Raw genomic sequence first — 72,089 nt, 5'->3', positions numbered from 1 at the left:
ATCAACACTTATTAGCATTAGGGCACTTTCTGAAGACTAACAATGAACGCGCAGCAATCACAAGAAAAGAACAACGGCTGTTCAAAAAGATTCCGACGTTGTCAAGTACACCACCTCATTACTGCGCTTTCTGCATGAGGAGGGTATCTCCGCTTTTATTTTAATAAACCGCTATACAGAGTGCCCCTATATGCCTCAAAGTAGGCTTCCCAAAGAAGGGAGTGAGGGAGGGACACAGAGGGAGAGAGATACATCAAAACTACAGCAGCTGCTTTTCCACCTTAGTTTTATTTCTTTTCTGCCAAATAAGATCACCCACAAATAAGAAAAAAGTGGGAGGCACATTCATGAGGAAGTGAGCTAATCTAGCGTCGTGCAGTTCTGAAACTATGTTCCTAATTTTTTTTCGCCCTAAAATGACTAGAACGAAAATCTGTCGCAGCCAATTACGACCAAGGCTGGAGTCGCTTGCGTAGTGTTCCTTGTTGGACGCAGTGATTTTGGTCAACCGTTGCCACTCTTTCTAAGCAATCTAAGTTAATCAATCGGTGCTGTGTTCTATTTATGCTGAAAGATGCCAAAAAGGAAGAGGTACAAGCAGTACCTGTACGATGCCACCTGCGATGTTCCGCTTCGGACACTGCATCGACAAAAGATCGCGGCAGCAAAAAGTAATTCTTTGGCTGTTCCTAGTTCATGCGACAGTGGCAGCAACGTACTTCATTCGGATTCCGAAAGCGATACCGACACAACGATGGCTGAGCTTCCCAAAGGAGACGACAATGAGATATGTAGCCTGCACTCCGACTCGGATAACTCAACAAATCAAAGTTCAGACCACCATGGTTCAGACGGCAGCTACACCTCGAGCGACGACGACGACGACTGCGAGCCAAGGGCAGGCGAGGTTTCAGCTAGTGAACTGGTAAGTTTATTACAGCAGGCCGTTTTACTTTGGCGACTATCTCGGGATATTGAGGTGGACATTTGGAATGTTCGTTTTGTATCAGCGATGGTCTGTGTGTCGCCGTTTCTTAAAGCAGACTGATGGGCTAATTAGTGTTGCATTATGTGAAGTGCACGGAAAACAAGGAGTGCATCGCCGTGTGTTCGTCTTCCCTGTCGTCTGTGTGCCCCGTTTGCGCTACTAATATAAAGGGAGGAAAATGCGCGGGCTAAAATCGCAATATGACGAGGCACGCCGCATTGAGGGTATCCGGAATAATTTTAGCAGCCCCAGGTTCTAGTTTAACGGTCACATAAATACAAATACACGAGCGTTTTTTGCATTTCGCCTCCACTGAAGTTCGGCCGCCGCGGCCGGTATTGGAGCCGCGATCTCGAGCATAGCAGTGCAATGCCATAACCAATAGGGTACCACGGTGGTTACGCTGCACATCACAGAACCTCTTCAGGTTCCTCTGTGCCGTCACTACGCCGCTGCTGATAAATTTTTGTATGTATGTGTCAACATACATGAACCATCCGTCTACAGTGCACTTGTGTTCCTTGTCTCCCATGTACTGTGCGTTGGGTGCACGTTGACGAACTCCAGGTGGTCAAAATTATTCTGGAATGCCCCACTACGGCATCCTTCATAATTAGATTGTGGTTTTGGCTTGTAAAACACAGGCACTTATTTTTTTTTATTTCTTTGCATGGGAGTCTTTAAGCGCTGAAGAAATCTATACCCATCACTAGGCAGTGTTTCAGCTAACAACACTTAGATGTACACAGGCAATTCCTCTGTCATGCTGCCACTTCCATTTTGTATTCCATATTCACACACATTGCAAGGTTAAAATTACTAAGATCAGCATTACTTATGCATGAACTGATCTTCGTTGTTACTGCCTTCCAGAAATCGACTTTTAAAATTCTGTATTACATAAGTAAAGCTTTCTGAATTCTCAATGCTGCACGAGCAAGAGCCCTGAAACATTCCAGTGCAAGCATCGTCCGGTGCTTTCAAGTTGGTCCTTCTTCGTTTAGAAGGACACATGCTCTGTGGCAGTATTTACGCTGTCCTGTTTACGAAAACACCACTGTAAGTTGAAGGTACATGAATAAGATGTGGCTTTCATTTTTGTGTATTCCATGAGCCTGCGCTTACAGCAGCTGAGGATTAGCGCCTTCACTGCCATGAGAAATAAAAAAAAGTGCAGATTTTTTTTAGACATGCATACTTTGCACCAATTTTAGTAAGGTATACAATGCAAGGAACACCTATTTCATTTTTACTGGTCGCATAGAAAAAAAAATAGAAAAAGTGATTGGGTATTATTTCTGTCAGAATTGCAGGGCACTGCAGATATACGCACACACAAAAACTGGAAAGTGCATGATGAGTTAACTGGTCATCAGCACCACATGACGAGGTGCAGTGCCATCGGAAGTTTAGGGGTCAAGATAAAATTGTAGCAACTTGCATTACAATCGTCCCAGAGGGAACAAATTCATTTCCGTATGCTGCTTTAATCATGCAGAATGTAGTTCCAAGGTTGGCTCCATTGTTGCCGTAATGTAGTGATGAGATAAGGGTACACTCTCAAGGATCCACTCGCTTCACCTGTTCTAAGTCAACTAAGCTCATGGCATTGTGAAGCTAAATGTTCACCTTCCCTCACCACCAGATTTCTAATTAAGTGCATGTATGTGAAACACCACCACTTGTCTTCTTACTTTCAGTACAGACCCTGAATACACTTCCTTGTAAACGAAATGAAAACTGATTCATAGAAAAGCTGCCATAGTAAATTATTTAGCATGCCATAAGGCTTGCCAGCGTTTATGAGGTTCAGAATATTCGTTGAATGAAAAAAGAAGGCATGCCAGCGCTGCTTTAAACTTTGGGTATTGTTAATATTGCAACAGTTATGAGGGCGTCAAGTTTGAAGGCTGTGATTAGCTTAACCTTTCTTTAAGTCGGACAGTTTCATTGAAATTAGTTCGTTGGTTGCCTATTATGGAATAAACACGTCTGTTTCATGCATACTTGAGAAGTTCATCACAGTGAGATTCCTCTCGTAATAATTTGTCATTAGAGCACAGTGCGTTTTTTCAATAATCTTTACTGTTTTGTATACCATGCTAGTAAAGATAGAAACTTCAGAATAAGAAAGCCACTTCACCTTAGTACTTCTGCCTTCATACACTGATTAGCATGTTTCTACGGTACTGTTAAGGTTCTTGCGGCCTGCAGCTGGGCAAACGCCATATAGTCAGTCTCACATGTAACCACGGATTCTTATCATTGCACTAGTTTTTTCAAGAAGAGCCCTTGTACCAGGATGCAAAGCTCTCAAGAAGCCAAAGTCTTGTCATGGTGACGGCACACAGCCTGCGGCATTATTCTTCCAAGGAAGCTACGGAAAGCCTTCTTCAGTTGATTGATGCGCATATGCCTGAAGGCACCCTTTTTCCAAAGACTAAGTTCTTGTTTTGTAAGAGCTTCTCCTCCTTGTATGAGTGTGAGCGTGTGACTCATGCATATTGCTCTGAGTGCTTAGAGTATCTCACTGATCTCCCATGTGCAACAGCTGAAGTACAGTGCTCCAAGTGCTTGCTCATGCACAAGGTTGAAGACATTTTAGGGTCACGCTCCTTTTTTCTAACTGTAGACATTGACAGTCAGGTTAAAGAGTTGCTGTTAAGTGGAAAGATATCTCGTCACCCGAGTGGTGTTCAGTATGATGTCAATGACATTACTCAGAGTGCCTCATACAACAAATTACCTATGACGGAAGATGACATATCAGTAACCTGGACCACTGACGGTGTTTCACTGTTTGAGTCTTCAGGACACAGTGTGTGGCCTCTTCTTCTACAAGTAAGTGAACTTCCGTACAAAGAGAGAGTGAACAAGCTGTTGTTGTATCGGTTGTGGTTTGGGGCAAAGAAACCAAGAATGAACACCTTTCTGAGGCCTTTTACGCAAACAATGAATCGGCTTTCTTCAGAAGGAATTTCTTGGTTTGAAGAAGGATGTTCATTGAATAAGACATGCCGCGTCTACCCCGGACCATGCAGTGTGGACACAGTTGCGCGCTGCATGCTTATGAACATGACCTAGTTTAATGGTGCTTATGGCTGTGCTTGGTGCGAGCACACTGGAGAAGTCGTGGGAAAGGGTAGAGGGCACACAAGGGTTTTTGCAATGCAAGAACCTGCAGCAAAATTAAGAACCGATGGAAGCTTCTTGCGTTATGCTCAAAGGGCACAGAGGATGGGGGAACCTTGCCGAGGCATTAAAGGTCCAAGTATTCTTTCTTTTATGGCATTTTTTAGCTTTTCTACATCATTTGTTGTTGACTACATGCATGCAGTGTGCAATGGCTTTGTGAGGACTACAGCATTTATGTGATTCAACAACAAAAGGGGCACTGGCTGTAGCCTCCGGCGTTACCTGCCCCAAATTGATGAAAGGCTGAAGCAACTAACTCCAGTTTAGGAGATGAATCGCTTGCCACGGTCACTCACAGAAATGAAATTCTGGAAGGCATCTGAGTGGAGAGACTGGTTACTTTATTATTCTCCATTTCTATTGAAAGACTTCCTCCCAAGTAATTGTTACAGAAACTGGACCAAGTTCGTTGTCATTATGCATTTTTGTTTGCAGTCTACTGTTCCAATGGGCAAAATTGCAAAGGTCGAAGAACTCCTAATAGAGTTCCTGAGAGAGTATGAACAAATTTATAGGAAGGAGTGTATGACCTATAATTCCCATATCCCTGTTCACATGGTGGACAACGTCAGGCAGTGGGGACCACTTTGAAGCTTCTCGGCCTACCCCTTTGAGTTTATGAATGGCAAGCTTGTGCGTTTTGTGAATGGGCCAAGATATGCCCATTTACAAATCATTGAGAAATTCTGTATTTTGCAGAGTCTGCCGCAGGTTTTGTCTGCAACTATGTATTGGCAGAACAAAGACTTGAAGTCTTTTGTCAAGTCCTTGTTGAAAGGTTACAAACTAAGAAAGACGTGTATTCAAGTTGGAAACATGTTACTTTACGGAAAAGGAATTCCGGAAGGCACCAGAAGGAAATACAGAAAGGCTACAGTGGGTGCTTTCACCTATTGTGTAGCTGCTATGGATAAGTCAAGAAGAAGAAACTTTTACATTGTGGCAAATGACAGTGTCTCTGGGCACATAATTGAAATCTTCACTAGCTTTGCAAGCCCATCTTGCAGCAATAGTGACCATGTACTCTTTAAAGTAAATAAATTGCTTGTGAGGAATGTTCTTTTAGCCTGCATTGGTGACAGCAACACTGTTCCTTTTGTCAGTGTGGAGGAAACAAGTGAACATGCCTCTGTACGAGCTTCTGATGTCAAAAAGTGTATTGTTATGCGTTGTGCTGGCATGACAGTCTTGTCTGTAATACATGAGGAGTGTATGTTAGAATCAAATTAAGGATAGGTGATTACTGTGAAGATTAACTTGCCCAGATTCTCAAGCAATTTGTTTTCATAAGCCATTGCTACTTCAAAGTTGGCGAGTAGTTGTAGTGTTTAGCAGGCCAAATGGCATCTGTAGTTAGAAGCACTTTGTTTATTTTGCCTCGCACTAAAAAAAACTGGACTTAAAGGGAGCGACAACTAACTTGGTGGTAACAGATTTTTTTCGCTGCGAGGTCTACCATCTAGGGCATTGGTTGGCAAAATAAACGAAACTCGCTAAAGTTCACAAGCATGTAGCCAGAAAGAAAGACACGAGAATGTCAGACACAAGGAGGACGGTTCACCAGCTGGCGCAAGATCCTTGACTTCGTCGTCTTCAATCACCGTTTTTGCTGGGCACGCAGCGCTGGCTCAAAACACCAGGTGGCAATATATATATATATATGTGTGTGTGTGTGTGTGTGTGTGTGTTTGTGCTAACACACCGCTGATAAAACAAGAACCAGTTGATTGAAACTAAAATTCATTCACGTGCATCTAAACCACAAGTAATTAAGAATATGTTGAGGGTGGCATAATGTTCTGTACATCTCACAGTGGACCACTAAGTTAAATATAGTCAATAACAAATGCTTTCCACTTCCCTGCTTTATGCTGACAGCATTGTAAACGTGGTCTCTTGACATTCCTAACAAACCTGCTTATATCACTGTCAAGGTCACACATCAATTTTCATCACTTTTTGTTCATATAAAAATTCCCATATTTGTTGAGACGTCCTGACATACTGCTCTAAGTAGCTTCAGTGCAGCACATCATTAGAATGGTGGGCGTTACTAGCAGTGGATGTTCTTGTGTGACTAGCTAAGATTCCAGATAACAGTAATGTGCAGAACAAAGAAACTGGATTGTGTAAATGAAAACGTCAAACAGTCCAGTGTTAAAAATGTTGTGCACAGGTTCTTGTATAGTTGATGAACCTATTTGAATATTATTACAGTTCAGCCTATAGTTGAGCAGTCATCATTGAAGTGAGATATAATGAAAAAAAATTGAACTGTAATTTAATTCTCTAAGTACTGTAGTGACTAGTTTGATACAATAGTAGCTTCGGAGGCTTCACCCCTGAATACAAGGAGATGGTTAATTTTTTCCCCGTCATGCTGTGCTATCTTTAACACTAGTTAAGGAGGGAAGGTGTCTAAGGTCCGAAGTCGGCATCCCTTGATGACTCGAGTACATGGTGGCAGCGCAAAGGAAGAACCATTGTCCAGTAAAGACACACTTTATTCAAACGCCAAGGTACCTTCTGGGTCCATGCCCAAAGCATGGTCTTCCTCATGCAACCCAAATATGACTCTTTAAACTCTCAGTTGCAGAGTGACAAACTAGACTATCACACATGGAGAGTTCACACCATTGCAACCACTAGCACCAAAGCTTTTGAGACGGACATGGCATTGGTCAAAATGACGACACAATCTACAACATGCAAGGGGATAGGTTCCCAAAATACACGTCTTTTCACTCTTCCCTTCGTTAGACCCTTCGTATTGCCCTTGATGTCCTTTGTCACCGGAGGCCAGGCTCGTTCTTGTACTTGTAGCCATTAATTGCCTGTATTGTTCCCCTTTGTCTATGCACCAACCTGAGGGCCAGATCTATTAGGAGTTGCCATGCTGGCCGTGAGAATGTTCCCACGAGGCCACGGCTATTGATATGTGTGCCTCACTTCGCCTTGATGTCCTCCAACACCAGAGGCCAGGCTCGTGCTTGCACTTGTAACCATAAATTGCTAGTATCGTTCCCCATTGTCTATGCACCAGCCCATGGGCTGAACATCTGTAAGAAGCCAGCATGGTGGCTGCAAGAATGTTCCCACGAAGCCATGGCTATTGATGACATGTGTGCCTCACAGTGGGCTGCCCTGCCAGTACAGAAAACTCGGTCATTCCTTGCAGCTGTGGGCCAGGTTGCTAGAATGTTCCGAACACTGTAATTGTGACTCGATGCCGATCACACACAAATGCACCCATCACTTGCAGCCTTCTCGGTAGTCGTAAAAACATCTCCATTTTCTGAAGGCATTCTTAAAAGGCGAGCACAGATTTCAAACACTGACACCGAAACTGGGTGGCTGTGTGTCGCGTCACCTTATTTCCGTCACTATGTTTCCCCGTCTTGCGGCGAGGCCCACAAACAAACCACAGTAGCGGCCGAGAGTGTCAATGTGACATCTGAAAAGCCAGGGGGCATCTATAGCGACGACTTCACACACACCCCTCCTCTTCACGCCAGTCTCCCCGAACGCTTCCCATTCAGCTCGAAGCATCTTCCCTTTTGTTCCAAGCAAGGGTGCGCATTTGGCAGCTCCTCTACAACGAAACCACTAAGCCGCATTTCTTTTCATGTGGTGTCTCCTGTGTCCCCTCTTTGCGGAGCCGACCCGCATCCTTCGTTTGCAGTAATTGGCCGATACAGCAGCGTGTGAAATCCTGCGCTGTGCAGTACTCGCACAAACTGGGCCACACAACAACCACAGCAGCAACTCCGTATACCTCACAATCAAACACCATGCCATGCAACTAAATTTCAGGCTGCAAGCCTACACTGCAAGGAAGCCTTTTCTCCAGGCTTTTGTTCATGATTGTGGATATTTTGGTATATTTAAGAGCTCCTTGGGATACAGGTTAGCATATGAAATGTATTGCTAGGCAAATGTGTGAAAAGTCCAAATTACTAGTGCTATGCCTTGTCAAAATGAGATGTTTTAACCTTTTATTGTTTGTGAAGTGAGATAATTGCAACAAAATGTTCAAATTCACGTTGCACCTTTCCCTGTCAGGTTTTCAGTGTTTTTGGCACTGTTCTGTGACCGATGATACAGAAATAAAAGTAAATCTCTGCAGTGTTCAAAAGCAAAAGACCTTATTGACCTCTGGTATCTTTGGTGAAAAGCTGAGTGTTATGTGGTTAGGAAGAAAATCAGTAGGTTACTTTGTGCCATCTGTACATAGCAATTTAAGCAAGCCACTGTTTCATAATTCGGTTCTGAGTATTGCTTTTTCTTACAATGTTGGTTTCACTTGAGTTAAAGCGGCTAGTCAGATGGTGTGTGAGGAAAACAGTTGTGTGTTATGTTTTGTTTTTTTGCCCAGTCTATAGATACCAATTCATTTTATAGAGTGCAAGAGCAATGTGTCACATTGATTTGGTCCCATTAACTGAACATGTCTGTGTTGTGACAATTTTCTTCTGAGTGAGCAGTGTCTGAATGGCAAACCACTACTTGGCAAACTATCGTCTGTCCAATGAAAAATACTGCTGCAGAAATATGCCAAATGAGTCAACAAGATGACTACTGTAGTGTGCCTAATGTAGAGCAGCAGAGCCATCAGTAGAAGGCTGCCATGAAAGCCAACCACAGAGTTAAAAGTGCCAGTTGCAGCCCCCATCTATTACAAGAACTGTTAGTTTACAATTCTTTATATAGATGCCAAATTCTATATGTTCTTAAAGTTGGTGATGCTGAGAAAGAGAGAGAGAAACATAAGTAATTTTGGTTGTTCAGTAGCAGCCTTTAGTCTAGGGCCCCTGTGATGTCCATAAGGGCCCTCGTCTGGCTAGCTTTGGTTGATCTTGGCAGACAAGTGTATTTCTGACAGGAATTCTGTGTTTTGTACATACTTTGATGATACTTTCTGTCCTGTGACTGTTGTGTGGTGCCTCGTGTTTGTAAAATGTTTGGTCAATGTGTATTGATGGTTTATATTCCATAGATCTTGAGTACATCTTTAATAAGCAGCCATGCTATGGTCAAGACCATTGCGTCCAATTTATTTCTGTAATGTTCGTAAACTTTCATGCTTTACTGTATGCAATGTTTGTAATTTATATGTAATTTACGTGTATTTTCTCCATTTCGTTTTTTTAACTTCTATTCTCCTACATTGACATTACACCTATGACATTCTGTACCATGCTCCGGTCCTCCATGGCATTAGGCAGGTCCCTACTGGTACATTCTGCATATTTCAAGTCAATTATTCTTAGATGAGGCATCCTGGGTGTTGAGTGCTTCTGCCTGTGTGTTCATATTTTTGTAAGTCAGTGAAAGGTGCAAAACACTGCCCACATTGTAACAAAGAAAGTTATGCGGCCGAAAACTGCATTATGATTTGCATTATGGAAATTAAAAAAAACTTTCTGTTGTAAACTTTTAAATGTTTTATTATATTTAAGTTCTGTTGTATATTGCAAAATCATTGTGAATTTTTTTCTGTGGATTTGCATTCACTGCAATCATTCCTTTGCATTTATACCTATTGGCAGTGGCCTGATATGTTATTGAATGTCTCAATATATTATTGGCTCCTTACGTCATCTATACTTTTATGCCTTAATACTTTCCCTAGCTTGAGGAGGCAATATTGCTTGAAAAAAATAAACATTTGTCTGATTCATGCCTCTTGGAATTTGTCTACACAAGGTTTTTGAACTACAGTGGACTATGGTGGGCAAATCTGACTGCATACAGAATTTATTTAGAGGTATACAGACCATATTCATAAGTGCGAAAGCTGCTTCAAACTGGTTCTTTATGGAAGGGTATTGAAAGTTTATACTCAGCAAAAAGTGCATCAATAAACGGAAGCATCTGTGAACACATATTTGCTTTTCTTTCTCCTATGCATAGCCCTAGTATTTTTAATGTATCTGATATGTCAGCCTACTGGAATGACTTCGGACCTGAGGGATAATATGTGTCTGAGAACCTTGCTAAAAAGAAGAAACAAAAACTGCACATATGCATTATTCTTCAACATTTTCATTGGCGGAAAAGGTCCGTGTAAAATGAATCTTACTTGGAACTAATTAGAAAAGTGGTAACTAGTGTAGAGCATTTGCACCAGACATGAGATCATTCTGTCATTGTATATCAAATGACATACAGCAGCTTGGAATTCTGTCTTATGAAAGGTATTAAATTAGTTCCATCTTTACCTGATTAAAGAAAAAGGGTTAGGAATATCTACATAAACGTAATGAATTTTTACAGGGTGTTTTAAACCTTTGCAAAAATTTTGGTGAACATCTGTGGCATATTTCACCAAGTACCTATTAAGTTTACTGACATCAGCGATTCTCTATATCCATTTAGTAACCCGTGTTCATATGTATTTTAAAGGTAAAGGCTACTTGCTTTATTGAAATGCTTTTATATTGGGTCCATTTAGAAACTGAAGTTGCCTTTTCTACAAAGTTTTCTTACATTTCCTTTAGGAATTTGTGCTTCTAAAGTGGTGCAATTTTAAAATTGGGTGAGAAGCAATTAAGCATTTCTCATACTTTTTTATGTAGTTTCAATTTTCGATGCAATGTAGACATTCTAGTATTTTATTCTCCTAAGCGATATTTTCAATGCTCTGAAATTGAATATTATACATACAGCAATATTATTTAAAGCATTATCGAAAAGCATGGAGGTGCTTTTTATCCGCTAATTTTAAGGAATATGATGAATGCACAGCAGGTCTTTCACGGCTTGTACAGTCGTTTTCAAGCTTGCCGTTGTTCCGCGATTGTTTCCTGTGTATATGGTACACAGCGCACCATATTATGTGATTTATACTTCACTGCTATGTAACACTGTTGCCGAAGACATTTGCAGCCAATAAACCAGGTTTAATTAGCATGGCATACAACTGATACTGCACCAGTCATTTAGAAACTTTTAAGTAACATGAACAGGTGTGTGCATTTCGCAGCTAGCCAACTATAACTAAAGCTGTAAAATGGGTGTAAATAGGAATGGACGAAGAGGAGGAATAAACGTTTATTTTTGAAACAGTATCCCGGGGTAAGCCCCGGTTTTACTCTAGGTGGGAGGTCTCATTCCAGGAACCCTCTGGCCTTCGCTGCTTCCTTGGCCCTGGCGACAAGGCATTGTCGTTCCAGGCCCTCGGAGACGAGCTTGGCCTCCCACGTTTCTATGAGGTGTTCGCTTTCTTGTCTGGTGTTACAACAGTCTTTCGGTGAAGGCAATGCGTCTTTATCTAGATGCCATGGACATTCGAGGATCAGGTGCGCTAAGGTGTCCAGTATGCTGCACATTGGGCAGTGGTATCCTTGTAGCGTTCGGTATAGTCTATGCATGAGAATTCCGTGGCTGTAAGTATTACTCTGTAGTCTTCTGAGTGTAGTGCTTTCTTCTCTGTTGAGCTTTGGGTGACGTGGTAAGTAAACCCTGCGTTCCAGCCTGTGATGTTGAAGCATCCCTGAGTAGGTGATGGGTACGGTCTCTGCCCCCACTGACGCAGACCGAGCGTCTCGAGAGTAGGAAGGGTTAGCCCGGCAGGTGTGGCCTCGGGCGCCTCGTGCCCAGGAACCCATGTCACGCAGGTGTAGGGAATCGGAGTGCTGCGGCGCTGCAATATCTTCAGTGCTTCTGTCAACACGCGACTTTTGGCTGTTCCTGACAGCTGCTTCAGAATCGGAGACGACGACAGCTGCGTCCACGCACGTGGTAGTTCTTGGTACGGCGATCACCGTCTCTTCTGCAGTCTCGGGGTTTTGTGCACGGACTGTGGCAGACGCTAGCTCTCTGCCCTGAGAATCTGACACTCGGGGCGTAAGCGTTTCTTTGTGGGTATTTGGCTGCGTCGGTGTATCTGGCGTCTGGATCTTGCCCTTGTCTTCGCCATAAAGCCGCCCCTCTGGCTTTGTCTTCTTTCCTTGTGGTATGTCGGGTGCATGTTGTGTGGGGTGCATGTAGTGTGTGTTGTGTGATGCATAGGGATTCGCAGAGGTTTGAAGGAATTGTTTCTTTTCGGTCCGTGGCGGCTATGAAGGTTTCACTGTAGCTCAGCCGTTGCAGCACTGATCTTTCGGTGGACGTGAGCTTCAATCATTCTAATTGACTGGCTTTATGAGCTTCAGCTAGTTCTTTCCAGGTGTTGTGTACTCCCATCTTGAGGAGCCTCGTAGTCGAAGCTGTAGATAGTAGGCCCAGGGCTATTTTGATGGCTTAATTTGCGTGTTTGAATGTTAATTTTTTCTACCTCTGCATTTTTCAGCGCGAGGTAGGGCGTGCTGTATGTTATTCGACTGGTGAGGGGTGCTTGCATCACGCGTAGCGTGTCTTGTTCATCCAGTCCGCTTCTATGGCTTGCAACTTTCCTGATGAGATGCGTGAGCTGTGATAGCGTTCGCTGTAGTCGCGGGAGGGTGGCCGCCCCAGACTCGTCTATGTGTATGTGTAGCCAGAGAACTCGTATGGTTTCCACGTTTGGAATGGGCGTTCCATTGAGGGTGACGTTGCGATCTGGTTCATCGTAGCTGGGTGGTCTGCCTCTCGTTCTTGACTTAAGGACGAGCTGTGCCGACTTCTCGGGAGCACAGCGGAGGCCGCATTTGTGCAAGTAGCTCTCGATGGTATCTACTGCTTCTGTAGGGGTGTTTCTTGTGTTCCAGCGTTTGAGGCCCTTGTGTATAACGTGATATCTGCATAGAAAGCGTGTCTTATATCTGGTATCAAGTCGAGGAGGCTGGGTAGTTTGATCACTGCGACGTTGAAGAGCAACGGCGATATGACCGAACCCTGCGGGGTGCCTTTGCTCGGTAGTCGGAAGCTGTCGCTGCACAGGTTGTATATTCCAACTGTGGCCGTGCGGCCCGTGAGTAGATGGTAGATGCTTAAATGAAGGGGGAGAAATAGAAAGCCAATTAAGTTTCAGCATAACATGGGGCTGCGTTTATGTTGCTGTACAAATGTCAAAAATGCAGCAGAATTCGGCTGCTGCTGCGGCTGCTGGTGATCATGAGCCGATTATTCTAGAATGGTCGATTGGAAGGTACGTATATGCATATAACCAGGACAATCTTACAGAATGATTGTTATGCACATCAAAGCGTTGGACACCCTTACATTTAGTGTAATGCTCTTAAGAAATGCAAAAATATATTCATTTAAAATGATCAACATGAAATCTGAATAAAGTTGATGTCGCCAAATTTTATGGACAAATTCAGCCCTTGAAAAGTTTGTTGCAGAGATTAATTGCGACTATACATGGGGTTCTTTAAGGTGCACCAAAGCAACTATTTTATTGCATTTCGATTGCCCCCATCACAAAATGCGGTCTGCATCGAACCTGCGACCTCGAGCTCGATTGCACACAACGTTACGAGCCATTTTGATAGCCACTGTGTGACAGCAGGCGAGTATAGTTGAGTTTATGCTGAGTAGACATGTGACGCAGCTTTAATTTTATTAGTTGGCTCAATCTTCGATCGTACATGCACGTTCATACGGTCAGATGATCCTCTAAACATTGTTTATAAACAGGGTGTGCACGATGTGGGATTGACATGTGAATATTTTATGTGAAACTTTTAATTCTAAACCTTTCATTACTGTGAAGTGTGATTTAAGATAAAGAGCTTGATTCCTTAGGTTGTATATCGCCATTAAGTGTGCTAGCAAAATTTATAAAATATCCTATAAATCATCAAATAAACTGTAATTTCCATTCTAAACTTTTTTGGGGAAACAGTATGAGCTGTTGACAATACTGAATATGTCCTTCAAAAAAAAAAACTCTTTTGAAGGTGTATACTAAAGCATTCTTCACACAAAAGTAACGAGTCATTTGATGGAGTATTACAAATGTTATTTAGAGAAAAGTTAGAAGAAGGTATCTTGATGGTGTATTTAAAAAATCCTTTATAAATAGTAAGAAGGAAGTCTTTCAATGGTGTATGGACAAATGTTTTCTATACAAAAGTAAGAAGGGAGTCTGTTAACGGTGTATTTAAAACATTCTTTAAAAAAAGTAAAAACAAAGTGTGCTAACAGTGTGTTTAAAATTTTCTTTATACAAAAGTAAGAAACAAGTCTTTTAACGGGGTATTGAAAATATTCTTTATACAAAAGTAAGAAGGAAGTCTTTTACCGGTGTATTTAAAGCATTTTTTATACAAAAGTAAGAAGAAAGTCTGTTAACGGTGTATTGAAAATATTCTTTATACAAAAGTAAGAAGGAAGTCTATTAACGGTGTATTTAAAACATTCTTTATACAAAAGTAAAAAGAAAGTCTGTTAACAGTGTATTGAAAATATTCTTTATAGAAAAGTAAGAAGGAAGTCTTTTGACTGTGTATGAACAAATGTTACTAGCACGTAAATGTTAATAGACTGTCAATAAAGTAAATAGAAAGTTGGTAGGAGTTCTAAAGAATGTTAACGTTCATTTTTATAAGGGCGCATACAAAAATGCTTCCTTACTTTCTTTAGAACTTTTATCAACCTCCTATCAACTTTAGTAACATACTATTGACTTTTACTTTTTAGTAAGGTTTGTCAAAAGAAAGTTGGTTACTTCTTTTCTAACTTCAGTATGTAAAAAGAAAGTTACTAGAAAGTTAAGACACACTATCTTAACTTTTTAGAAACACCATTCAATAGGAAGTCAATAAAAATAATTATGTTCTTAAAGTACATAACCCAAGTTACAAAATATGCATGAATATTATTAAATAAGGTTATAATTATTCATCGAACATGGCTGGTGAAAGACAGTCTTGTTTCATACACAGGTGTAAATTTCCTCAATTTTCGATCAACTTTCTAGTAACACTGGTTACCAGAAAGTTGTTAAAAATGATTTAGTGAGAAACGAACAGTTAACATCATCTATAAATGAATATGCAAAGACTGGCTGCTTTAAAAAAATCTTTTTGCACAGTAACTGTTTTCCTAATTTTTAATAAACTTCCTAGTAACAGATGATAGTAGAATGTTCATTGAAAAAGATTGCTTCTAATACCGGACGCTAAGAGGAAATATGGTCTCACCAATTCGAGATGAGAGCACGCATTCCCGAAAACACGACAGCTAGCGCCATGGGAAGCGTGTATATGAGCGGTGATCATGAATTTGTGCTCAGTAGGTGTCAAAGAAGCCCGTAGGCCATGCACCATTGCAAGCAGACGGAGCTGCACGGACGGCGCGCTGATCGGCTCGTGTTCGCCAACTAAAGCCGGAGACGCACGGTCCGATTCGGTGTCCGATCCGGCGTCCGACGCGCCGAAACGGCAGACCGAATCGATGTGTTTTGCCGTGCCGAAGCGCCGGATCGGACGTCCGGCGTGCGACAAAATGGGCAGATTTTCATCGTACGAGGCGTCCGACAACTGCACCGTCGTCTGGCTGCAGCCAATAAAAGCGCGGCTGGCATGTGACGTTCTCTGACGTTTCCTCCACGGAGGCGGTGCTGGCTGGCCGGTTTCTGGCAGCTTTTTTTTTTTCCTTGCCTGCTGCAGTTTGTTTCCGACATGAAATAGTTACCAGTTCAGTAAAATTATATTGAACGTGTGCCTGTTATGCAAACCAGCGCCTAGTACACTAGCACTAAGCTACTGGCGAGATCGGGAGCCGCGATGCGAGAGCATTTCGCGGGCAGACATCACACACCGACCGTCTGAGCGAGGCCGCTCGCTTCGCTTGCACTTATGCCCTTCGCAACGACTGCGTCGAGTAAACCAATTGTATTTAATTACGGCCAACCTTATGTGTACAGTGTTAATTGTTTTGGCAAAAATAAGCACTCTTGAACGAGCTCGGGCTGGATCGCAAGCGCCGTCGGCCGCAGCGTCCGCCTAGCTATGCCTACCGGCCCTATCGCTGGCTTTAGTGGAGCCGTCCTTGGACAACGCGCCGTCGTGAAGGGTTCTGTCACTCGCAGGGGCGTAATTTTATCGACAGTGTTCGCGTAAAGCGAATCAGTGTTGTGCAGAGCTGCTTATATTGCGTTTCTCGACGTGGATATGAACTCAAGCTGGGGAGCTGGATGTGGGCGGATGTTACGCGCCGCTCAATCTTTCGGATGCACGCCATGTGCACGCACCGTGTGCCCCCCGAATCGTCGTATCCCGCATGCCGGAGCATGCAGCGCCGCACGTCGGATTGGACACCGAATCGTACCGCGTGTGTCTGTATAGCTCCCTCATGGTTCGGCTTAAGTCCCTGTATATTCTTTATAAATAAGGAAGCCTACCTAGGCACTGTAAACACAACGATTGGGGCCTAAATGCCTGTCCGCCTCCCAGCTACGGCTTCCTTTGAGTGACAAAGTCCGATCTCGAAGGCCGTGCTTTTGCAAGCTGCATGCACCTGAAGCAATTGCGAATCTTGAAGGCAACATCCGCTTCGTTTTTATTATATACACATTTCCTTAAACTTCGTATCACAAAGTACAAAATACACACTTTCGGACCCAATAAATCCATTAAAGGACCGTACCAAATGTTATTAGGAAAAAACACACATTTTTGTCATTTAAGATACATTTTTCTAAAAACCGCAGAGTGGCGCTACGGCAGTATTTGTTTGGTCGACACACCACGTTGGTTGTAGTGAATACTCCTTGCAGTAAGGCGGTGTTTGAGTTATATTTTAGAAGTGCCTAGACAAAATGTGCTCCTTGTCGTGTGCAGTAACTATCCCAAACCCTCCGGACTCGTGTAACGCCATTAGTTCGCCGTGTGTTTCGAGCGATCCACCAGTGTCGACAGTGGGTGCCCTAGTACAGCGCCCTTCCGAGCTACCTTTGTTCTGCCGAGCTGCCTGCCCGCGCTCTCGTGAAAAAGTCTGGTACTGGGGCTTGGAATCGTAGTGTATGGAAGACTGTTGAAGGTTGTGCTTTTGTGGAGCTGGAGTTCATCGGAAGTTCTACAGTGCTTGCGCCAGAGAAACGTCGGTGCCTCTGTACCTGTTAGACGAAGGAGCGTTTGCCAAGTCTTGAAAGGTAAGCAAGTTTGGCGCTTGCGCGCATTCTTGAAGCTTATGATTTACGTAATGAGCGTTGTGTAACTAGCTAGAGCGAAGCGCTTTCCTATCGTATGTTAGCCATGTTGCTGTGCACATTTAGCAAGCAATTTCACGAAAGCTTCCTCTGATGTTACAGCGTACTTGCATTCTGCTACCCGCCTTATTGCTATGCCTGAATGGGCACACAATTATGAAAACACTGAAAGTTGGTGTTCGTTCGGTAGTTTCCTGGCAAGGAGTTATTCGCCATATAGGCATTCCCGCAAGTACAGTGCATGTGTAATGTATACGTCGATGTATCATGGGCTTCGCGCGTTGACACACGATTGCTATGTTTGACGCTTAAGCAGACAGAAGCTTGTATGAAGATTTTTGTATGTATACAGTTCGGTTTGGAAGTCCGCGTCGCGAGAACCTGTGTGTATTGTTTATGTTCTTGAGTGTCTTCGCGTATTTGTCTTCTATGTTACAGAGCGGATATAGGCCGATGTTACAATAACGAGGTTTATTTTTAATCTAGACATTTCAATCAGACGCCGGCCTTTTAAGAGAGACAGACCAACCAATTCTGAATAACGAGATGTCAGCTGTTGCAATCGTAGCTTAAGGCAGTGCGTAATAATTTAAAGACTGCGATTTTGTGGCGATACTTACCCCTCGATTCTATATCACTCTTCTCGCCTACCGCTAATGGCCGGCAGTTGCAGTACGTAGCACGGGCCGGGGCGTCGGTCAGACTACTAACGAGTAGCGAAACGAAATAGCATCGCTACAAAATCGCGGTCTTTAAATTATTACGCAAATTTTGTGCACAATGAGACATTATAAACACACCTTGCATGTACATGAAAAAAAGGTTTACAACAGAGATAACATATATGCATCGGCACATATATGCGTCAATAAAATACTCGAGCCCCTTTCTGCCTACAGAAAAAGAAGTTATGTCTCCTCGAGAGCATCGCTGCTTGCACTAATGAACCTGCAAGGGAAGGTTTTCTTTAATCACTATTTTTGATATCTAAATGCTTATGTGGCATGTACAATTGCTTGCATCAATTTCTCATTGGGATGAGCTGTCTAAAATTTAGTTTTCAGTAATAATTGCAATAATTAACTCCTTTCACCTGTCTTCTAATGACTAAAGTTCTATGCTTCTACCTTGACAACCCTTTTTTGAAATTAGTTTGATGAGGCCCAATATACAGGGTTTTCTAAATTGAAGGTATCAGTACCTATTAAAGACAATGCTAACTATGAAAATGTTGCTTGTGTATGTGGTTTACTCACTCTATCAGACAAAATCTTTACACCCAAGTGCAGTCAGTAAATTGAAAACTGCATGTCTGCAAGGGGAAGTCAGAATTGTGTTTGAAGACAATTGCATCTTGTTTGATAGTTCTCGAGCACTTGTGCGTCACTAATCGAGCACAGCTTGGCCCAATACTCGATCAGGCTTGAAGTTTTCAACGTCTGCTAATCACTAAAACAGCACCAGATCTCACTCTGTGTCAAGGGGTGGCACACATTTGCTTAGATCTAAGCAGATGCATGTCTTTCTTTCGCATTGAAGTTCCCAATACTTTCTAGTCTTACGTAAAAGTACACAGCTCAGTAAAATGCATCTTTGGTATACGTAAGGCTGCTTTGTTCTTTAAACCGAATCAACAAGAAGCAGCTACTTCCGTTTTTGCAAACCTTACCTTATTTCGTAACCATTCCTTGATCAAACATGTATAACATGAATCTGTGCTTCTTGTATTGTTTCATAGGTAGACATCGGTGACGGCGTATATATTGCAAAGGGCCCGCTGAAGAGGCTGTGCCTGGATGCTAACAACTCAGGCTTTCACTTCGCGGAGGGCCTCCTTAAAGCTCCTTTTTCAAAAGAAGACGTTGAAGGGAGGTCCTCCTTTGGGCGGCTGTCAAATGCCTTCCACAGAAGGATCCGTTGGATTCCAAGAAGGTCAACACCATACCAGGTACGTGTGTCACAAAGAAGCATCTTTATATTCTTTGTGCAGTTTTCAACAAAACTTCTTTCATGGCAATTTCAGTGCTATCTTAGGGTATACCCCTTTCTTTCGTGCTAAAATAGCTATTAACCTGATTATAATAGCATATTATAATGCAAGCTTTGCCACCATAACTAGAAAATTGTCATTACTGTTGGCATATGTATTTTTGTGATAGAGACCCTGGTCATATGAATGCACTGCTAATATAATATCCTGTCTTGTGGAAAGCCAACATGTTTAGTAACAAGCTCACTTTGACAATGTCTGCCTGCGATGCAAAGGCATTTTCTAATCTTGCTGTAGAACGTGCATAATGCCTGTTCAACTGCTTACATGTTGCTTGTATCATTTCGTGGTTCTTAAGTGCAACAGAAAAGTCAACTCTTCTATGTACCTGTGCCCAAGCAAAGCTGCAGCACAGTTCTGACTGGCACCTTGACTTTCCTAAGATAATTCACACATGAAACTTCCATGTACTAGTCACAATACGAATATCGAAGTTCATTCAACTGAAGTTGATTTACAGCTTTTGTTTGTAGATGACAATTGGTATGATAGAGCTTATGTGTCGTGCATCTGTTGGTGTTACGCACATCCATCAGCTCCCAGCTCTAATGCACTAATTCAGTCATTTCATGCATTTTAGGACTTTGCAGAAAACAGGTGGAGATGTTTAGAGCTCACAGGGTTGAAAACTTGTGCCTTGTGCACTTCCTTCTTAAAAAACAGATGCATGGTGTGTTGCAATGTCACTGTAGCAAAACTAATATATTGCCTTTTTTCTTCTCTTTTCTAGACTACACAACACAGCATTTCAGCTTACTTCCAGGGCAGCTGGAGAACTCCTCCTCATTACTAACGCGGGGATATTAAATGGATGTGTTCAAGCACAAATGTAAACCTGCCTTCTTCTGTTGCATGTCACACCTAGCCACTTCGCAAAAGTATACTTAGTATATAAAAGTATATTTAGTGTACAACTTGCTAGTAACATCCTGTCGACTATTCGCCACAGACAGATAGTTGACAGGATGTTACTAGCAAGTCGTTAGGATATATAAAGGTGGTTAATGAATAGTCGCTGCACAGTTTTTAGGAAGTAAATAAAAATTTTATTCAGAGATAATGAAAGCTTATTTTTGCAATATATGATTGCAAAATTAATTACCTCTGAATAAAATTTTCATGTACTTCCTAAAAACTGTGAAGCGACTATTTATTAACCACCTTTATACATCCTAACGACTTCCTAGTAACATCCTGTCAACTATCTGTCTGTGGCGAATAGTAGGCAGGATGCTACTAGCAAGTTGTTAGGATGTATAAAGGTGGTCAATAAATAGTCGCTTCACAGTTGACACTTTCTACCGACATAACATAATAAGCAGTCGGTAAGAATTCTATCGACATTTTATATCTATACTTTCAATTCAATATCGGTGGCCAATAGTCGGTACGAGGTTACTAGGAAGTTGTTACGGTGTCTAAAGATGGTTTATAGAATGTCGATAGGTTCTGGTAACATTTGTCTACAGACGGTTTATAAAATGTTACTAAAATTTTTGTAAGGGATCCCTTGCACCGTTACAAACAACGTTACTAGTTACAAAGACATACTCCGTCATTATACACGCATTCGTCGCACCCACGCCGCACCACCGCCGTCCTTCTCGCGGGAGGAGCAGTGGCATTACGCCAGTTACAAACCGCAACTTTTCCAAATCTTGTCTCTCAATAAATTCTACCCACACTGTTATGCAGATCGTTGCCCTGGCTGTGGCAGCTCGCCCACAATCTTACACGTCACGATTGAATGCATTGCAAACCTCTTTCCTACCTTGCCAACTCAACTCTCCTTTACCGCCTACGCAACATAGAGCCGTGGGACGATGCCCTGCGCGACGGACCACCCGAGGTCCTTCGAGCTGTGATACAACGGGCTCGAAACATCGCCGGAATCTTCTTAGGGAACCTGGACTGAGGGTTCCTCCCACACTGCTCTCGCCATTCAAATATTAATGACGATGTTTTACTCTCTCTCTCTCTCTCCCGTAGCTCTCTTTCCGACCAGGGACTAAACACTTCCTCTCTGAAATTAGCACACGGCACGCACATTCATGCAGTTAGTCCTTTAAGGGACGAAAGCGCCCTTTTTAGGACTAACGGCCCAGTTATTCCCGTTTTCCTCGGGATTTTTCTTAGTGTACATTTCGGCGTATATCGAACACAACACCAAAGCTATCTCTTGCGAAAGATTTCTACATTTCCCTACGGCGAAACTTCGTATTTTTTAACCGCCAATGTAATTTCGTTTAGGTTAATTGCGTACTTCATTATACCGAACTAGATTTTAATGAAGAAACATGTTGTAATCTAAATAAACTAATACGCGTGTAGTCACACTAGCTTTTGCCTCTAATAACCTGGGTTAATGTGTACTATGTCGTATAGTGACTCAGGTCATGTACAAGTGCAAGCCGTTGCGGCCACCTGACCAGATGTGCAATCATCACTCAAGCCGAGTAAATTCAAGAGAACATTTTTCTTGATTGTCGGACTTCCGCAGTAACTTTTAAGGCTGTTTCAAAGGCGTTGACCGTAGCCGAACGAACTTGCAGATGTAGTCGCCGTCCTTATGCATCATATGCGGGATCAACCAGTCAACCATCCTGGACGGAGTAGAAAATATTGATCGGTCTTGCACCCTGGGATGTCTTTCCAGCGGAGAGTACGGGTCATTGGGTTGAAGCGGCATTCGTATAGGCAGTGGGCCTCCAGATCTCGCAGTTCGACCTTACACCGGCAGCCAAGCACTCCGTAAACACAGTACACCAATTTGGTGGAGATACTCGGTGGGCAAGTCGCATCACCCAGAGCAGGATCGGAGAACCGGACACCGTCCTTGGGACAGAGGTCGTAGCGGAACATCCGTAGCACACCGTTGTCTTGGTGCGGTTTGTCAGCACTGTCGTCGGCGGTATACCAGCACACCAAGCACACGGCTTGGCCGCAGGGAAGCTGTCTGGTCCTGGCAGGAAGAGCGCAGCAGATGGTGCAAACGCAAGATGCGGGCAAAGGCTCCAAGAATGAGATGCGTCGCACTTGCGACCATAACCAGAATGCTGCAAACAAAAATCCGACAGGCAAAACAAGAATTCTTTGGTGCTTTGCCTTCTCGATTTCAAACTACAAAAAAGCTATTCTGGAATCTTGCTAAATATAACAAAAAAGACAAAGTATGTATTCCATCACTTCAGCATGACGGAGTGGAAATAGAAAATAGCTTAGAAAAAGCCAACTGCTTCAACAAGTTTTTTGCTTCCATTTTCTCACCCAGTGCATCGAGCGCAATTCCGCATCCGTCTACTAATGAGGTCATCGAAAACATGGATGATATAATTATTGATGAAACTGGAATACGGTCTCTTCTTGAACGTATAGACTCCAGTAAAGCAGGGGAGCCTGATGGATTGATGGGCGCTTTTCTCAAATTGTGTGCGTCGTTCATCCCTCCCTTTCTTAAGATATTGTACTCGAAGTCATTGAACACCGGGGTCCTACACTTTAAACAAATAAACACCCAGATGGGAGTTTTTTGCTTGTCCTCTAGCGCATTCCCTTTTGTACATCTTTTTTGCGCCCATTGAAAGGGCGTACGATAAAACTCCCATTCACGTGGGCATTAACTGGGCACACAACGGGGGTACCGTAATACGCCCACTTCACCCTCATTCGACTGGGAGGTACAATGGGAGTTTTGTGAAGGAATTAAAGGCATTTTAGTTTAGGTGCGGCAAGCACGTAGCGAAATGCTTGGTGGCGCGGGTCACGCGCTTACGCAGCTTACGCAATGTGTTTAAGGGACCACGCAGGGAACATGCGCAAAAAGTAAACAAAAATGTAGATAGAGGAGCGCACTTGGTGCGCATATAAACTCTTGCAACAATTGTGAGGCACAACTTGAGGGGACGTCGATTCTTGGCAAAAGCAAGAATGAGCATGCGCGGCTTGCCTTAGAGGCCTACCACAAAAAAGGCAAGGCGATAATTGCATCAGTAAGATATTTTTTCCCTGCACCCATCTGAATTTGACTGCCTATGTTTGCATATGTGATAATTTGGCAGATCTCTGTAATCTGAGTGCCTGCGCACTTATATGGCCTAGGGTTTATATTGCATTGACAACGAAGAAATAAAGTGTGTGTCGTATCGTCCTTTTGTGGTCCGTCTTAGGTGTTTGTGCTGTAAGTTTAAGTTGCTTGACTAAGCCATTCCTAATTAACAGTGGCTTGCATAATGAGGCCGATCAGTGGTATTTTGCATGGACTAGCATACAAATATGACAAATGTCAAAGTACTAAATTAAGAAATTGGGACTCATCACACAAGCTACATAATTTAGTGTAGTTATTGGGCTGTATTTCAGAGCAAGCTATTAAAATTATCATATTTGAACAACCAGAACCCACCTTCTGATTATGAGACATGCCATAGCGAGTAACCTCGGATTAACTTGGACAACCTGGGGTTCTTTAACATGCACCTAAGTCTAAGTACACGGGTGCTTTTGCATTTCGCTCCCACAGAAATGCGGTTTTGTTTACGACTAGATTTGCGAAAGTTCCAAACAAGATCCCCCCTATATTTTTACAGTGGGCTCTCTTTAAATGAAGCCTCGAGGTGCCAGGGAAATTGGTTACATTTACCAGGCGTTCTATTTACTGAGAGACATTGCAGAGAGCCAACCAACCATCTACCATCAGGATGGTGTCCTATTTCAGGGGCAGTTTCGCTTAAGCAATTTTCGTTTATCGAGATTCCACTGTAGTCCATAATAGTGTATGAGTTGTGTTCTGCATGGACACTTTAGCATGGCTACCATGTTTATTTGAATATTGTGCAAGCAGGAACATTTCACTATACCCAGTGCAATATATAAAGCCAGCAATATAACACGACGAAAATGCAGCCATGAACAAGTACCTTCCCTGACCATATCCAATAGCAGCATCTTTAGACGAAATTAGCCATGCTTTCTCATGTTTAAGTGCCTTGTTTTCAGAAATCAAATCGTCCTTATCACATTGGCCTCCAATCGTGTCATCCCCCGAGCTGAGGTCATTTGAGATTGCATTTAATTGCCCTTCAAATAGCATATTTGTCCTATTTAAAAAGCACATGGCATCACAGTCACCACCTAGACATACAATTTGAGCTGCAACGCAGTAGTAGACATTCTGAGGTAGAAGCCTAACTATTCTTTTGAATCAGGATGCATACTGAAAACACTGCTATGCAATTACAGAGAGGGCTGATAGTGTAGCAACCAGGACAGATTTAACGGACATAAAGGAGCAGAATTGTGAGAGCTTCGAAATATTATTCTCTCTGAGGAACCATGCTGAAGTAATTGGATAGCAAACCTGCACTTCATTAAGTTAATAAAATACTGTTCATGCTACCTTCCAGGTTGCACACTACATTCCCTTTCTTTGAATTTGTTACCTTGCCATGGGTTGCCAAATGTATGGGTGGATTGTTGGTCAGTGGTGGTGGAATGGATATAAGTCTCAGGCTAGAGGAAATATTTCGACAAGGAGACTTGCCAGGTTGAACAACAAATGTCTTAGGCTGGAGCCATTTGGTTCCCTTGCAAAGATGTTGGCTCCAGCTTGAAACTTCCTTTGTTGGACAACTGTTGATGACTAATGTCACCATATTTTCATTTACCCTCGTCTTATTCAACCTATTGCTCCACGCAGGAGCTGCACTTTCTTTAAAAAATAAAGATATTAATGAGCTCAAAGGCTTTGTGCATGGCTGCGTCCCCAAGTGCAAACATTTGTTTTCAATGAATGACAGAGTTGGTACCTTTCTTGAGAATTCAATAGGAAGAACCAAAAATTAAGCTAACAGACTGGCTATGACGACAAGTAAACATGAATTGATGTGGAGTGCCATTTCTTCATTTCGCACCAGGCTTGGGGCCAGCCGGACTTCTTCCTAAAATTGAGAAAATTTTTCTAATGAAATATATGTTAAGAGTATACTCTTCATAATCTGAAAATTAAAAAAAAATGGTTATTTGGTTATTCATATTTAGTTGGGAACGGCGCGAAGGACACTGACGAAGTGAGGGCTTATACAGTAATGCCACATAGTGCTGGCTGAGAACAGATTTAATTTTAGAACAGACAAACAGTTAAGTACTTTGGAATGCTTCCTAAAAGCCATAAAAAACCAAAGGAGGAAGCAGTTCTACAAAATAATGTATGTGCATGAAAAATGCATCTGATCATCGGTTCGCAGACATGTACACCATTTACATGTCAGTTAACAAAACATGTGTTACACTGAAACATTTCTCCTACAATTTGGCAATTCTATGGGCTTTGATTATTGCTCGGGTCAGTTGGTTGCTGCTGTTACTATTAGTGTGCGGTTGAGTGTAATGTAGATGGGCAAGTGCTACTGACAACTATTAACATTGGCAAATTTTGCTGCATCAGGATAATGCACGCATTGTCCTGCTGCAGCGAAACTTTCTAGTAAACACTCACAGTTGTCTGTAGCACTTTCCCATCTGTCTCGCCTCACACTGTTCCATCTATAGTGCTTCACCATATTGTAATTTGCACCACCAACTGACACAAAATTCTACCCTTCTGAAGTTCTTACTGCTACTTCGCGCTCGTCACATTCAGGCCGCCAGCCGTACTGAGCCCAATGTAGTATATGGACTGGCAGCTCCTGTCATGGATTTATTCTGGTGTAATGACACCGCAGAAGCAAATGAAGACTAAGACAGGCAGGACACAAGCGCCTAACCTCAACTCTCGCTTTAATAAGAAAACAGACATCATATACCACACATAGTGACAGGAAGTGACGTCATTAATTCAAAAACAATTTCTTCATGCAATGTAACTGAGAATGACTGATGCATTTCTCCTTTTTGCGCTAATCTGCCAAAGCTTAATTATCTTATGTATGTCTGCTCATAATTTCTGGCTACGAGTTTTGAAGAACACAGGAAAGAACCAATCTATTTTGCAGTGCATCACAATGTGTGGATGAGAGTTGTTGCACACAAACTTCATTAGCCGCAATCTCAAATTAATACAATGTGTGTCTATGCAATGCAAGCATGACTGGATGGGAATGGCCGACTGGACATAACCTCCGTTGCACAGTGCATCACCTGCAAATTGTGCTGCACGCAACAAATTAATTTGTTTTCCTGGCTTATCTTTTTTTCTCATCAGAGAAAATCTCTCTTCACATGTTTCATACAGAAAAAAAATTTTTGCCCGTAGAGACCAGCTACACAATTACCCATGAAAATCACAAATGCATACAAAACTGCAACCACCTTTTTACTTCATCTCATTCATTATATTCCATACTCATGCCTAATTTAGTTGCGCAAATAATTGTTTTCTCAGGCCCTTGTTAGGAGAGTTTTGTGCTGTAATAAAAGGCAGAAGCCAAAAAAAGGAAAAGGGTGGTTGTGGCTTGAAGCACAATATGCATCTAGTGAGCTAGGCCGCAAGCGTTATGTAGTCTGCTGCAATCATAAGGCCGTGCCTACATTGGACAGATGGGATGCTCTATTAATGCGAAATCAGGGAGATTGAGGGTGTATGAGTCATCTGTGTGAAACAACCCTCCCTCCCACAATGTTAAAGACAGCAAAGAATGTGACTGCAGTCGTGTTCCACACAACTTGCGTTGTAGCCAGGTATTACGATCTGACAACATGCCAGGTAATTGTGGCTTGCAACATTTAAAAAGAATGACAAATGTATCAGTGATCTATTAGTTGCACTGCATAAAAAATTTCCTTTAGCAGATATCATCACATCATGTCTCCACCTGTTATTAAATATTGCCTGTTTCCTTATTTTAAAGCTTGCAGTGAGATCCGGTGCTTTTGTCATGTGCGTACATATCTTTTCTCGTTTACTTTTTGTGGTGTCATTACACCAGGATTTGTATAACCAAATGGCCACACACTACTTTTCTCACGTTATAGTGGTGCTTGCAAAGCCTCGCAAGCAGCAGCGTATTTGGTCAAAACATGCTTTTGTACATATGCTTTTCCAAAAAGTGGAGGAAAGGAAGTAGCCATAGGAGATTGTAATTTCGGCAGTAACGCCAGCCACCCACCGTGGAGTCCTACAAGGGGACGCTGCAGTACACGCGAAACACGGCCTGCAAACGCCAGCTGTACGTTACCACTATAACCAAATATGAAGTAACCTAGGTTGGCTATTCACACAAGGTTAACCCTTGCTGCCTGGAAAATTTGGAAGTAAGCGGAAGGAAGGAGAAGACAGGAAAGATGAAAAGTGAGAGAAAGACGAAGGCTGGAGGAAGAGAGAGACAGGAAAAGGCAACTACCGATTTCCCCCGGGTGGGTCAGTCCGGGGGTGCCGTCTACGTGAAGCAGAGGCCAAAGAGGTGTGTTGCCTCCGCCGGGGGGCCTTAAAGGTCCGAGCACCCGGCATCGGATCAACCTCCAGGATCCCCCTTTCCCCGGACACGGCTAAGCCGCGCACGGCTACACGCGGGAGGGTCCAACCCTCATGTGCTCGGGTCCGTGGTGTCGCAACGCACCAAACGCCTGCAGACGCAGACGCCCCTGCGGGGTTTCCAAAAAGAAAAGCTGCCAAGAAGGTAACAAGAATCAAGACCATTAAGTTGAATCCACTGCTATGCTTTACTTTTTTGCCTTTATTCCTTACACCTAAGTGGATAAGCCAGAGTGAATATTACAGAAATGCACCAAATAAGTTGTTGAAATTATGCAAAAATCTTAACGCAACTAAGCATACATTGATGTGCAATAATAGACACCAGTCTCAGTTTCTTTCTGACACAAACATAGTATATCTTATTCCTTTGGCATGAAGAAAAGCATATGTAGACCAGACAAGTTTATATTTAAATGAGAGCCTTCACGATTAAGCACCACTATAATGTGACCATTAGAGTACATACACTGTAAACAGTACAGATGACAGCCAAAATTTCAGAAGTGCAACATGTTAGCGAAAGCAACAACCATTAACCCAGAAACTAATAAAATCCCACAAAATAACAAAAAACAAGATGAATGTGTCAGCGCAGCACCTGTTCTCTGAAGTTACAGGACAGTGGCATGCTTGTTAACAAACCTAAAACCACAGCACATTTGTATGTGACCACCCCCTGCCTCTTTATGTGCTTTCGTGCCTTTGACAAGGCGTTACTGGATATTTATTTGCTTGTCTGTTGCAAAAACACATCAATTATCAGTCAGTGCACAGTGCACCATGCCATTTATCTATGTGGACTCACTTTGTGTCCTTAACACTGCTCTCACCTGTTCAGATCTAAGAATCGCAAAAGACTTGTTCTACTTAAATCTACATGCCTGAACATGTGGGTTCTGCAGTTGAAATAGGGTAATTATAAGTAAAATGCATGACATGTTCTGATAAACTTTGTTTTCATAATCTAATTGTTTACTTGGGTACATAACCAGTCAGATCATTCGTACTAAAACAAGAAAACAAATTCAACACATTGGTTTATACTGGTTGGTGCTCTATTGACTTTAGTACACACATTGGACAAACGACAGGCAGTCAGAAATACCAACAACCACTAACTTCCACACGGCATTATTGGTCACATGTGCACATGATATCGCTACAAAAACCCAAACGAAAGTAGACAAAGAAAAAAGTACATTTTAACAGAAAAAGGACAAGACAAAAAAAAGAAAGCTTCTTTTGGTAGCTAAGTCACAATCAAGGTGTAAATGACAGCTATAGTTTGGCAAGCACACATGCAGTTATTTTGCTCAGTTCCTTGATATCACAATTTCTTGTTTGACAGCAACACCGACGGGACATCTACGCATATCTCTATTGCACATGCCATTTTTGCTCACTCCAAGATCCTTTTGTGGTTATTCATTAAGTGCGTGCTTCGCCTGTACTGGCATAGCAGGGGGGGTATAAATTCTGTGTAATGTAACTTACATTCAAATCAAGCACACAAAGCAGGGAGTGAATTATCTTTGAAAACTATGCAAACATTTGCAGGCGGAAAAACCTTGCAGTCCCTTTGGTCTAAGGAAAGAACAATGTGAGGAATCACCTATAGTAAAAAGAAATTAATAAACCTATTTATTGTAATCTCTTTCTTGTGAGGTATGATGATAGCCTGATATGAATTTCTCTATCTCTACATGTTAGGAATAGTACATGCTGTGAAATAATTTTAACTGAAGAGATTGCCTAGTCTTTTAAATCCTGCTATTGCAGCTTACCCTTACTCTCAGTAATACAAAGCCTTTTAGTATTACTTCCTATTACAAATCTAACTCCCATATTTTGAACATTTTCAAGCAGACCAGCTAACTCAATATTATGGAGATTCTAGCAAACACGTACTTATTTGATTAGTGAATGCACATAAGCAAAATACAGCTGTTCTTTGAGGTTTTCGGGTAGCCGACAAAATGTGTATGGGTGGACACACGACAGCTACTACACCAATAACCATCGTGGCCAACCAAAATTAAGTCTATTCCTACATGGGCGGGCGCGGCGCAGTCTGAGCAGACGATGGTCGTCTTTTTCTGGAGTCATGTACAAAGAAACCCCAACATAACGAATCCACTAAAATCAGCAATTTAGTTTGGTGTACTCAGACTCGACCGTTTAGTCAAATAAGTACATTTGCAAATGGATTGTTTTCCCACAAAAAGGGCCGCAGTCCGAAAACACAAATCTGAATGAGAAAAAAAATTTTTGAATTTGAGAGTCAACGACCAAAGATATGGTTTCACTGTGTGTTAACGATACCTTCACATAGGTAGCATGAAGCAAGCCCAGCGTTGCTTTGGCATCCACTCTGTCCTCTTTGATACTGCCACACACAGTGGAACGACACTATCATGAAAAGTGCTGGCAGTGGAGGCGAATGCTTTGTCTGTCTCAAACTTCAATGCATCTCTGAAACTACAGATTATGCAACCCCGTGTACTAAACACGTGGGAAGACGGTGCACATAATACCACGCCATATCAGCACGTCTAGTCTTTCCACACGCAGCAGATCACCTCTAGAACAGGGTGTGCAGGCTGCAGATGCGCTCAGCTGCGCTCACAGCCATGGCGCTAGAAAAGAAGACGCACGGACTGGGCCCTTCTGAGGGCGTCCTTAAAAGCTCAGTTTATCATTTTTTGTTTCTGTAATAGGCTAGTGCAAAAAGTGAATTTGCTTCATTCCTATTAGGAATTTTGTACACATGGTACAAAAATTAGGAAAGTAGAACATTTTATTACTTTTCACCCATCTCAGTTGGAATATCGTACAAATGTCCAAGCAGCCATTTTTGCCTTGTTTCATCCAAGATGTTTTTTCCATGCTGAAAGAAAGGCATGTGTTTAAAAAATAAGCTTGGTTGCAACATGTAAAGGAATTGTGTAATGTCACAAGGGTTCCTGAAACCAAATATATTTGTGATTTCCTTGTGACTGGAACACTCAAAAGGAAAACGACCTTTTAAACAGACTAAAGAAAGCCACAGCACATGCACCCATACTACGCCAGGGACTGTATCAAGCTGATATGAGAAGACTTTCAAGAATCTTTCCCAGTTTGGTAAAATTTTTAAAACAATGGGTAACACCTGGCCCCATGCCTTAAATCTAGAAGGAATAAAGTTCTTAAGTTACTCTGTGCTCTTTCTTGAACCCAACAAATGTGCCTAGGAAAATGGGTCAAGTCTACATCTTGCCGCATCTGTAGCAAGGTGTGAACAAAAAACTCGCTTTAGCTGGCTGCAGTGCTCCCTGCAATGAATATTTAGGCAGAAAATTGTTACCCCAATATGACTGTGCACCCAAGAAAACCAAATGTGGTAGACTACATCAATGCACATGGAAAAATCTTTACTCTATGCTTGCTGGCACCGTGTCTGTATCGGCCTCTAGGAGAATTGTGGCCCCCACGTTCTGGAATATTTCCGTGGCATAGAAAACATTGTGTGATACCAGCTATGAAGTGTTAATCACTTTAATCAGCAGTTTAATCACGGCAGTTGTTTAATCACAGTTACTTCCAAGTGTTTACATGTTTTAAGCATTGCTTGTGGGCATCTTGGCTACAAAACAACCTAGACCTTACATCCCAGTCTGGTGTGCAGCGTAACAAGGCTTTTATTGGAGCAACTTGATGCTTTTATATTGGTTATTCAGTTGGCATGATCTTTCACAAAAGAGCTATAGGCAATTTTGCTGCAATAACAGTACTGTTTTTACAGCATTCGTCGTGGGGAGTGCGGCTTGCCCCTTTTGCCAGAGTTCTTGCTGAACGACAATTTATTATCCGTCTGTTACATGTGGAACTTGAACAGCCTATATTTTTTTCTCCTCAATCCACACTTCTGCTGCACTTTTGCCAGCATCTCTACACAGGGTGTTTTGACTGAGGTCATACCAAGTGAGCATGCTACAAGCCTTGTGTGCATCGTTTTCATGACTCTTTCGATGACCAAATTTCATTTTCAGTGGCTTTATCAACTAAGTATCTAGCAGCAGCTGGAACATGGGTACTCATGAGAACTCGCACCAGCCTTGGTCGAATATGTCCAGCACTGCAGCACTGAGTAGTGAACCATGCTGTAAGAGTTGGCAACTAAATTGCCGCCTTGTGATTTAAACTTTTCAACTTTACAATCAGGGCTTCAATTGCCCAGCCAGCGAGCTGCAGCAAAGGTGTGAACTGAATAAAGGGAAAATCAGACATGCACCCGTTCGTAGCAATTGCTGCAAAGGAAACCCATACGGGTTCCTGGAAAGAAAAGCCTCAGAGTTGAAGAAAAATTCGCCCCGGACCAGGACGAATTTTTGGTTCGTCCCGGACCAGGATGAACCAGGAGGCTTTTCTTTCGAGGAACCCGTATGGGCTTCCTTTGTATCAATTGCTACGAACGGGTGGATGTCTGATTTTCCCTTTATTCATTACTTCTCTCCACCTTGCAGGTTTGCGCAGTACTACGTCAAAGGTGTGAACTATAGTCATCTGATGTCACATTCTGTCAGCGATAGCAGCTGATCTCTCTAGTGGTGGCCCTCAAGGCCAACAGGCATCCCTTTCTGTGCACGTGCTTGTGTAGGACTAGGCAGAAGGTGCCAGTTTGTTCTTCAGCTTTAACACTGTTCACGCTGTATCAGGAACACATTTTCTTACTCAATGCAATAGCCCATGAACCTACATAATTGCCACCAAGAGTCATTTGTCCACCATTTCCTTTGCCATGTCATTTGCTTCTGCCTTGATGTCATAGCAACTTCAGCTATATGAAGCAATGATGGTGTTTGAGTACCCACACAGCCTTGCAGTTTCCAAATCTGAACATTGCTGCATTAAAAGCTGACATGATTTGGTCTTAGCAGACAGATCAGAGTTAAAAAAGAAGCCTCAAACTTCTTTCAAAGTCATTCTAACCTTGTGAATAATCCCGTGCCTTTTCATGTCTTATTCAGCATTGTCCAAAGCAAGGTGTCTCTTAAAAATCAAAATAATAACTTTGCGAGGCCAGCTACTAGGCTACCATTGGCTCTTCAGCCAGTCTGAAGTGTCTCGCAGCCATCAAAGCAAGAGTGCAAAAAGATGACAAAGAAAAGTGTGGCAGACAAAATGTTCGTGGAAATCCATATGTTTATGGACTGTTACATTGACTCAAAAAGATCGTGGCTTCCTAATACAGTCTTGATGTACATAGTTGTGTCAGTCACGAACAGCCAGTTGCCCAGTCCTGCACAAGCACAGTGTACAGATGCCCGTGGATTAAAATTTGTTGTGTGTGCATGTGGTGCAGTGTACCACATTTCATTTTCCTGAGGCTTCAGTACACTGGCAAGACTGGTTCCTACTTCAGTAGTAGGCCCTAAGAGTATTGCAGCCCTTTGTTCATATTTTGCTGCAGATTGCATCAAATGCGAATGCAAACTATTTTGAAGGACACGTCAGTTCAGTTCAAGCAATTAGACAGAGTAACCCAAGAAATAGTTTAAGCCTCCAAAACGTCTTAATACAGTCCCTAGTTTAGTACAGGTTCTCACCTGATGTTTTGGCTTCTACGGTATATTGCTGTTGCTTGCTAGGTACTGGTGGTGTGATGTGCACACTCTCTTGTGTTGCTATAATGACAACTTGTAAAAAAGATTTTCCTTCCTAACAAACGTTTGGAGACAGTGCCTGTCAGCTCATCTTCTAACCCGTTTTTCATTCGATCTGTGCATTTACATCGAACGTAAACTACAAAATATCGGTACTGAGCATCACAAAAAAACACACCTGTGTAACGATTCTGCCGAGATCGTTGGAGTGGTCAGCCACAGGATGCAATGCAGGTAGAAAGGTATCCTGAGGTAAAGCAAAATAACAATCGTTGTAAGAAGCGGATAAAAAATTTTATTTTGTGAGGCTTTCGGCATTCATACTAATTACCACATTTGTATGTAAAATAGTTTTGCATAATAGCTGAGCAAGGTTAACGTCTCGCCCTGTGACTGTCAGCCAGTGCTACTCATGGCATTGATGGCGAATATGGCACATCCTTTCAAATGGAACTTTTGTGGGTTACATGAATTCAAAAGAACTTAGGTTTATATAATATATAACACCTGTGGTTAGAAGGATGTCTTGCATGCAGCACCAATGCCACGAGTGGCACTGCCTAACACTTCCAGGGCGAGACTTAGTACATAAACAATACAAATGTGCAACAAAGTGAACAGGTGGATAGCTGCTGCTATAACTCAAAGATTGCATGCATCTTGCAGATGTGAATGCAGCTCCCATCAGGAGCGAGTTGCCCTTTAGTGCACTTCACTTCTCTTCCTCTTTTGTCTTTATTGCATGTTGGTGCCATATGGTAATAATGAACAAAAATTAAGCACTTCAGTTCCCATTCTTGTTTTACTACATGCTGTAAAGTCATCTAAATGCGCTTAAGACTCTTGAGGATGTACTTTAGCCATTTCGTCTTAACAAAATTTTTCGCTTCACTTCACTACACCTTAATGTAGTGCGAATTCTAGACAATGCTTACACAAAAACCTACTCCACACAATAACACCTTCAATTAAAATTACAGTCTATGGCTTCGAGATTTGTACATACATACTTTATACATTTATTTATTTCATTTAATGATTTAAGATACTTTCAGGGCCCGAAGGCATTACAGAAAGGAGTGGGTGAACATAACAAAACATTTACAATGGTTTCATTGTAAATCTGTAATTTACAATATTTTCATTGTAACCATACATTGTTACAATGAAAATATAAGTGGCTGTTCTCATACGCACACTTAGCATACTGCATAACAGTCACCTGGTTCCAAAATGGTTTTTTGTTATCACACATAGGACGGCTACAACTATAAATTTAATTCTGGCAGTGACTTAAACCACGGCCATAACCTTCATAGTGCAATCAATGAAAATTTTCGAATTTAGAGCAGTTAGACATATACAGGGCAAATAGTTTTAAAGTGTTAAATAATGAACTGTTATGGAATATGGCGGTAGAAGGCCATGCGCCTGAAACAAAGGTACTGTTTATCATATAAGCACATTCTTATATTTTTGCTTACTTTCCTAGGGATTGCATCAAACAGTTTGCTTACGCGTAAATTTTGCTACATGGCTGTATCGTATTAGCCCTTATCTTTTCACATTTGGCTTACTGCAGCTTTATGCATATGCATAAAGCTACTACTGCTACTACCTTCTACACTACTACCTACACTACTACCTTCAGCTCAAGGCCAAACACTATGCTGTGCAACATACATGCATTTTACAACACCGAACAGTAGACAGAGAATGAGCAACTCTTTTAAAAAGTGCAGTTCTTTGGAGACACATTGATATATATCTGGAAACAGAGATTTTTGCTAAAATGATAACGTAATCTAATTGGTACTGAAGATAATGCATCATGCAAGAAACTTGCATTTACCGGACACCACTATAGACACTGCGACCTCTGCAGCTTCTCCACAATCTGGCACAATGTGCTCAAGCTGCCTGTAAACCCTGGAAGGGGTTTATGATACTTTAAGAAGCTCAGAAAACATGAGAAGGACCTAAAATGAAGGTCAGAGAAGCAAAGCAAATTTTTAACCATTCCTCTCTATGTTGCTATGAATGTGAAGGTGCCAGCAAATGATGTATTAGAACTGCGTTTTTAATCGTGCAATACTAGAGAGCACATTTTGGCAATAATAATGTGATAGAGAAGAATGCCAGAAACCAACCTAATGAACATTTTTCTAACCTTGCACAAGGTTTTCGTCATTATGCTGATGCACACACCTGCATACCTATACTGTGAAGTCTTGTTTCAGTTTCTTATTTTATTGTCACATAGTAATTTACATCATACACTTGTCCTGAAATACATTACGTTGGGCTCCTTCAGTATTTTTTTTTCTTACGAACACACATGCATATACAGGGCAAGCACTCAGATACTTGCAAGACTGCCACGGGATTGGCCACTCGAGGTCAACATGTTTGTACAGCGCAAAAGACGAGGACTGAAGGAAGAGCACAACACAGACGTTGTCACACACAAACACACTCAAGGCATTTTGCGAGATTTTCAGGCTTCTTTGATGCTCCTAAAAACATTATGTAGCACATATTGAGCCACAGATAGCTGTACTGTGAGATTTTCACGTTGCTCTACAATTTTATAATTGAGACATTTTATCTAATTACATTTGAGAAGTTGATTAATTGATTAAGACTAATTAGGCAATTAGGCAAAATGCAGAAAATCCAAGTATTTCCAAGAGACAGGAAACAACATTACCTAGGTTCTGTGCAGCTAGGTGGCATATTCATATCTTTTGAAGTTTGCTAAAGTTACGTGGGATAACCTGCATACCTCCTATGGAACAGGTGTCACACCAATCACTCTAAGTGATGCCGTTAAACTAGCCAGTGCGCTCAAAACATACAGGGTAAAAAAGCAAACTCTAGGTAAGAGCATACCAAGGCCTCTATTGCTGAAAAGGGAAACTGATGGGACGCGTCCGATCTCCGGCCATGAAGCTGCTTCATCCTCACAGTTGGCAATGCAACGACCGCAGCCGCAGTCCTGAAATAAAAATGAAAAATTTGACACTACAATGATCACACAGAACACGAAAAAGCTGGTCACAAGCTTATCTTGGAGAACATCTGCTGCTACATTAGGTTTTGTATATTCGTCAGTTTATTGTTAAACTAAGCTTGCCAATATTTTATATCCTAATGGCTTTGCTCTTTACAAACCAAAACCTTTGCCCAACTCATGCACTTATGCACTACTTAAGCTATGAGATGTTTACTGATTCCTTACAATGAATCGCTTCTAAGACAAATTATTTCACACAAAAGGATGCATAACTTATGAGTGTTACTGACATTGAATACCAAGGTAGTACCTCTTTATAATAGACAATGGCGGACTTCAAGCACATTTTTCTTACAGATGCAGGTTGATCGGTCTGCCTTTTTTTTTCACCAGCGGCAGAAATTTTGTTAATAATACTCGTGCAATATAGGATGACGCTGTGATGTGCGATATGATCCTGAGTTGAGAAGCACAACTTTTTTGTGTAAATTCGGCCCCTAGAATTCAAAACTAAATATCTGTACCCGATACGCAATGGCACAGCAGCAAAGTAATTAAACATTAAACAAGTCCAGGTATCCAGTGCACAGCGCCAGCTGTTGAATAACAACGTTGCACAGGCATCGACTATATAGATATAGCGCAGTATGTGCACGGCAGGCGTAGTGGCGGCCTCAGCAAAGACACAACACAACCATGGAGCGACGCACCCGTATGATCTATCGCCGGCAATGCTATCGCGTAAATTGATATATCTCGTCACGGCACGGGCACCGTTTTCGGCCCGCCGAGGTGCCGGCAGTGCCGGCGCCACTGGTACTCACCTGCTCTGGCCGCCGAGGTCAAGTGACGGCGTATCCAGTAATCTGAACCCAAGCAGGACACCTGTTACCGCCAAGCAGTACGCTAACTATAAAGAATTTCTTATATTCTAAACGGCAGCTCACGTGGCGTTGACCCGCAGTGCCACGCTTTTAATACCACAAACGCGCAGCCGACATTTGACGCCCGCAGATCAAAGTCGACGGGCGCAGGCTCTACATGCTACGCGCCGCAGTCGCGCACTGCCTGCACAATCAGCGATGTGGGCGCGAAGAGACACAGACGATAGCACGGAGCGTACTGGCAAATCTGCACAATGCGCGTTTAGTGAGCGACCTACTGCACACAATCGCACGAGCTAGGGGATTGGCGCCACGTACGCGCCAGCTAGCAGACACCGCGCACGAAGAAGCGCCGCCGGTTCTCGCTCAAATGATCGCTGTACAAACACTCACACACGCGCACCGCAGTAAACCCTTAACGAGCCGCCACATTTTCAGGCCAAAGTTAGGCAGCGAAGCTTAGCTCACCTCGCACTGCACGTAACTATTATGGTAGTGGCTTGCGCTTCGGGGAACATGTCGAATGCTCACATCCACCCAATTAAAGACGCGGCAAAGTCCCTCATCATGTAAAATCCTAATTTTTAAGTACACTCGCTTGACTCTGAGCACTCAAGTCGCCTAGATTACGACAAAGCTCGAAGAAACACAGTGATCGTGCAAAATGGTTCTGGACGGCCAACTGTCGCGCCATGTTGTACTGAGACCTTCAATAAGTCATATCAGCGCGTCTCCTCACTTAGGACGCATGCACACTCATAGAACGTGTAATAATCGTTCAAAGTCACTTACCGTGGAGTCTTGGGGGTTCAAAGCAGTGAGAAACATCAACCACGGTGGAAGAATGTGCCGTCGCTGGCAATGGCTGCTCCTTCGCGGCTTTCAACGCGCGTGCGCGCGCTACGAAGGCTTGTGCTCCTCCGCGCGTTGTTGCCACTTTCGGCTTCCTGTGCAGCGCCAAGGTGCGGCTACTCCGAACAGAAAAACAGCGCCGACACACATTGCGCGGGATATTTTGAATCTGACTGCAGAAATAATCCTACTGAAATTGTCGCTGCGGCTGACTGCCTTGTTGGTCACGGCTGAGTTATTCTTTTCTCTATTTGGCTCCTCTCAGATATGGGTGTATTTCAACACTCCCAATTTCCAGTACGCCACCGTTATTCCTCGAAAACCCCCATTTTACAACCGCAATGCCCATTCAAATGGGGTCGGGGGTACAATAATGGTTCTAGCTTATTTTACTTCTTCTCGTGGGAGTACTCATATTAAGCCAGGGGGGAAAAATGGCATATCAACTGTTAAAACGCCCATATGGGCTCATTTGTGTTTACAGTGTACCACATGAATGGAAGATGGCGTGCGTTGTGCGAGTGTATAAATCGGGGCCTCGCGAACTGATCGGCAATTACAGACCGATATCTCTAACAAGTATTGTCTGCAAAGTATTAGAGCACGTCTTGTCCAGTAACATAATGACACACATTACCAATCATAACCTCCTGAATCAGAAACAGCACGGTTTCAGGCAAGGGCTTTCCTGTACAACTCAATTAACAGAGTTCGATCATGAAGTTTGCGGTGTTTGTAGATTTTAGAAGAGCTTTTGACCTGGTGGATCACACATTGCTTGTATGTAAACTACGCTGGTTTAATATCAATGAACAAGTAATTGCATGGATTCAGGAATACCTTTCATAATCAGAAAGTGGTTTTGGCACGTAAAACCCCAAATATTATTATTATTATTATTATTATTATTATTATTATCAGGAATACCTTTCTTTGCGGTTTCAGCATGCAGTGGTAAATGGCGCAGAATCTAATGCAGCCCGCGTAACGTCTGGCGTCCCCCAGGGCTCGGTATTGGGCCCATTACATTTCCTAATATTTATAAATGACCTTCCCAACACTATTGTTTCTTCCGTAAGATTGTTTGCTGATGATCTGACAATATATAGGGAAATTACAAGCATTGCCGATACTGTTGTTTTGCAAAATGATATAGTTAAACTACAAAACTGGTGCAGAGAGTCACATATGCAAATAAACACACAGAAAACTGTCCACATGCGCTTTACTAAAAAGTGTATGCCAGAAGCCGTATATTATCTATCCGGTTCCCCATTTCAGATTGTTTCCGATCACAAGTACTTGGGTGTATTCCTCACACCGTCCATATGTTGGCACAGGCATGTTGATTTCATTACAGCAAAGGCATGCAAAGTGTTAGGATTTCTACGGCGCAATATAAAACTCTTTCCCCAGCAGGCTCGTGATCTTCTGTACACAAGCTATGTTAGACCCATTTTAGAATATGGATGTACCGTATGGGACCCTCCTACGTGTACCGACCGAGATAAACTTGAGAGAGTTCAGAATATAGCAGCACGGTACGTAATCGGCAACTATGACAGAAACCTTAGTATTACTAGCGCAAAACAAACATTAAAATGGGACACCTTAGAAAAGAGAAGGCAGGCATTACGCTTGAAACTTTTTCACAATATATTCTATGGCCAAATTGGAATAGACCGTAATAAGTATATTCTTCAGCCACATTATATATCCAGACGAACAGATCACGAGCTCAAGGTTAGGGAATACACTTGTAGAACTAAACTTTTCCAAAGCACCTTTTTCCCCAAAACCATTTTAGAATGGAATCGACTGCCTGCTGCCGTAGTTAGTATACTTAATAATGAACATTTTGCAAACTCTCTTTGAAATTTTCTTATTTATTTTACAGTGTACAGTAATTGCAGAGTTTGCTATCACTATATAGTGCTTTATTACTTAATTGTATGATGCCGTTTCCTGTGTGCTGTACATTGATATCCTGATGTACCATTTTTGTCATGTCATTGTTGCGGTCTTTTTCTCTCTTTCGCTTTCATTGTATTGTATAGTTTAATGCTGTTTATTCGATGCCATAAGCTGTTTACATTGATGTATGTAACCCCCCCCCCCCACTGTAATGTCTAAATGGCGCTGTGGGTATGAGAGTAAATAAAAATAAAAAAAAATGTCCAAGAAGGGGCACTCCGTAAATGCTTGCAGAACATACGTAATCGGTGGGGGCTTCTCGTTGCACGCGTAGGGAATCTTGAAAGTCGGCGAAGGTTCGCTCCCGCGTTGGGTGCAGTCATGGTCCACAGCAGTTTTCTTTTCCGGGCATGAGCAGAACGGTTCGGCGATGCTGCTTCAGTCGTCTGGATGCCTTTACCCTCGAGGACGACGTCATCGTTGGTCGTCTGGACGTGATTGTGGGAGGCGTCGGAAGGATTCGCAAAAAGCCGTCGAAGCCTCCTTCTGCGCGGATTGCCACCATCTTCGACAGCTGTTTCTTTCTCCGAAGAATGCGTAGAGCTATTCACCGAGGCTCCACGAGCCGCAGCTTCAGAAGTCGGGTGCTCGTACTCTTGCGAGGACGACGTTGTCGTGGTTGCGCCGTGTCTCTGACCGCACCATGACTGGGTTTGTGCTTCAACGTCGACGTGACTTCGATGGGCTTTAGTCGCTCGTCTCGACAGGTCAGAAGCTGCTGGCTGTCACCGTCGTGGCTTCGAAGAGATGCGTTGTGATTCCGGGCCTCGAAGCGTGCACCGATGAAATTATAGCGCAACCAGTGCAGCTGAACAGGCTTTGAAACCACTGCGTGCTTGAACTGCCTCTCGAGAGAGTTGCGCTGCCTTTTAAAGCCTCCCCCCCCTCCCCAAGGTGCTCTCCGCCTCTACTTTCTGAGAAGTAGCAGGAATGAGGAGGAAAGCGGTGGAGGCGTCGATGGGTTGTCGTTGATTGGCTTTCACAACGTCCGAAGGGTGCTCCAAAAGTGGTCACGTGGTTGTGCGTTTATGTGCGCGAGTAACAGAAATGGCGAAAGGGAGAGGGTAAAGAGAAACACTGAAAATTCTTGAATGTTTGCAAGAAAGAAAAGCACTAGTGACACATTCTGTAGCCCTCTATTTTGAGTTTTTTGTTAACGCTCTTATCTCCTCTCTGAATAAAACTGAAATACAGAGCTTTTTTTCCCAATAATGCCCGAACTGAAAACGCATCAAAACACGCACGATATTTGCTGCGGTGGTTGCTCCCATAGGTTTACATAGCACAGCAATCTCAGGTGCTTAAACAACCGCCTTGGCGAGTGCCCTTCAGCCTTCATTTAGCAAAAGTGAAAACACCGGGCTACAACCCTGATGCCACAAAGCTCATGCTATTTCCGGGAACCTTTTACAGGAGATAATATTGCGAGCGTATGTGTCCGAGTTTCCTGACAGGTTCAGTCTTTAAGCGATTGACTTTAAATAATGATGTTGGCGCGCTAAGTTCATGAGTTGTGTTTCACTTTCTCTCCTTGAGAAAACAATTTCATCAATGAAGATATTCGACAAAGAAAGGAGGGGGGTGGACGCGTTGTCGCTAACACGTGCCGTTTTGGCGGTACACGCTGTAATGACTTGGTTTGCATTTATACACGTTGGTACTAGTGGCCCTTCTGTCATTTCCTCATTCTACGTTCATTAAGTATAACTTTTACGCCATAATTAGCACGCAAACTGAGGCCTAACGCTTTATTACAGGGTCTCTTCTTTGTGGAATTGTTGACCTCCTTACATTTACAACTGCTGCTTACGGTCGCAAAATAATATGTTGCTCTCTTGCAAATGGCTGGGCGTTGCATATACAATTTCCTAGGAATGGCCAGCAGCACGGCGTGCAATTTTCAATGGTGGGCAAGAGAGTGTAAAGCACCTTCTCTGCCACTTGCACACTCAGCGCTCTGCCCCTAGAGCTACCCTTGGCTGCTAGGACAAAGTACGAAATCAAAGAAACCTAGCTGAGCTGGCCGCGAGTAACTCTTTTCGGATTCGTGATGCTCCGATTTAAAATATACATGTCTTATCTAAGCCTAAACGACAGAGATATAGGCGAGGTGAGTTACGGTAGCTCGTGCCTTTGGACTAACAACGCTTTTCACGCGGCGCTTTCAGGGGGCAGTTTCACCACGGCTACTGTGTCGGGACTCATATCTCACGTGACTGTACGTATGTAAGCAATAATTGTTACAAAATGACTCTATTTTCTTATTCAGATCTTCACATTAGACAGCCACAATATATGCAGCAAAACCGTCATCTTAATGTTTCAATACTTTTCGTTATAACGTAGATGTTCGCGATGATCCGTATGTTGCATACTACTGAAAGTGCATCCAATGTTTTCACTCAGGCATCTGTTTTTCTTTCTGATTATGCCACAAAACCGAGCGTGATGCCACCAACGCTCAGAAATGTAATCGGGAGCGCGCACAATGTTCTCGCACACCTTGTGTGGTATACCTTAGCGCTGAGGTGCTTCTTGTATAACGTAGGGGAATCGGTTGTAAAGGCATGTGCACGGTTAGGCACTTGCATTTAAGCTCACGAACTTGATTTGCACAAAGGTAACTTGTCCAAGCTTTCATACTTGCTTCATAAGAAGCCCACTGCACCTTCAATATGCCGGCTGCTTTTCACTCCACCAAACAAACCTTAGACCAATACAAATATTGGTGACATCATATTAAAATTCGAGTATTCAGATTGGTAACCTCTTGGCGCGGAGTACGTTTATAAGTTGTGTGCGTAATTAGCGGAGCTATGTTAATTAAAAATTGAGTAATTGATCTTAGGTAGCTAAAGAAAATGAGTAGTTTGAAAACGTTCCTCGAGATTATTTGAAGAAACATGCTTCTGTAAGAGATATGGGAACAATTTTTTTTTAATTAGAAGCTCTTATAAAGCGTAACTGACGCAGGAGAAGAATATTCTCTACAGTCACAGAAAGAACAGCGCTTCAAGACTGGACACAAAAGAGGAACCACACACACTGCGCTAACAACTTGAAACGTTGTTCTTTCTGTGATAATGAACCAACTAGTTGGTCAGTTAATCGTTGCAAACCTGTAAAGTAAACCTCACCGCACTTAGCCTTTTATGATGCGATTATCAATAGTATGGCCCTGTGCACACGTTCCTTGTGGCCAGTCCGCTTTCGATTTTTATTCACGCTGTTTCTTCAAAGCCAAGCAGTTTAAAGTTTTAGTGTCAATTAGCAGCGAACGTGTGTCGCCGACAGCTTGCTTCGTAGCAGAAGCGATGCATGACGCAATCATGGTGCAGATTTATCGCGTCGCTGGCATCAAGACAATGCGCTGCCGCCCAGGGAAGGAAAATAATGAAAGTGAAAAACTTGGTAGCTGCTCACGAAGCCACGCTGAAGATGACGGTGCCATTGTGACAAAATCTGAGGCGGCGGTATTTACCACTGTGGAGCTTTCTTTTTTCTTTTTTTACAGCGAAGCAGCTAAGTGCTATTTTTCCCACTATCGTGTCCGCTTGCAGAGCAAGATCTTGTGTTACTGCAATGTCGGGCCAACCCGCGGCGGAGGTGACGCAGGCGTCAAGCCCTCCCCATACGTTCGTCGATCCCGAAGATAACGCAACGCAGGGCCGACGAATGTGCAGTTCGCCATTAAGGGGCCCACGTACACAGCTTCACTCATCATACTCCTTCGCAGAGTGGAAGGGAATTAAGTGTTTTTCCGTTGATGTCGCTATCCGTAAGACATAATGCTATAAATGCAATGTCATTCGTTCTTGTCTCGTAGATTTAAATATGGGTTTAAATAAGCTATGTCCCATTGATCCCCAACGGTAGGTGTAAGCGCGGGAATGCTCGCTATCTCGCGCGCTCACAGACACGCACACACACAGAGATAGGACACATGTTCGCCCGTATTCACATTTACACGCACTCACACATGCACACATGCACAAAAATGTACGCACGTACACACACGGGACTGCATGCACACAAAAACATGCGTATGCTCGCACACGCATACGCGCACTCGTACGTACGCAATTCAAAAACTGAGACACAAACAGGCGCGCAAGCGCAAATGAAAGTACACAAGCACGAACGCTCAAGGCGTGTACACGCATATACACTCCCTCTCCTACCCCGTTGCCTCGCAAAAACATGCGCGTGCAAACAGACTGAATGACACTCGCTCTGCAACTACTGTTCAAACTCCAGCTGTAATAAATCGCCTTGCGATTTAAATTTTGCGCTTCTTCAAGTCAATGTCCCCTCTGCCGAGAGGGTGCAAAGCGATTTGCTCCTGTCATGTGACATGACTGCCCATCCCCGACTCAAACACTGCTTTGACGCTAACACCAATGTTCCGACTAAGTGGCATAAATGCACATGTTGTTACAAAGGAGTACCCTCTTGGCGCACACAGTCCAAACTTGTTGATAGTCGGCTATTATTTAGAAATAAAATTGTTTATAATTTTGCCCATTCAGTTACGCATGCGCGTTGCCGTGAAGTTCCACAAGATGGTTAAGGTGCAATGTCCAGAATGCCGGAGTATCTACATGCTACAAGGCGCGATAGCTTTTTTTTTTTAAATGTAACACAGTGACATGCACATGCTTGTTGTTTTATTGTTCAAGGAACAAAATCTGATAATAAAAGCGATGAGTTAAATAAGTAACCCATTACTACGTTTTAGGAAGTAAAAATTGAGAATATAATGTTTGAAAAACACTCCTGGAAAAACCAATGCTGAAACCAAATCTTGAGTTTTGTGTATCGGCTATCTGGTGGGGACCGTCGAACTGAGTCCATTGTATCGCGAAAAAAAGACTTGGAAAGGACATTTAGCACCAGCAAACAAGGACAGAAGGGAGACGACACCACAATGCACTAACTTCAGCAACTTGATTTTCAGGAAACACCCACCTATTTAACCCATGCACAATGGCGCCATCTCATCCAAATCTTAACCATCCAGAAAAGCCGTCTCTTTATATTTCATTTCATTTCATTTATTGAAGCCTTAAAGGCCCGGAGGCATTACATAAGGCGGCGGCAAACAAAGTATCAGGTACTCTTCATCACGCTAAAGAGGGAAAAGAGGAAGAAAAGATAGACGAAGAATAGAAAAGGAAACAACGCTCTGGAGGGAACCGAGCAAGCAGTAGATCATCGAAATCACTGTAAAGAAACCATAATATACAACAAAATATATAGTACATAAATACTATTAAAAACATATTATGCGTGAGAACGAATCACTATCAATTAATTACTTAGAAAGGGTCAATAAGCAAATGCATTTGAGACGAACCATTCTAGGTGTAGTGGATTGTTAGTTTCTCACGGAAAGTCGTGTGGTCGGCGGAAGAAACAATACTGTCGGGCAGAGTGTTCCACAGCGCTATTGCATTTGGAAAAAAAGAATCCCTCATCGAAGACGTACGGCACTGAATGTGCGCGATTGGACAGCTGTGGTTGAGGCGGGGAGAGATTCTAGGCGGGGGTTGTAGTCGAGGGTGTCTGGCTATTGGGTGATAGTAGTAAGAGTGAAGCATGCATAGACGCGATATGATACGACGTGATTGGAGACTGGGAAGATCGAGTGTGCGTTTTAGTTCAGTTATGCTGGTTTTACTTGAGTAGTTTGACATGATAAAGCGTGCAGCACGATTCTGAATGGCTTCTAATTCGTAGGTGAGATATGCTTGCGAGGGGTGCCAGATAGATGATGCGTACTCCAGTTTCGGCCGAACGTATGTCTGATATGCAAGTTTTTTTATAGCGGGCGATGCAGATTTCAGATTGCGACGCAAGAAACCAAGTGTGCGCGAGGCGTTTGCGCATATTGTTTCAATGTGAGTAACCCATGATAATGATGATGTCAAGTGAACACCTAGATACTTATAGCAGTCTGTTCGTGGTATTGTAGTGGAGCTTATGTGGTACGCGTAATTTGTAGCACTGCGCTTACGTGAAAAGGACATAAATTGGCACTTATTAAGGTTAAGAGGCATGAACCATTTTTCACACCATGAAACGATAGTGTCTATGTCTTCTTGTAGGTGAATGGAATCACCAGGGTTATGGATGGCGTTGTAGATGACGCAGTCATCAGCAAAAAGACGCAGTCTAGTTTTTGTGTTACATGGCAGGTCATTGACATAGATTAAAAATAACAGCGGGGATAAGCCTGCTCCCTGGGGGACACCGGATGTAACATCAGAAAGGTGTGAGTCATGAGAGTTAGCGGATGTGTATTGTACGCGTCCTTTTAAGAAATGTTCGATCTAAGTAATCAGTGATGGGGGGATTCCAAGAGTAGATAATTTGGCAAGTAGGTGATTGTGAGGGACGCGGTCGAAGGCCTTCGAAAAGTCTAAGAAGATGGCGTCAATTTGTAAGTGGTTGTCCATGTGTTGTAAGATTTCATCGGTGAATTCAGAGAGCTGAGTTTCGCAGGATAATAGTTTTCTAAAACCGTGCTGATATGAATAGAAGAAGTTAATTGATTCAAGGTAGTGCATTAGATTGGTTGCTATGATATGTTCCAGCAGTTTAGAGGGGATACTGGTTAGAGAAATTGGACGATAGTTACATGCTTTTGTTTGATCACCAGATTTATGGACGGGAATGATTTGAGCCTTTTTCCAATCGTGGGGAACTTCACCAGTACTGATTGATTGTTGGAAAAGTAAGCTAAGTATTGCACTTGACAGGGAACTGGTATTTTTAAGTAATTTGCTGCTGATTTGATCGCAACCAGCCGAGGAGGATAATTTTAGAGCCTGTATTAGCCCAGCTATTCCATCAGTGTTAATCTGGATATCGGGCATTGTGGACAGCGAGTGGCATGCTAATTCGTCAGAACTGAAGTTTATAGCAGGAGAAAATACTGACGTGAAGAAATTGTTAAGGGCTGTAGCACATTTTTCAGTGTCAATTAGTACATTGTCGTCGTCTGATAGTTTCAGCTGAGTTTGGCGCTTAGGCGGGGAGATAATCTGAAAGAATTTACGAGGGTTCGACTGAAGGATTGATAAGAGGTCAGTTGAAAAAAATTTGTTTTTGGAAGCTTTCAATTCCTTGATGTATTTTTTGACGCTTAGTTCGTACCTATCCCAAGCTCTGTGGTTATTAGTTAACTTTGCTTTCCGATAATGGTGTTTTTACTTATTAAGTAGACGTTTTAGGTGCTGCGTGAACCACTGGTTATTTTTGTCGGTATTTATAAGGATAGTAGGGATATATATGTTTTTTAAGTTTATCATAGTGTTTTTATATAATTCCCAATTGGCGTTGACCGAGCGAGCAGAGTATGACTGTCGAAAATCTTCGTAGAAGTGTGCAAGTTCGCGGTTAAATGCGTCGAAGTTAGCTTTCTTGTAGTCAGTGATTAATTTTTGCGTTGGGGCTTTCTTTTTTAATGGCAATGAAATGCCGATATGAAGTACGTTGTGGTCGCTAATGCCAGGGAGCGAAGTCAAATTTTTTATGTTTTCCGGGCTAGATGTTAATAAGAGATCCAGGGTGTTGTCGCCCCTAGTTGGGCATCTTATTATTTGGTGGAGGTTAAAGTCTAGTGTTAATTCAAGAAACTGTTTGGGTTCACTACAGGGTGTCCTGTTGGGTACTGAAAGTAGTGGCCAATTGATGCTTGGATGATTAAAGTCTCCAAAAAGGAAGATAGGTGTAGCGGGCATATCTTTTTTTATTTGTTCTAAAGAGAGGCGTAAGAAATTGCAAAATGAGGGGTTACTATCTGGTGGACGGTAACAGATTCCAAACACTATTTTGCCAATTGTAATGTGCTGGCTTACCCATGTTAGTTCGATGTTGTCGTCGCGATTTATCAGGGATGACGGTAAGCTGTCTTTAACGGCGATTAGTACACCTCCCCCTCGCCTATCATGCCGATCGCGTCGGTAAACTGTTAAGTTAGGGTAGGATGGAAAAACTTCGTGGTCGCCGACGTCCTTATTTAACGACGTTTCCGTTAGTAAAATCATATCGGCTGTGGTGTCGTCTATGAAGCTTTCGAGTTCGTCACGTTTTGGAATTATACTGCGGATGTTAGTGAAAACCACGCTTATGTTAAAAAATGAATCAGGGCGGCTTTTGAATGAAGCAGGCACGTAATTTCTTGTTTGTCACTGCGGCTGGTCAGATAAGGTATCAGTCGGAGCTGGTATTTGATTGCTGTTAGGTGTTGTGGTATGTTCAATGACTCTATCGGATGTAGTATCATAAAAATAGCATCTGCTGCCTACATGCAGCTTGTCCAGGCTGAGCTTAAACGCGCATTTTTGGGGCTTGATGAATTTTAACAATTTTGAGCGTGCAAGGCGCGCACTTGGGGCAAAATCTTCTCTGACGGCAAAACATGTACCTTTTAGCTTACGCCCACATGCCATTATGTTTTCTCTCGTCTTGAAGTGGGCCAGTTTTACTACTATAGGGCGTTTTTTTGTTTCAGAGAATCTTCCAAGTCGGTGTGCACGCTCAATATCGCTGGCGTTCAATGTTAAACCAAAATTATTTTTGCATAGGTCTAGAATTTTGTTCTCTGAATCACTCCAAGGTTCTTTATCGGAATCGTCAATGCCAAAAAAGAGCAGGTTGGCTCGCCGCATACGGTTGTTGGCGTCAATGTTCGCGGCTTTCAGGGTAGTGATGTCGTGCTGTAGTCGGCCGATAATGTTAACAGTGGTTGAGGTGGTTGGATCTTGTTGGTCTGAATCTGAGATGTTTGAGCGGCTCATAATTTCAGCTATAAGTTTGTCTTGGGTAGTTTGGGTTGTTTTGATTTGCTCAAGCTCTACACGAATTGCGGCTTGAACACTTTCTAATCGTTTGAGAGCGTCGAGGATAGGCAGGAGTTCAGCAGTAGGGGATGGACCGGGGTTAACCTCAATGTCACCGGATAATAACAACATAATTTCACACAGAAAATCGAAGGCGAACGCATCGCGACAAAACAACACCACACCGCGACACTTCAAGTCGTAGGGGCACGACACCGCCACTATACATCTATCATCACTTCTGAATTCATTAGAATGGGTTAGATAACAAACCTGTAAGGTTAGGAGCGTTGTGAACATCGTTGTTCTGGCGGTGTTGTGCCCCGTGTAGTCGGCGATTCCTTGCTGTTTATATTGAGCGCAATGTGGTCCCGTGGTTGCTGACGTCGGAGAGTTCCAAGGTTGCCAGGCGATGTGCCGGGCTCGTGCTGGATACAGGCGGCTGATGCCATTAGGCTTGATAGGAGGCAGTGGGGTTGGCGGAGAACTTGTTTCGTGCAGGTAGGCGGTTCCAGGTGGGCTTTCGGCGGTCAGGGAAGGGCATACGGGTCCAGGTATCAGGTACGTCAGTACCTGTAAGGTTAGGAGCGTTGTGAACATCGTTGTTCTGGCGGTGTTGTGCCCACAAGTCGACCGAAGGGGCACTAACACACGTGTCGCTATTCCGACTTTAGCGAGATATAAGAAGGAAGAAGAAGCATGTGCTTGCTGCGGTATAGCTAGGAAAACTATGGAGCATGTTTTATTAGAATGTGAAGACGTTCACCCAGCGATCGATTTAGGCACCACTGGCCTCCTTGAAGCCCTTGGGTTCAGCGAGAGCGGGGGAAAGTCAACATGTCCGCAATAGCCATTAGTAAGAGGCGATTGGAGGATTGGTGGAAGAAACGTAGGGAAACGACAAAAAACGGAGACGTACAAAAGCACAGTTCGCTATAGGGGATCAGAAAATTTGGGTGTGGTAGTCCATAGTGTTTTTTTCTTCTTTTTTATTCTTTAACCTAGGTAGGACATTAGGCAATATAATAGCAAGAGCTTGGTGGCGGAACCCACCACCATTTATTTTATTTTCTTACTCACAACATATGTGCAACGCATCTGTGCGAAAACTTACCTTTTTATATTCAAGCGGGCCAGAGTGCCATGCCACGCGACAGTTCTGTTTCGGCAAAACAAAAATAGACAGTAAAATGTGGTTTACTCAAGGTTTTTTTAGGCAATCTATCGCACAGCAAGGCATTCAATACACAATACAGTATAGCTGAGCTGAATATCCCATTAGTCAGTACAAATGGACGCATTTTGTACTACGATCATACATAGCTAAGACAGCTTCCTACAATTTCTCATAGACACAATACTACAGAGACCATGTTTATTTGCTGTGCGCAACACAACTCTACCAAAGCAATATCGGTCGCAACAGTAATTTGCGAATAATAATAAAATTATCAAGAGCAGCAGATCCACATTTTTTGCATACCAGTAACAAACGCTCCCTTTTTTATTCCATTCAACTGGTGTACTTGCTAGTCCAAACAGCATCCTATACCTAGCCAATGTTGGGCATGGCTCTCCTTGTGCTAATATGAGGATAAATATCTAGCAAATCATATTAAAAATGTCTCTAACTTTTTTGTCCTATGGGGTTTTGTTTCGCAATAGATCGTGTAAGACCACTAGAGCTTCATCCAAGTCATGACATTGCGAACAAGGTATCAATACGGAATTCCTCGCAAGCACACGGAAGATGTTTCTTAAAATTTGTAATGCACTTCGTTTATTCTATCGGCATCTAGGCATAAATAGCCCACTTCCAAGACAATGACAACAAATAGCGCTATGTTCTTATGGGGGGAGGGGCAGTAAATGCAGAAGAAGCATTTGTCAATCGCCGGTTGGTCGTCATTATAGAAGTCGGGCAGGGACAGAGTGAGGCACAAATGTATCATTGGATGCGTAGCTTCGGGACATGGGGAATTTAAAAGCAAGTTGGCTACATTCAATGCGTCAGGGTAACCTGGCACATTGTGTTTGAATGGTTGTGTTTCGAATGGTTGTGTTTTGAATGGCTGTGAACAATTGTGTTTTGAATGGTTTTCAAGACCTTCCTCCAACACGCTCAATGTACAGTACACACTTCCTTTAACGTAGCCTATAGGCTTATAAAAGGGTGAACAGCGCACACGAACGGCGACAGAGAGAAGACCAGGATACAGCGCACTGTCGCCATCCGTGCGCGTTGTTAACCCTTAAAGACGCTCTATTAACTAGCCCACCAAGCCATCCTATAGGCTGAGTTACGAGCGACCTGTTTGAAGCCTACACTGTAAACGAAAATATACCCAGCTGGGAGGTTTTGCAGATATATGTTCCCGTTAAACTCCGATGCCTAACCATATACTCCGACACATCTGAGTGCATGAGGCATTAACTTTTATTATACTCCGTACGGTGAAGGACGGAATGTAACAGCATGCATTCTCCGGTTATACTCCGATAGCCGGTTATACTCCGATAGTTTTTAACTCCGCGCTCTCGAAGGAAATACTCCTCACCATGGCTGTGATTGGCTGCCTGAGGAATGACGTCAGCGGCCTCTCTAGCACCTAAAATCCAACATGGCACTATTGAGTTACGCTGGGATGAAGCAAAATGTAGGCCTGGCCTTCAGCCGCGCTTGTAAAACAAAAACAAAAAAAAGTTTGGGGCTTGATGCGATTATTTCGAGTGGCGACCAGCATCAACGAAGGTTGTCGTCGACTGTAGCAAACGTTTGTGTCTGGTGCGAACTATTACACGTGCGACATTGTCGTGCAGTGACCGACACAGCTGGCCGGACTGATGGCTTCGATCTCGCAAATGTGTGGTGCACGGATCGCGTTTTCTCGCGTGTTTCCCAAATGCAGTGGCCACAACTGATAATTTGCTAATGATAAGGTTATCCTGAACTTCATATGCTGCAGCACTGCCGAAATGTGCGCATGTGATCGCTTTACTGAAACGTTAGTAACGCTGTGCGTTCCCCGTCGTGGACCAGCGGGAACCTTCGTGTTCGCGGACGTAGATATCATGCAAGCCTCGAAAGAGAACTGACAGGAAGAATGAAAAAGCTTCTCTGTGCGTGTGTGTGTTGCTGTGCCGGGCACAGCGATCTCATCACAATCGAGTGCTCGTGCCCGCCGACTTGGATACCTACATACGTTTGGAATCATTCCTGGCTTCTGTAACATACCAGCGCCGATGTGCATGCAACGAGTGTTGGCTTAGTGTTACAAACGGAGCTTTTGCGCGAATGATCGTTTTTTTTTCTTTCTTTTTTCAGATGAGGGAGTGTTTGATCTCCGTTGTGTCTATATCATGCGCTTGTAAGAACATGTATTTGAAGTCCGACAGCTGAATTTACGGTAAGCTGATGCTCAGGTGGAAAACTCGTCTTGTAGTGACTCGGGTAGTGTAGACCGTGTTTGTGTCTATTATAAATGATCGCTGGGTTGTTGTTTTTTTTCACCTTAGCATAAGTACGCAAGTTTGCATTGTTAAATTTCCTACAGCGTACTGTTTATAGTAAATGCGTCGACATGTAATACTTGAGGAGACTAGTGGTAATATGCATAGCATTGACATGATAGCACTGCCTTCTGCTTTTAGCCTTTTTTCTATTGTATGTGCAGAGCCCTATGGTGATGGTGCTATAAACTGTTTTCATATCAAGAAAATTACATTGCTGATCCCATGACCCTTCATTGAAATTACATAATTTCTGTACTGCTGTGTGCATTCCTTATGATCATATAATAAATATTGAAAGACAATGTCTCCAGTTATGTTGAATGGTGCAAAGCACCCTAAGTGCTTTGCGCTGCCCTGCAAAGTGTTATTGCTTTCTTGTCTGGGTTGCCATCTGAAATTTTATGCTAGTGCTGTTGACAGTGTGTTCATTTTTCTGCAGCTCTCATTGGTGGTGGGAGTGAGAATACTAAATAGGGCCTGAATGCTGCTTGAAAGCTGGCATTGTTGTGCCACTGCAGGCTTGTAACTAGGAGCTGGCTACCTCTTCAGCAGTATTTCACTTCTACACACACTGAGCCAATAAATTTGTCACTAACGTTACTCAGTCAATATCGTTCACAGGTTTACACTGTATCCTGCACCATGCTGGCATTTTCAGCAGATTTGTGTAGACTGCTATAGCCCATACTGAGTAACAAAGCAAACATGACTGAATCACTGAACCTGTTAAGAGACTACAGCCTTGTTCACAACATGCATTGTATGCACAGCAGATGTCCTTTCGACACTCCAGCATCAGCAAATTCATCATAAAAATAACCTGCTATACGAATGAAATCTGACATTTCCCTGCCATAACTACATTGTTTCGTCATTCAAGTGCTAGTATTTTTTTCTTGTTCAGGGGCTGATGGGTTATATACTAAAATGAGACAAATATTATTTTTGTTCAGGTTTAGGCTATAGTTCAATAATGACATGCAGCTATCATTGGAAAGACTGTCATGTCACATTACATTCAAAGCTGCTGCTTTCCTGATAGCAATACCTTGCAGTGCTTGTGGTTTCACCTTAAATAAACTTCAGTGTCAATGAATTTTCAGGTAGGTAATTGTTAAAAGTGAAGCTTTTTCTTTGCCTCCCATCCCATGGTTCTGTCTGGGTGGGTTGCGGGTCGTGTTCTTGCCAAATAGATTCAACCTTATTCTTAAAAAAACATCCAAAGGCAGGATTTGAACCTCCGTCCGCCAGCCGCAGCAGCCGCATGCTCTAACGATTTGACCACAAAGGTTATTCTTTTTCCTTTATTGCTTGTTTTGACCAGAAAATATGGTACAACTGTTAAACAAGGCAGTCTGTCTTTGCTGGCAGAAATGGATTATAATTTCTTCAATGCAATCAAGTCATCAAACACTAATGCAATATGGCAGTGCAAGCAGCACCCTATCCACTTGTCCGTACTATCTGTCGGCTCAACACTTTCTATGAAATTTTCCCTACTGAGCGAACACTCAAAGCAGCATATCTACCCTGCATGGGGGATTGGCCAAAAAGCAGATGGTACATATCATGCAGCCAACAAACTCTTCAATGTAATCTCCACTTGTTGACGATTATGATTTCCATACTATGACACATGCCATCAACAGAGTAATTAGCAAAGAAGCGTGTACACATTTAGATTATGACGATATTTTGCATACAATGGCACATACCTATGTCATGTGATTGGCTGAGGAATAGGCAGTGCATATCGTGCCATCATCAACTAGCTTTATGAGATGATCGCTGCATGTTCTTAATGACTATAATTGTCATACTACAGCACATATACACAATGGACAATCAGCCAAGAAATGACTGGTACATTTAAAATATTTATAAACAAATACAAGCCAATATAAATTCTTCTCTTCTGTATTCACAAAAGCAAGTATTACTAATTTGCCTATTGTAGCAGACCTAGATTACTGGTACATGGAACCTATTGACAATACTATTGATGATATTGTTCAGCTTCTTAATAACTGCAAAGCTTCGTCTTCAGCAGGTATTGACAATATTAATTCTAAATTACTAAAGAATTGTTTCAATATCCAGCAAGTTTTTATTCCACATTTTTCATCAATCTTTGATGACAGGTCAGATACCCCAAGATTGGATAACAGCCAAAATCATACCCATCTTCAAAGACGCTGACAAAAATTTGGCTCACAACTACAGACCAATATCACTAATGTGCATATGCTGTAAAATGATGGAACACACTATTGCATCTCATGTTTACCATCATCTAGAATTGAACAACTTCATTTTTCATAATCACCATGGTTTCAGGAGAGGTTTGTCAGGCGAAACGCAGCTGCTTGAATTTAGGAGAGATTTACATTTTAACATGGACTCAAACCTTCGAACTGACAGCATCTTTCTGGATTTTTCTTAAGCTTATGACTGCATAGCCCATTGTCGCCTGTTGTTGAAGTTATCATCATTAAAACTTGATTCACTAACTCTATCCTGGCTTCAAAATTTTCTTTATAACAGGCAGCAGTTTACTTTTGCTAACAGCTTCTCCTCTCCCCTTTCAGATGTTCCATCCGGTGTACCACAAGGAAGCGTTCTTGGTCCCTTACTCTTTCTGATATACAATAATGACATACGCAATAACTTATCATCATGCATGCGCATTTTCGCTGACGACTGCATTATCTATCGTTCTATTAACAGCTGTGATGACCACCTAATCCTCAAAAATGATCTTAATCAAATTATTAATTGGTGTGACACCTGGCTAATGACTAAATTCATCAAAATGTAAAGTGATGTCCTTCACCCACAAACGCACTAACTTGGACTATTCGTACTGTATTAAAAAAGGTCCCATTATTTCGGACCTCATCATTTAAATATCTAGGCGTAAATCTTTCAGCAAACCTCTCCTGCACTTCTCACGTTACCACTATCTGTGCCAGTGCTTCTCGATCACTGGGTTACCTGCGACGTAACCTTCAGAAATCACCTCCACTTATCCGCAAACGGGCAATTCAAACATTTGTTCGCCCTCAACTTGAGTTCGCCGCTCCAGCCTGGTTTCCCCACCAAAATTACTTAACATGCTGGAATCAAACCAAAATAGAGCTGCACGTTTTATTTCCCGAATTATGACTACTGTTCTAGCGTAACTCAAAGATTCGTCTTTCACTTCAGCTGATAAGCAATCGTCGCGACATAGCCCTTTTGTCATTATTTCATAAATATGCCCACCACACTAACAAACTGGGCTCGGTGGCACGACAGCCATGACAACAGCCGCTTACCTGCGACGCCTTTTCGTTCTGCAGGTTTTGCTTTGGTGTGGCCCTCGACCACGCGACAACGGATGCACTGGCGACATCCCGGAGGTCTCCTGGCTCCCGGCTTGGTCAGACGCAGCAGATGACCTTGATTTGCCACACCGGACGAAGCGCAGCCCACCGACATCACGAGGGACTGCTACATCGCCGCCCCAAGATCCGTTTCACGAACCACCACCTTGGCTCTCACAACTGCGCCCCCTGGTTCTACCGTTACCAAGCCACCAGATAACGTCGCCTTTTACCCAGGACTATATAAGTGTGACACCGTGCAGCGCGGCATTCTATGGGCTCGGTGGCACGACAGCCATGACAACAGCCGCTTACCTGCGACGCCTTTTCGTTCTGCAGGTAAATTATCAGTATTCATTGTATGGCCGACGTACTCGTTATATGGCCCTTGTTGTGCTGCCGAGCCCACAGTGTTGTATTGATATTGCTTTCGATTGTGCACGTGTCCTTTATCAACTACTAATTCTGTCCGGAGACGTCGAGTTAAACCCAGGTCCAAGCACCCGTGCAAGCGAAACGCAAACATCCAGTGACATAATACAGCACTGACTGAAATTCAATCTGGCCAAGCTTCACTACTAAAAGAAATGAAATCCCTGCAACGTAAGCTGTCTCAGAGCGACAGCGCTATACAGGAGATTAAAGACCGCCTTGTCAAAATTGAAGAAGACTGCGCATCCCTGGTAATAATAAAAGAACAAGTTCACGATATCCGGACACTTGCCGATCAAAATGCAAAAGATATATCATTGATTAAGGCCAGGCTGGACGACTCGGAAGACCGCGCGCGACGCTCAAACCTAGTATTCTTTGGATTACCAGATCGCGAACGTGAAACGTGGGCCGAGTCAGAATCGTTAATAATAGATCTATGCCGTAAAGAATTAAATATAACTATTCAGTCGGTGGACATCGAACGCGCCCACCGCTTGTGCAAATTCAAAGTAAACAACAACAGGCCAATTATTGTAAAACTTTCACATTTCAAAGTAAAAGAACAAATTCTTTCACAGGGTAGGAAACTGAAGGGCACTGAATATAGAATTTCAGAAGATTACTCTCCTAACACTCTAATAGCTAGAAGGCGTTTAGTCGAATTCGCCAAGACACAACAGAAACCATTCAAGCTCCGACATGACAAGCTAACTATTTGAAACAAAGCTTACACGTTTGACCGCAACGCCCAAAAGGTTGTCCATCGTGCTTTAAATGCCTAGGCCCCAGCAATGCTAACTCCAAGAAAAATTGTTTTTCGTTTGTTTTTACTAACATTAGAAGCATTTTTCCGAAGCTTGACGCTCTCAGTAATCTTGCCGACACAACAGTGTCTGACCTAATTGTTATTACTGAAACTTGGCTGAATTCTACAATAGAAGACTCTGAAATATTGTCATTTTTCCCTAATTTCAATATCTTCAGACATGATCGAACTACCAAACGTGGTGGCGGCGTATTCATTGGCGCTCATAAGGACCTTCAATGTACTGAAATTAAGACATCATCCTCCCTAGAAATTCTGTTCGTCCTGTGTAATGCCTCTTACCCACCCACAATAATCGCAGTCTGCTATCGCCCCCCTGGTAATGATCCTAACTTTGTTGCGGAATTCCACGAAACATTGCGTTCGGTAACTGAATTGCATCACCACTCTCCGATGTTACTGTTCGGTGATTTTAACTTCCCCGCCATAAACTGGACTAACCTAACATCAGCAACTTCGCAACACAGTACCGAAAGCGATTTTGTTAACTCCTGCCTAACCATTGGATTAACGCAACTTGTCACTGAACCTACACGTCAAAGTTGTAATTCTTCTAACATACTCGACCTCATTTTTGCTTCTGATCCTGACAAAGTTTATGCAATGACGCATTTGCCTGGTCTTAGTGATCATTCTATAATCCATGCATCGTACTCCTGTCAGCTTACACAAACTACAAAGATAACCAAAGTGATCAAACTGTATGACAAAGGAAATTACTCGGCAATTAACTCGGAACTCGCACATTTTGCTGCTTCATTCCACGCCAGTTTTTTTATGCGTTCTGTCGAAACTAACTCGCTGCTTTTTAAAAACAAGATGCTCGATGTGTTCGCGAGATACGTACCCGTTATTACCCTAACCGAAAAACAGTCATCCCCATGGTTTAATATCACACTAAAGCGTCTTAACAATAAAAAGAAAAGGCTTTTTCGCTCGGCTAAACGATTTAACAACGCAGGCGCATGGAATAAGTATTACCTTGCAGAAAAAGAATTCGAAGCTCTAGCAAATAAAGAAAAACGCACTTTTTTTTCGCAAACTCTGCCGTCTATGTTAAGAAATAACCCCCAAAAATTCTGGAAGGTTATTAACCCTAATAACTCCCAACCATTAGCTCTGTTTGACGATCAAAACCATCGTATTCCCGATTGCGAAATTGCACAACAACCTAACCGTACTTTTTCTTCCGTCTTCACAATTGAACCTGTTAACATATTACCTCACCTCCCTCTTTCGGATCATGAAGCCATGCCTGATATTACCTTTTGTCCTTACGGCATTGAGAAACTAATTGATTCATTAAAACTTACATCATCGTCTGGCGTCGATGAAATAAATGCTAAAATGCTGAAAAACACCAAAACAAATGTGAGCGCGATGTTATGTGCTATTTTTCAGCAATCATTGTCATCAGGAGTGGTGCCGGAAGACTGGAGAGTAGGCAAGATTGTTCCAGTCCCCAAAAAAGGTCCTCCATCGCTGTGCTCTAGTTATCGCCCCATTTCACTCACCAGTGTTTGTTGCAAATTAATGGAGCATGTTATTTACTCTCAGATCGTAAACTTTTTAGTATCCAATAACCTTTCACCCAGCTCAACATGGCTTCCGTAAAGGTCTTTCATGTGACACCCAACTAGCTTTATTTTTTCATGATCTAAGCTCTAACCTCGACTTGAACGTACCTGTAGATGCTATTTTCTTAGATTTTGAAAAGGCATTTGACAAAGTTCCACACCAACGGCTACTCCTAAAACTTTCCCGTCTCAAGATTAATCCATTTGTACTAGACTGGATACGTAGCTTCCTCACTAACCGACAACAGTTTGTATTTGCTAACACACAGTCATCTAAAAGATCTTCTGTCCTTTCGGGCGTACCACAAGGCACAGTTCTCGGACCACTACTCTTTCTAATTTACATTAATGATCTTCCTACTGAGATCTCTTCTAACATTCGATTATTCGCAGACGATTGTGTAGTTTATCGACGCATAACTAACACTTCAGACATGCATTTGCTTCAAGATGACCTAAAACGCATTGAATTATGGTGTAACAAATGGTTGATGTCTTTGAATACTAAAAAAAACCTCGCTAGTTTCTTTCCATCGCAGACAGCATCACCAATCGGGGAAGTACACCATATACGGCGCCGAAATCTCATCCCTAGACTCGTATAAGTACCTCGGCATAACCTTTTCCACTACCCTAAATTGGTCACATCATGTCACTAACTTAGCCAATGCCGCGAATCGAAACCTCGGTTTTCTCCGCCGGAATCTAAGGCTTGCTCCCCCATCAGTAAAATTGTTAGCTTATGTTACATATGTCCGCCCTAAGTTAGAATATGCATGCTCTGTCTGGGATCCTCATCAACATAACATATGTAACTGGAATCAATTCAAAACCGTGCAGCCCACCCGCCGTGGTTGCTCAGTGGCTATGGTGTTGGGCTGCTGAGCACGAGGTCGCGGGATCGAATCCCGGCCACGGCGGCCGCATTTCGATGGGGGCGAAATGCGAAAACACCCGTGTGCTTAGATTTAGGTGCACGTTAAAGAACCCCAGGTGGTCAAAATTTCCGGAGTCCTCCACTACGGCGTGCCTCATAATCAGAAAGTGGTTTTGGCACGTAAAACCCCAAATATTATTATTAAAACCGTGCAGCCCGGTTTATCTACTCTGAATATTCTTATCATGCAAGCGTGTCTGAACTAAAATCCCGTGCGGGTCTTACTAATCTAGAATCGCGACGTCTTATTTCTAGACTGTCTTTTTCACAAATTCTATCATTCACCGCTCCACATTTCAGCTATATTACCAGCTCATCGTCAGTCTAGCTGCATTAACCACAGCAAAGCCGTGTATCCTCCCCCGGCGCAGACTACCTCTCATCTACGATCATTTTTTGTGAAAACCGCCAGGGACTGGAACGGTCTGTCTGCCGACATCACGCACCACTCCGACACTCATCACTTCAAGGCTGCTCTCGAAACACTGTTTTGTTAAAGCCCATCCCTCATGTAATACCCCGATTCTGGGGCCTTTGAGGTATAATAAATAAAAATAATAAAATAAGAACGCTCCCTACACCTAGAAGCGTCATCGCACATGTCGCACAGATTACACACACAACTCCGAATTATGGGCCCAGTGCCGTTCTCGCGGCACTGCGCCAATAACCGGAGTTCCAATATATATATATATATATATATATATATATATATATATATATATATATATATATATATATATATATATATGTGTGTGTGTGTGTGTGTGTTTCTGAATACAAAAAGCAACAGAGAGCGTTTTAGTGCAATGATACAAATTTTTTAAAATTAAAATGCTCCGAACAGGATTCGAACGTCGGACCAGAGTTCACAAGCCCGGTACTTTACCACTAACTACACAGGATTTTTGCCATCTTTGTCTGGGCGTTGGAATGGGAGCGCTGTAGCCGGACCAACTTGTTCCGGCAAGTAAAAGACGGGGGGCTGGGATTGGGCCACCTCTTTGTACGGCAGCTGGTAAACCAGTGTTTGTTCTTTAGGGACTCGACTGACCATTTCTTGCGCACGGTATGCCAAATGAGGCTGAGTAGACGGCTGCCAGAGTATATTTATTTTATGTATTTACAACTACTGCTATCCCATGAATTGGGACATTGCAGGAGTGGTACAGAAGATTATACATAAACAATATTAGGAAAGTGCATGATTACAAAATGTGAGTGTAATGATTTACAGAGAAAACAGTACAGTGTCATGAAAAAAAACACATGATTTGGCAATTCTCGCACAAAATTATCAACAGACATTTCACGTAACGTGCCATCTAAATCGTTCCACAATTCAACTGTGAAAGGGAAAAATGAAAATTTGTAGCTATCTAAAAGCGGCATAAACGGCACGATGTTAAGCGGGTTGGAACAGCGCGTGACACGTGCTGAAGAACTGGCGAAAGAGAGGGGGGCGTCAACATAAATACGCTTGTTGATAATCTTGTGAAGTAGGATAATGCGATCACATGTTCGTCTGTGTTCAAGTGTGTCAAGTGATAACGTGCGGGCGTGAACTGTGGGAGAGAAGTGACGGTCGTAACGCTTATATATAAATCTTATTGCTTCTTTCTGCACATTTTCAAGTTTAATTATATCTTTGGCGGAGTGTGGTGACCAGACCGCCGATGCATATTCAAGTACAGGCCTTACTAAAGATTTGTACACCGTCAGCTTACAGTTTTTGGTTGCATCTTTTAATGTACGTTTTAAGAACCCGAGTTTCCTGAGTGCCTTGGAGCAAGTTAAATCTATATGCCTAGACCAATTCAAGTTTGAACAGAATGTTACACCTAGGTACTTCAACTCGTTCACGTGTGTTAGCTGATGTGTGTTGTTAGTGTACGAAAAAAAGGATTTTTCTTGTTAGTGAATGACATCGATACAGTTTTGCTAAAATTTAACCTCATCTGCCATGTGTTGCTCCAATCACAGAAAGAAGAAAACACATTGTTTAGAATAAGCTGGTCGCATGCAATATTTATATTTGAATACAGAACGCAGTCATCTGCATATAAACGGATTTTAACTGACGTGTTATTAGTTATCTGGACGACGTCATTAATGTAAATGAGAAATAAAAGTGGTCCTAGAACTGATCCCTGCGGGACGCCAGATGTTATATGGACAGATGTTGATTGATAGTGATTAAACGTGACAAACTGTAATCTTAATTGCAAGTAGTCCTTAATCCAGCCTATTAGTCGGACGCCGTGAGTTCCCTTGAAAAAGGCACCAACTTTGGTAATGAGCTTACTATGACAAACCAAATCGAATGCTTTTGAATAGTCGATAAAATGTCTTGAAGAAAGGGCGCACCGTGAAATGAAGCTATGTACCGCACTGGCTGTTAAAAACAAGACAAAAACTATGACGACGCTCTGTGACACTACTCTCTGAAACAAATGTGTACAGTAGTAAGATAAGTGGATGGATGTTATGAGCGGCCCCTTTGGAACGGGGTTGCGGGTTGCGCCACCAAGCTCTTGCTATTATACTGCTTAATGTCCTACCTAGGTTGAAAAAAAAAAGACCTTAGGTATTACACTCCCATCTATGCGATGAATTATGAGCTTAAAACAAAAAAAACTTGTAATACTGAACAGAAAAACTTTTTTTTCTACTTGTCCATTAATGACGCACTCAGCTACTAATTCCTCATATTGGCACGCTAAGATGTTCGAACAACTTGAAAGATGTATGTCTCAATTAAACGTGCGTTGCGACTGTGATCGTTCTCGTTGCTCTCATCCCGTCTCGCACACTCGAGTTCTCGCGTTGCGATCGCGCAGTGTGTGGCGGCATTTTTCAGTGAGCATCGACGCACGTGCCGTGCCATACCGGCTGAACGAATTGCGATGGCTGAAGATATTGTGTGCCGCGCGATTCTGGAGTCAGGAGTACGGAAGAAGATCAGCTTACGAACTGGCGACTACGACGAAGTTGTTGCAGCTTTGTCTGCAATTACCTGCGTAACAAACAGCACCTTGGTAAGTGCCGTGTAAACTTTTTAATGCTTGCAAAGATTTCGACTCTCTACAAGGAATAATACAAAAAAAACAAAAACGATATATTTGAAGTACCTATGAAGGAACGAGACAGCGTTGTGTGGTTGGTGTCGTGCTTGAACAGTGCAGTAAGCTGTTTTCATTCGCCGTCAAGCCTTTGGTTCTGTCTAGGGGTGCTCACGCATACTTAAAAAATGTTTTTAATAATGTAATCCGAGTACAGTCATGTGTGTTCCGTTAGCACTGGTGTCGTGGGAAAATGCTTTTTTTGTATTAGTCGTAACTGCAACTAGGGCTATGCGAGGTCTTTGTGTTTGTGTCCACCATGCAGATTATTTATGTTCATTCTGTTTGTAATCGGTTTTAGATCCAGATTTACGATGAAATACTTGAAGGTGTCATCGATATGGAAAAAGATGCCCTCGTTCAACACACGGGCAAATTAAAGGTGGCCAGAAAGATGGTGCTGCAATCTGACGACGTGAGTAATTTGTCGGGCACTTCTATGTGTGGAAAAGTAAAACAGATTCTTTCCGGCTTCCAAAGAAAACCCACCGCTAAAGTAGACAGTCGCATTAAAAGACACGAATAGATTCTATTATTATTTTTGTTTATTTAGCAGCTTACCAGACCAGCTGCGTAGCAAATGCAGGGCTCATACACAGCATCCTCCTAAAAGTAGAGCTGATGTAGATTGGCAGCAAACAATATAAGAAGAATAATTCGTCTGAGTACATATCCTGCTGCTCTCACACTTAACCTGAACATGCATGCGTCAGGATTCACAGTGGCTCGCTTCATAAGAGGAATGTATTTCAGAAACAAGGTTGGGCTTGAGGAACGAAACCTAACGGGCTGCTTCTTTCAGCCTTCCCTCACTTGGAACTTATGGTTTCTTCTTCAAGGTGAACCAAAAAGCAATGTATATATGTTCATGCTAAGTGTGACCATGCCAGCACCTGCTCCCAAGTGTGCACATAACTTTTGGACACAGATAAACAGAGCTGCTACTCATACAGGTGTTACCGTTTTATCAGCGTGAACATTAGGAAACAATTGGTATTTATATTATGTGTGGCGAGTAAACTGAATCCCATTTTCCCCACTGTTAGTTATAGAGAAAAGTTTCTGCTTAAGTGAAATTGTAGCCATGTATTCTATAAGCATGCCTCTTGGTTCTGCAGAGTGCAAGACCTGCTGTGGAGGGTGTAGACGCGGGTGCCAGCCCACGCACACTCTGCAGCAGTGGCAGCAGCACTCCCAGGTAAAAATGCCTGTGTCATGATTAAATACCAAGCCTACGTAGCTTATTACTGTTTGTTATGATTTTTAATGCTGCAAATTAATATATATACTTTTCTTTTGTGTCAGCAGCTCGGGACTGGAGACAGTGGCAGAGGCAGTGCCACTGCAGAATAAGAATGACTATTTTTATTTCATTCTGCCCTCGTTTGCCCCATATGAGGACATATTAGAACGAAAAGTGCCCATAAACGGCCGAGTTCGAAGGGCTGTCATTGACGGGCTCTTTCAAGCCTGTGTGAAGATAGTGTGGTAAGCAGTGCTTTTATGTGGATTCTGTCATTATTGCATGCATATTTTCGTTGGTGTCATTGCTGAATGTAGCATTTGTGTGAGCTTCAAAGTTTTTAGTGCCATTTAGTGAGTTCACGGTACATTTATGTATGATGCATACCGTACCGTGAGTGCATGTATCTTGCCTATTACGATGCCAAAATTTTTCTCATGGTGGCATCACAATTTTATCCTTAGTGTCAATTTAAAGGTACCCTCATCATGTCCCCATTTCAAATTTTGTTTATTCACAGGAAGTTGTAAAACATCCAGGGAGCATTTAAACAAAATAACTTTAATATCATTATTGAACAAAATAGAAGTAATTCAGCATCCTGTTGCCATGCCACCAGGCGGTGAACGTCAGTGTTAAGGCAGACACTCTCTCCTTCTGCCTGACTAGCGTCCACAGGCAGTGTTTCTTTCGTGCGTCCTCCAATACCGGAGCAGAGGGACGCTGTCATGTTCATGCTTTGAGCACTCCTGCCTGTTCTTTAAAGCAAAGCTTTCATTGCTTCTTCCTCCGAATTTTCCGCTGCTGATGCTGCTGTTGCAGCCTTGCATTGTGTGTCAGAGGGTGGTTCGAAGCATGTACAATGCCACAAGGCGTCACGAGCCAGCACTGAGAAGTTACGACTGGGACGCGCTCTGGAGGATGCGGGTGCTGAAAGAAAGGAATTAGAGACTGGAGTTGGGGGTATTCATGCCATATTATAGAGCAGTCTGAGCAGTCTGCACATCCTCAAGTGTCATTTCGTGACAAACTTGGTGGAGGTACTGGGTATCTGTCCCACTAACTCTTGCCATGACACGAACGTGGCAGAAAGGAAACGTTGATGTGAGAAACTCGTTTGGAACTTGTCATCGTGTGGCAGCATTGCCCTCTGGAGCTCCCTGAGCGTCGTCACAATACCTTCTAGATTGTTGTTTTTATCCATCACCCCGCCCCCGCAAATGTATTACAGAAACTGCAGATTCACCGTAAACATCACCAATGATCGTCAATTGATGCAAACAGCACAGAAAACTTTGGTTACATCAATTCCCACAGTGTGTGGGATACGCATAATTTTTTTACATCTCTTCGTCGTTGCGTGGCACAATTACAGTTCAGAGCACCTTCCACATTGGATTATTAACCAAAGTCTTATGTCATGATGAGTGGTGTAGCTAGTAATGCGTTTTACGAACAGGCATTTGTATGTGTGACTTTGGCTCTCCGGCTGGGAGCAGAGCTTTTTGAGAGGGAGTGTGCGCAGTGTTTGGTCTAAATTCTTGCCGTTTTCGACTGTAATGCCTTTCAGACACACTTGAGCGCGATTTATTAGCTGTGCTTGTTCATGTAAAATGGCAGAACCTGTTCAGGGGCCGCCTAAATAACGAATTGATGCCCTTTGGTAAATTGTGCATTTTGGTATGTGTTTCAAGGCTTTCATTTCAATTGGTGCTTAAGCAAAGCTTGTTACCAGAGCTTTTGCGATGATGTGTTTGCTATTTAACTTCCAGTTATGTTATCTGTACTATCCTTAGACCTGTGTCGTTCGTGTTAGAGGGTAGCAATTATTCATTAAAGACTCTGCGAATATCTTTTTGAATACAGTAGGGAAGTTTTATGCACTTTTTCACAATATATTGGATGCATTAATAATATCTTGCTAATACCATGACTATTCCTTTATTCCCGTACAGGCTGCCCAGTAAGCTTCTTTACCGCACTGCAGTAGAGAGGCTACTAATAAAATATCCTCACTTGAAGGACGACGTTGAGGACCAGAGTGGAATGGTGATTTGTCTTTATCTTTCTGTGTAATACTTAGTGCTCTTCATTTTATATGTACATAATGTAGGTCTGTTTGTTTTTATAGTATAGCTATAATGTCTCAGTAGTGAATGATGGGTTTTATAAATTATCTGCACTCCTAAATTTGCTACTGTCAATTTGCTGTGACTTTGGAAGGTTACTATTGGAATGTTACTAGAAAAAATGGGGTGGGGGGTTTAACAACAGTGTTTAATGCTGTGTCATGCCCACTTATAAGGTCAAGCTTGCAGTTCAGCTACCTGAGGTAGTTGCGCTGTTTCATGACAACATATGTACCCACAAACTTCACAAGAAATTTTGTATTAGAATTTTGAGAGATCCTCGTTGTGGTCCTGACCTAACATCATCATTATTGCTTCTTTAAGGCAATCAAGTCTTATAAAAGAAAAAGCTTTGCCTCTGATGAAGAGACAACAATAACAGCCCTATTGCAAAAACCAGAGCCACTGGGACCCAGTGCGCCGGATTATGGGCCCAGTACAGCGCGCTGGACGCTGGGGCGCTGGGAAGGCGCTGGGAAGGCGCTGGGAAGGCGCGGCGTACTGGGAGGCACTGGCTACTCGTGCGAAAAACAGCTCTAGCGCGTGAAATATACGGTGCCTGGACACCATATATATTTTTTTGACTACAGAAAGCAAGAAAGAGCGCTTTAGTGCAATAAAAAAAGAAAAAAAAAACGTAAAAAATAAAACTGCTCCTACAAGGATACGAACGTCCGACCTACAGATCCAAAGCCCGGCATCTTACCACTACGCCACGCCATCAGCGGGAAATACGCGGATGATTTGCCATGTCAAAGCCGAGAAGCAGTTTGTTTCGCAGAGATACGTCTCGTACATACGTGGTTGATGCGCTATCGCCCAGCAAATGGAACTCACGCCTGTACCAGAAATAAAAAGTTGCTGTCCGTATTCAGCAGTAGGCTTGGAAGTGCCACACCATCGATTTTCGCTTGCGATTGCTATTTTAACTACCCGCGCCGAGATCGCTCCCCACCGAAGCTTAGGCCTAGCGAATCCGCCGAGTCCGTCCTCTTGGCGTGTCTAGGCGCAGGAATCAAGAAATCTAACACGGATAAATCACTCTATATTTCAGCTTTCGCATCGATGTTCTTAAATAAACGATTTTTTCATGTCTACAGTGCCAGCACAAGAAGCGGTGACCGCAGATGTGACGCGTCATAAACACAGGTATGTGTGCTATCGCTGAAGGCTCCCAGCACTAGCCCGCGCTTCTCTGACGAAGATCTATGACTAGACATGCGTGTTGACTGAAAGGCATCACTGAACTAAGGAAACGGTGCATATCCTTTGCGTGAAGAACAAGAAATGGCTATCGAAATCGGCAGTAACAGGCCATACACCATCCCGGGTCGGCGGTTCATTTAGGACTTCTTTTCGAAATTAAAATAGCAATCGCAAGTGAAAATCGATGGCGTGGCACTTCCAAGCATACTGCTGAATACGGACAGCAACTTTTTCTTTCTGGTACAGACGTGAGATTTAGTTGCTGGGCGATAGCGCATCAACCATGTCTGTACGAGACGTAGCTCTGCGAAACAAACTGCTTCTCGGCTTTGACATGCCAAATTATCCGCGCATTTCCGTCTGAATGTGCATTGCGCCAGCAGCGAAAACGTTTTTCTTTAAGCTGCACACCTCCACACTGCCAGTTAAAACGTGGCTTCAGGAAAAAGGACTGTATGTACCCTGGAATACAAATTGTAGGCTTTGCAATCAACCCGAGACAATAGAACATTGCTTTATACTTTGTCGTGACGCATTTCTTTTTTGGGACATTTTACAAAGAACTATCAAAAAAGTCTTTCCTCTCACATGTTATGGTATCCGGTTCCTTCCTTTCAAAGAGACAGCCAGTAATACACCCTATGATTTGTTTATGTTATTAGGACTTTATTCATTATGGAGAAGTCGAACGACAGACATGCCGAGCCACCTCGCTCGACAAGGTCTATCTTCCGAGAAGAGACTGCTCAAGTCCGGAGTGCAGTGGCTACATATGATCCCGTCCCTGAATGGATTTCGCGTCTGGACGCTTGTGTTTGTTTACCAGAATTTGGAACTGTCATTGGACTGTATACTTTCTGTGAATTTGTTTCTCCTCTATGATCGTATGTAATGTAACTGCATCGGTTTGACAGTAACGATAATTCCATGCAATAAAGAAAAAAAAAATGGTGTGGCGTAGTGGTAAAGTGACGGGCTTGGGATCTGCAGGTCGGACGTTCGAATCCTTGTCGGAGCAGTTTTATTTTTTACGTTTTTTTTTCCTTTTTTTTATTGCACTAAAGTGCTCTTTCTTGCTTTCTGTATTAAAAAAATATATACGGTGTCCAGGCACCGCATATTTAACGCGCTAGGGCTGTTTTTCGCACGAGTATCCAGTGCCTCCCAGTACGCCGCGCCTTCCCAGCGCCTTCCCAGCGCCTTCCCAGCGCCTTCCCAGCGCCTTCCCAGCGCCTGCCCAGCGCCTTCCCAGCGCCTGCCCAGCGCCTGCCCAGCGTCCAGCGCGCTGCACTGGGCCCATAATCCGGCGCACTGGATCCCAGTGGCGCTGGTTTTTGCAATAGGGAGTGCATCATCCATAACTCAGTGCTCAGCCAAAAAGTTAATAAATATGGAAGTTCGTTAAAAAATACAGAACTACTAGATTACCCCATGGTAATTTAAACCGTTGAGCAGGTAATGTTTTCCTGAAAGTTGATCAGAAATTAAAATGACTTCCGCAGTACGAATATGGATTTTTCAATTGCCCTCCTATCATGTCGTTAAAGGGATGCTAGAGAGAAAAATGATTTGTTTCCTATTAGTAAATTGGCCTTCTACGCTACTAAAAGCGTCTTTTTTACTGCTGAAAGCAGTTTGGTAACCCAGAAAAGGTGGGGGAAAAATGTCTTGAGTTCCTACAAACCAGATGCCGTAGTGTCATGGATTTGGTAGCATCTGCTAATGTCTAGTTAATTCTTTGTCATTAAAATGGATAACATTATGTCGTACTGGAGCCAAAGATTGAACATTGCACTTTTTGGGAACTTTCACTGTCTCACCGAAGCCTAAATACAAGGAACGACTTTGAGATCTCACCAATGTACCAGCGGAAGGATTTCCCTGCAAAATATAATGAAACTGTGACCTTAATTTTCTTATAATAATAAACCTATTGTCACAGAATGAATGAAACTGGAGCTTTCATGAATACTTTGTAAGTATAAACTAACAGCGTTTGTTTTTAATGTCCCCCTAATGATCTAGCTGGTAGTGCTCATAGCTTTAATGAAACCTTCAGCAGTGAAAAGAGACTGCTTTCTAATAATTTACTCATGGAGAATACTCAGTCCAAAATTTCCAATACTGATACTAAAAATAAAAGTGCCATTATTGATCACAAAGAGCGACAAAAACTTTAGACTGCGGACCATGTCCAATTTGTTTGCCCATTTTGGCCACACAAAGTGAGTTCGCAAAATTGTGTGTGCTGGATTTCCTTGTTTTTCGGAGAAACATCTGAAATGCTAGCTTTGTTAGGACTACTGCATTGTCTGCATGATGCTGATTCACCCTCAGAGCAGCATGGACATGTGATGTCATGCTTTGAAACATGGTAATGTTCCTTTCAAAGCTTGCTTGCAAAAGTAGTTGCCTGGCCATGGAAACCAGATGCGATAAGAATGACTAAAAGAGGCATGAACTGGACACAGACGTGAAAAAGGGCATGCACGACTTTCAACATTTTATTCTTGCGGCCCTGTTACTACTCTATGCGCTGCCAACCTCAGTGTAATCTGAGCATATCAGTGTGGAATACAAAAAAAAATGCAAACACTTGACATACAAAATTTAAGTATTCCATGTTGGCAGTCTCAGGAAATATTCCACCAAGTTTTTCAATTTCATGCTTCAGTAATCTCCCTAGTAAATCTGATTCTTCCTTCAGCCAAGAATGATGCAGCTATCAAAGAGATGACAGCCACATCTCTTGCAGTGCATTGCAAGAAAGATCACTGAGGTAACGGTAGGTTGACCCAACGTAAATGCAGCTACATGATGGGGAATCAGCATGCCTGTTTTTCTTTCTGAACCTTGGTGAAGCTATGTGCAAATGGAAAGCATTAGCAGAGCATTTCTGTCCTTCCATTTTGAGATAACTGCTTGGGACACAGCTTTAAGACAAGGGCCTCCCACCGCCTTCATTTGATGCAAGGAATATTTTGGACCACTGAGCAGAAGCAACTTTACACATTTTAATGCACACTACACAACACCTTGTGGTTGTCTCCCTTAACGTTGTGTGCCCAATTGTTTCAAGCCATAGTGAAATCTGGCAGCATTTAATAATTTTCCTTTTATTGTAGAAGCAAATTGCCTTTTGTTAATGCCTATCTACAAGTAGTAATAGCAGGTCACTGTAGCGCCCTTTAAGTACAGTTGATGAATATGTGTGTGCCACGTAGCCACTCAGTTTGTTCCCTTTTAGTACTTGTGATCTTAAACTGGCTTTTGTCTTCTCATTAAAAATCATTTACAGGAGTCGTGGGTGCTGGGGCTAAGTTTAAAAACATGCTCAAAAAGACTGAACATCCTTCCGAGGAGATGGAGGCAATAAAGCGTAAAGCCCACCACACAGGCACAAAGGTACCCCCGTCCAGTGCAGCCAACAAGAAGTTGTGCCGTTTGTTTGTAAGTTGGATTTGAAATATTTCTTTTGTTTAGCATTTCATGCAGCTTTCTTTAGGAAGGCACTTATAATCAGGTGTATTTTGTCAGGTATTTTATGTGGTTTATGGCTGTAGAACAGCATAAGAAAGTTCTCAATATTTCTATGCGGAGGCTAATTTGTGTGGGTACTGCAAGATAAGCAAGTACAAATCTTCAAAGGCAGCCCGTCTGTACTTTTTGGCTCATATCTTTATGGTCAAATGGCATAGCAACTGCCCAGCCATTGCTTTTGAGTAGGCAAATGCTCTTCCTAATGCAGAACCAATTAAGGACACACAGAGACCCTTCCCTCCACCTGCATTCTGACTATCTGAACGCCTTCTCCCCAGCTTTATTCTATTTTAACGTGACAGCGTTAAGGAGCAAGTGTTGCAGAAAACCCAGTGTCGGCGTTGGATCTCGTTTAGGCAAAAATATTTTCAAACCTCCCATACCCAGGCACTCCATGTGGCGCAAGGAACTTGCCGAACTAACTGTATTTCTCAAGATAAAATGTGTAGAAAAACCGTAAAGGACACAACCTACAGATATGATAGCTCTCGGATTTAATTTGACTATACAGTGAAATCTCGTTAAACCGTGGTTGGCCGGAGCTCGGAAAAAGTTCGTACTAAAGGGTAGTACTGTTTAACCAAAATATCATAAGATCGCCCACGAACCTGTCGAAAGCCGAACTCGGAGAGAGTACAATGAATGGGGGAAAAACATGCATTGTTTATTCACTCCTTGTGACAAGAGTGTTATTTTCGTTTGATGCCACGACGGCCCAAACACGACGACAGCTGCCTCAAACTTACTGCAGCTGCGTGTCAGCTTTTCAGCTAGCCCCCTCTTCTCGGCAAACACTCGCATGGCAGATTCCTCGTTGGCGTTACGTATTCTCCGTGCACGCGCGCAGTAGTGCTGCAGAAGTCCCAGGGCTCCTTTTTCATTGCCGGGTGCCGCAGTTTGGAATACTTTTAGTTTGGAATAGAGTTACGTTATCGCGCCGCTGTTCTCGTCGCGACGATTGCATTGATGAGGCTGACGCAGCGTGCAGCTTCTGCCACTGTCGGGCCTGAATCGCCCATGCTGTCGCTTTCCGTGTCGTTCTCATCACTGTCGCTAGTAGACACTTCGGCAACAACAGAGGCAACGAGGGCGAAAAGTCGAACCTCGTAGCCGACATCTATTCGCGGTCGCAGCAGTGCTGCCGAGGAACTCTCTCGCATTCCAAATGCCACACACCATAGTAAACAGCAGATCC

At 42.8% G+C, this 72,089-nt stretch overlaps 1 protein-coding gene across 1 annotated transcript; it reads right to left on the bottom strand.

Moving 5' to 3' along the window:
• Positions 1–24,823: 24,823 nt before the first annotated feature.
• Positions 24,824–55,994, bottom strand: LOC142563469 (uncharacterized). Its single transcript, XM_075674022.1, has 5 exons — positions 55,832–55,994; positions 38,819–38,831; positions 36,322–36,427; positions 33,608–33,676; positions 24,824–25,250 (listed from the first exon to the last, which is right to left on the bottom strand). Exons 1-5 carry the CDS (start codon positions 55,992–55,994, stop codon positions 25,152–25,154), a joined length of 450 nt encoding a protein of 149 aa, XP_075530137.1. The 3' UTR covers positions 24,824–25,151.
• Between the last annotated feature and the right edge of the window lie 16,095 nt (positions 55,995–72,089).

Source organism: Dermacentor variabilis, chromosome 11 (assembly GCF_050947875.1).
Source record: "Dermacentor variabilis isolate Ectoservices chromosome 11, ASM5094787v1, whole genome shotgun sequence".
Lineage (NCBI taxonomy): Eukaryota > Metazoa > Arthropoda > Arachnida > Ixodida > Ixodidae > Dermacentor > Dermacentor variabilis.
Note: the sequence above shows the minus strand (reverse complement) of the source record. Positions and strands in the feature narration are given on the sequence as shown.

Excerpts from the sequence above, each read along its gene's own strand:
- LOC142563469 (XM_075674022.1), bottom strand. The coding sequence starts at position 55,994 with ATGTCGGTGGGCTGCGCTTCGTCCGGTGTGGCAAATCAAGGTCATCTG. Across the intron at positions 33,677-36,321 it reads TTTCAGCAATAGAGGCCTTG|GATACCTTTCTACCTGCATT; the intron begins GTATGCTCTTAC and ends GCTTTACCTCAG. Across the intron at positions 25,251-33,607 it reads TCGGCAGAATCGTTACACAG|GAAGAAGTCCGGCTGGCCCC; the intron begins GTGTGTTTTTTT and ends TCTCAATTTTAG.